Source organism: Lepus europaeus, chromosome 5 (genome assembly GCF_033115175.1).
Source record: "Lepus europaeus isolate LE1 chromosome 5, mLepTim1.pri, whole genome shotgun sequence".
Classification (NCBI taxonomy): Eukaryota; Metazoa; Chordata; class Mammalia; order Lagomorpha; family Leporidae; genus Lepus; species Lepus europaeus.
Genome location: NC_084831.1, coordinates 53,394,705 through 53,455,652, shown reverse-complemented (window position 1 = coordinate 53,455,652; position 60,948 = coordinate 53,394,705). Strand labels below are relative to the sequence as shown.

Below are 60,948 nucleotides of genomic sequence, written 5' to 3'. Positions count from 1 at the left end.
TGGGGGGGGGGGGGCTTCCTCTCCTGGAGGCACTGAGAGGCCCGAGTTCGAAGTCGTAATAAAAACGACCCTGCTAATTGGCTTCAACTTCGGTCTCTGGTGGTGTGATTTTCGGGGGACCACGGACTGCGGACATAACAATTTGAAAACGTTAATGCTTGTATAACTGTCATAATTGATTTCCAAAGGACTATGTACTAAGTCTGTAAATATATTAATGAGGCCAATTCTTCTGACAGTTATGACTTCTTCCCACTTGTTAGGAAGCTTTTGTTATGTATTTTTCTTGTTCATGGGGCTTAAAACTGAAACTTTGAAACAAGAAATACATTTTTAAAAATTTAAGAAATAGTTTATCTCCACACAGGGCGCCCCTGGACCAAAAACCCACAGCACCAGGAGCCAGCCCGGGCTGGGAACTGCGGGTTCCTAAAAGGTTGCGTCTCCTTGTACTGCTCCAAGAGCAACCTGAACTCCTTCCAAGGGCTCGCTGGGAAACTCCCACCGCGGGGAGAAAACACGTCATTCGGCGACCCCCAAACAGGGGAACCAGCTAGGGAACGGAACCTGCTCCAGCCACTGCTACTGTCCCTTTAAGAGCTCCTCCTTCCGCACTTAGCGGCCCCGCGGAGGCGGAACCGGAAGCTGTGCGGGGCGCGCCGGTCCCCAGCATGGCGGCGTCTTGGTCTCCTAGGCTCTGTACCTCGGAGGCCTTGGCCGCTCAGCTCTTTGGAGTCCTGTGGCTCGTGACAGTCAACCCAGGCCCCTGGGGGGCTGTCGCCACCGTCGCTGCCGGGGGCGAGGAGACGCTAAAGTGCGAGGACCTCAAAGTGGGACAATATCCTCTGTGGGGAGCTCCCTGTCCTGGAGGCGAGGTAGAAGTGGGTTCGCGAGTGGGTCGCAGCCCTCAGCACGGGTTAGGGCTGTACTGAAGAGAACGGTGAGCTGTGCCCTTAGGGACCAAGGGACCCTGGGAAGTGAAGAGTGGTGTGTGGACGGGAGGGGCGGAGGCCACCCTGTGTGGCTGAAGCCTTGGGGTTTTACAGTCTTGGGCGCGTCCTCTTCTCATCCACTGAGTTTTCAGTGGTGAGTTTACTTTTCAGCAATCCTAGGGGCGTTTTTAGTGTACCTGAGATGCGGGACTGCCAGGAGGCGAAGTCCTTGCTCCACTTCGTGATCTTGGGCGAGTTATTTGAACTCTGCTTTGTTATGAATAAAAATATGGATAACAGCGGCCTGACTTCAAACTGGTTAAATTAATGCAGGTAACCCACTTAGAACAGTGCCTGGCATAGTAGGAACTATATGTCTTAGCTATCTAGGGATGAGGAAACAGGCTGAAAAGTTAACTGATAAACACAGCTTTGTGAGACATGTAGGAACACGATGAAATGGGAGTTACAGTCAAATTAAAATAGCTACTTTTGTGCAAAGTTAGTGTTCATGCAAATTGTAGATCAGAAAAGCTATTAAAGTCACAGATATAAGAAAGATTCTGTGAAGGAAAATTTTTAAATTAAAATTCTGTAGTATTTTTATAGAAGAATCAGCCATTATTAGACTTTTAACAGAATAACTTGCTGAATTACCATTATGCTTGGAGTTTGAGAATCACTTAACTAACGTGCCCTAAGTTGAGTCCTTTTCTTGGCAAAAGTGTCAGGGTCATTCCAAGGAAATAATTGGGTAATGTGAAGAGTTGGACCTTGGAGAGAAGTGACTGACATAGGACAGTGAGGTGCTGACATACGGAAAATGTCTGTTATTCATGGCATAACAATGATAGTGATTTTAAACCTTAAGCATGGTCCAGGCTGTCTCCAGATACCTGATGAAAACTATGCTCGCCTCCTCTTTAGCGTCAACAATAAAATATTTAGTAGATAGACTGTATACACCCCCACCCATTTTGAAAAAGGTCAGATCCTGTTGGGGTGACCTCACAGTCTGAAGGAAAGTGACCTAGGCATTGAGTCAGGAAACCTGTGTTGCTGTATACCATTGAGAGGACTCTGAGTAAACCATTCCAACATTGAACCCCAGTCTGTGCTTCCACAACGTGGGCATGATGATATATACCCACAGGGTTGTGTTCAATGAAATTATCTGTATAGTAATTCTGGGGACTCTGTAACAAGTCAGACTAAATCTCTGGAAACTGATTTGTTTTTAAATTTAAGCTTTCAAAATAATTTTATAAAGAATTTTATGTTAATTTTTGCTGTGTGCGTATACCCTGATGTTCTTTAAATTAGAACTTTTAATCTTTTCATATATTAGGCTAATACTTTTCCTGTAATAAATTAATTTTCAGGTATTATTTAGCAATACTAAAACTGTACTTGTGCTATTGACTGGGACATTATCAGCTGCTCTTTACAAGTATATAATAAGAGATATTAAAGATATTATAATGTTTTGTGTTGGAATGTCATTTTTATTTCCTTAACTTTTTTTTACATATATTTGTAAAGATCCAAAAATAAATGATGCCACGCAAGAACCAGTTAACTGTACAAACTATACAGCTCATGGTAAGACTTCCAGAAAAATGTCTTTAAAAATAATTTTTAAAATACTAGCTATTTTATAGATCAGTATATGATAACTGAAGATAAATTAATAAATGTTTTTTCTTAAGTTATAACATTATTATTCAGTTTCCAGATCTACTTAAAATTGGAGAGCTGTCTAGGAGTTGTCTTTTTTTTTTTTTTTGACAGGCAGAGTTAGTGAGAGAGAGACAGAGAGAAAGGTCTTCCTTCTGTTGGTTCACCCCCCAAATGGCCGATAAGGCTGGTGTGCTGCACCGCTCTGAAGCCAGGAGCCCGGTGCTTCCTCCTGGTCTCCCATGCGGGTGCAGGGCCCAAGCACTTGGGCCATCCTCCACTGCCTTCCCGGGCCACAGCAGAGAGCTGTACTGGAAGAGGAGCAACCGGGACAGAATCTGGTGCCCCAACCGGGACTAGAACCCAGGGTGCTGGTGCCACAGGCAGAGGATTAGCGAAGTGAGCCGCGGCATTGGCCTAGGAGTTGTCTTAAAAAGAATCTTACTGGACCAGCGCTGTGGTGTAGCAGGTAAAGCCTCCGCCTTCATTGCTGGCATCCCATATGGTACCTGTTTGAGTCCTGGCTGCTCCGCTTCTGATCCAGCTCTCTGCTATGGCCTGGGAAAGCAGTAGAAGATGGCTCAAGTCCTTGGGCCCCCTGCACCCACGTGGGAGACCCAGAGGAGGCTCCTGGCTCCTAGCCCCTGGCTCCTGGCTCTTGGCTTCAGATTGGCACAGCTCCAGCCGCTGTGGCCAGTTGGGGAGCGGGCCATCTGATGGAAGACCTCTCTCTCTCTCTCTCTCTCTCTCTCTCTCTCTGCCGCTCCTTCCCTATCTGTGTAACTCTGCCTTTCAAATCAATACATAAATCTGTTTTTAAAAAATGAATCTTACCCAATTATGTAAACTGGGAAATTTTATTTATTTATTTTTCAAATATTTGGCATCAGTATATATAGTTTCTTAAACATTTATTTAATTTTTTTAAAGATTTATTTATTGATTTGAAAGGCAGAGTTACACAGAGAGAAAGAGAGTAATAGAGAGGGAGGTCTTCCATCCTCTGGTTCACTTCCCAATTGACCACAACGGCCGGAGCTGTGCCGATCTGAAGCCAGGAGCCAAGGTGCTTCTTCCAGGTCTCCCACATGGGTGCAGGGGCCCAAGGACTTGGGCCATCTTCTACTGCTTTCCAGGCCATAGCAGAGAGCTGGATCAGAAGTGGAGTAGCTGGGACTTGAACCGATGCCCATATGGGATGCTGGCGCATACCCACTACTCCACAGAGTTGACCCCTAAACATTTATTTTTTAATAGAGGGGTACATTTTCTCTTTTTTAAAAAAGATTTATTTTTATTTATTTGAATGGCACAGTTAGAGAGAGAGAGAGAGAGAGAGAGAGAGACTTTTCATCTTTTGGCAAACTCCACAAATGGCTACAACAGCCAGGACTGGACTAGACTGAAGCCAGGAGCTTCAGTTCGGGTCTCCCACATGGGTTCAGGGGCCCAAAGCACTTGGACCATCCTCCAATAATAAGGAGCTGGATCAGAGGTGGAGCAGCCAGGTGACCAGTGTCCATATGGGATGCCAGAATTGCAGGTGGCAGCTTACTTTCTATGCCACTGTGCTGGCCCCTATAGCTTTCTTTTGATTCTTTTATTTCTGATGTTATGCAAAGATACTTCTTTAGTTAGATTTTGTAATTGTTGAAAAAGAACTTGAAATGAGATTGTTAATCCAATAAGGTACAGTGAGGAACTATACTGCCCATTTTACATACTTGGAAAACATACATAGGTACATCCTAAGTATGAAAACAGTATGGTCAAGATTTTAAGTAGGCATCAGTATTTTATTAGAGGAGTTTTTTTTTTTTTTAATAAAGATTTATTTATTTATTTGAAAGAGTTACACAGCAAGAAGGAGAGGCAAGGAGAGAGAGCGGTCTTCCATCTGCTGGTTCACTCCCCAGGTGGCCACAATGGCTGGAGCTGCACTGATCCGAAGCCAGGAGCCAAGAACTTCTTCCAGGTCTCCCTCATGGGTGCAGGGGCCTAAGTACGTGGGCCATCTTCCACTGCTTTCCCAGGCCATAGCAGAGAGCTGGATTGGAAGTGGAGCAGCCAGGGCTTGAACTGGTGCCCATATGGGATGCCTGCACTGCAGGTAGTGGCTTTACCTGCTATGCCACAGCGCCAGCCCCAAAGGAGTGTTTTGATAATGGATGACACCCTTAGCCTAATGATTTCAGAGAACTTCTATTCTAAATATGTATAAAGCCAGAAAAAAGTAATTGTTTTCTGTTTAGTCTCTAAAGAGATACATGTTGCAGGGGGCAGGCAGATAAGATGTATGGTGGAACTATTCTTTGCCATATATATATTGTGTATAATGATGGAAATTAAGCAGTAGTATTTTGAGAAAAATACCTGTTGAATGTATACTGATTTTTAAAAAATTTTTAAAAAATATTTATTTCTTTATTTAGCGGCTAGTGCTGTGGCGTAGCAGGTAAAGCCACTGCCTGCAGCACTGGCATCCCATATGGGCAATGACTGGTTCAAATCCAGCTCCTCCATTTTCAATCCAGAGTTACAGAGAGGCAGAGAGAAAGATTTTCCACTCTGCATATGGCTGCAGTGAGGAGCCAGGAGCTTCTTCCAGGTCTCCCACATGGGTACAGGGACTCAAGGACCTGGACCAGCTTCTTTTGCTTTCCCAGGCACGTTAGCAGTAAGCTGGATCAGAAGTGAAGCAGCCGGGACTGCAACTGGTGCTGCAGGCGGCAGCTTAACCTATTATGCCATAGTGCTGGCCCCACATACTGATTTTTTTTTAATGTATTGCTGGAAATAAACTGATACTGGTATTTTCAGTATAAATAAAAGTTATACTTAAATTCACAGTGTTCATGAGATGAAAGAAATTGTGTTTGGGGGGCTGGCTCTGTGGTATAGCTGGTAAAGCCGCTGCCTATAGTGCCAGTATCCCATAGAGGTGCTGGTTTGAGTCCTGGCTGCTCCACTTCCAATCCAGGTCCCTGCTATAGTCTGGGAAAGCAGTAGTAGATGGCCCAGGTCCTTGGGCTCCTGCAGCCATTTGCAGAGTGAACCAGCGAATGGAAGACCTCTCTCTGCCTCTGCCTTTCCCTAACTCTGCCTTTCAAACAAATAAATCTTTAAAAAAACAAGGAAAAAAAAAGAAATTGTATTTGTTACAGAAAATTTTTTTTTCAATTTTTCAAATGTAATTTATATTCAAGTAATTTATCTCGGGATTATGATCAAAAGCAGAATTTGAATTTGTCACTTGATTCTCACTTCACTGAATCCTCATGTGTGAAGTGATTGTGTAGGTACAACCAGTTGTAGTCTTCTGCATTTCACAAAATCCTCCATCTCTCCCCACACTTGTTGTTTAACCATTGTTCACCTACAAGTTACATCTACAATGGTTATATCTTTTATTCTATTTTATTTTAAAGATTTATTTGTTTATTTGAGAATCAGGGTTGCAAAGAGACACAGAGAGGGAGAGGAGAGAGATCTTCTGTCTGCTGGTTCACTCCCCAAATGATCACAAAGGCCAGAGCTGGGCTGCACTGAAGCCAGGAGCCAGGAGCTTCTACTGGCACATGGGTTTCAGGGGCCTGGCCATCTTCCACTTTTAGGCCCCATTAGCAGGGGCCTAAATTGGAAGTGGAGCAGCTGGGACATGAACTGGAGCTCATTGTTCTCTAAATATATGCATTCTATATAATATATATTCTCTAAATATATATGAACTTTTTCTTATTGTCATTCTCTAAATAACACAGTGTAGCAACTATTTACATAGCATTTACATTGCATTGGGTGTTATAAATAATCTGGAGATGATTTAAAGTATAGGGAAGGATGTGAGTAGATTATATGCAAGTACTATGCTGTTTTATGTAAGGGATGTGAGCATCTGAGAAGGTCCTAGAACCAATTCCCTTAGAATCTTGAGGGATAACTATATTCAGAAATGCCTAAAATTTATCAAATAAACAGTACTAAGATATATATGTATATATATATGTATATATAAACACATCTGTATGCATTATTTATACCAATATTATTTATAGTTAGGATTATATATGATTTATTGGAGAATTTTTTAATGCCTATTTAATATTAAAGGAATTTTTGTATTAAAGTAACTTTGTAAGTAATATCTCCCTTTTTAGTTAATTTATAAGTATGTCCTGATTTGTAAACGTTCAGAGTCCACAAAGAATAGAGTTGTCACATATAACGTCAAATATCATAATTTCAGTCACTTGTATGAAAGATACTGGAAGTGTGTGAACACTGTTGAGACTCATGTATGTAACTTCAAACTAGGAAGCAAGCAGCCACATGTCTCAAAGCATTTTCTAGTTTGCAGGGTTCTGTGCAACCTGGGGGATTTCAAAGGAATTTAAACAACTTCAAAGAAAAGTTTCTGGGGCAAGTGTGTGGCACAGCAGGTTAAGCTACTGTCTGTGACACCAGTATCCCCTGTAAGCACTAGTTCTGGCTGCTCCACTTCCAGTCCAGCTCCCTGTTAATGCGCCTGAGAAAGCAGCCGAAGATGTCCTGAATGTGTGGGCCCCTGATACCCACATGAGAGAATGGATGGAGTTCCTGGATTAAGGTCCTGGCTTCTGTCTGAAGCAGCCATAGTGGACACTTGGGGAGTGAACCAAGGGGCAGAAGATCTCTCTTTCTCTATCTCTCCCTCTCTTTCTGTAATTCTACCTAACTCTGCCTTTCAAATAATAAATAAATTTTTAAAAAAAATATTTTCTGGCCGGCACCGTGGCTTAACAGGCTAATCCTCCGCCTTGAGGCGCTGGCACACCGGGTTCTAGTCCCGGTTGGGGCGCCAGATTCTATCCCGGTTGCCCCTCTTCCAGGCCAGCTCTCTGCTATGGCCTGGGAAGGCAGTGGAGGATGGCCCACGTGCTTGGGCCCTGCACCTGCATGGGAGACCAGGAGAAGCACCTGGCTCCTGGCTTCGGATCAGCAAGATGTGCCGGCCGCAGCAGCCATTGGAGGGTGAACCAGCGGCAAAAAGGAAGACCTTTCTCTCTGTCTCTCTCTCTCACTATCCACTCTGCCTGTCAAACAAACAAACAAAAAAAAATCCTTAAAAAAAAATATATATTTTCTACCCAAAAAAGAACACTATCCTCCAGTTAGGTATTTCTTTTTGATATCATTAGTTTGAATTGATTTAAGGATTATTGCTGAGTAAGTTTGTAAATATATACAAAAATCCAATAATGGTTGCTAGAAAGTGAAAAAAGACTTGAAAGTTATAAGGCATTAGCCGTGGTCTAGCAGAGAGCTACAGGAAAATAAAAAGAAGGCTAGAAATCATGGAAACGCTGTCTGTGAGAGAATTGTGAGTCAGAAGCCTTCTGCATGAAGATACGCAATTTCTGCACCATCACCAAAGAGCTAGGATCATTTATTCCACGCTAGCCCAACACTTGTCAAGCTGTGTCTGTCCATGAGAACTTTATTTTCTGTTTGCTCTTTTTTAAAAAAATATTTTTTAAGCTTTTTAAATTTTTTTTTCTTTAAATATTTACTTATTTAACTTGAAAGTCAGAGTTACACAGAGAGAGAAGGAGAGGCAGAGAGAGAGAGAGGTGTCTTCCATCCACTGGTTCACTCCCCAATTGGCCACAACACCTGGAGCAGTGCTGATCTGAAGCAGGAGCCAGGACCTTCTTCCAGGTCTCCCGTGGGTGCAGTGGTCCAAGGGCTTGAGCCATGTTCTACTGCTTTCCCAGGCCATAGCAGAGAGCTATATAGGAAGTGGAGCAGCCGGTACTCGAACCGGCGCCCATAAGGGATGCCAACATTGCAGGTGGTGCCTTTTCCTGCTATGCCACAGCACTGGCCCCCTAATTTTTAATTTTTTATGGTGAAGAAATTTCATGTATTTCATATATACAGATTTAGGTGTATTTTGAACATAAAAGCTACTAGGATAGCCATGGAGAATCACTTTTTTTTTTTTCTTAAAATTTATTTGAGAGAATGAGATCTATCTGCTGGTTCACTCCACAAATAGACCCAGTTAGGCCAAAGTGTGGAACTGGGAGCTTAAATAAATGGCAGGCACCCAAGCATTTAAGCCATCATTGCTGTCTCCCAGGACTGCATAAGCTGGGTATCAAACTCACACCTCTGATGTGGCATGTTGGCATTTTTTTTAAGGTTTATTTATTTATTTGAAAGAGTTAGAGAGAGAGAGAGAGGATAGATAGAGTGAGATCTTTCATCTGCTGGTTCACTCTCCAAAGGACTGGGGTTGGGGCTGGCCTACACCAGAGCCAGGAGCCAGGAGCTTCTTCCGGTCTCGTGTGGCTGACAGGATCCCAATACTTGGACCATCTTCTGTTGCTTTCCCCAGGCCATTTACAGGGAGCTGGATTGGAAGTGGAGCAGCTGGGACATGAACTGGTACCCATATGGGAGGCCAGTGTTGCAGATCGTGGCTTTACCCACTAAGCCACAACACTAGCCCCTTGGATGTGGCATCTTATCTGCTATATCAAAACTGCTCTAGTGAATTACTTCTGAGTTGTGATCAGAGAAATGCATCAGAATGAACCTTGAAACATAGTTTTTTTTTTTTTTTTTAAAAAAACCTAATTAACTGGAGAAAACTGAGAAGTATAAATGATGACTCCATTCTTCCAGTAAAAATTATTCTTCCTTAGATTTTTCACTGAGTATATGAAAGACTACTGTTGAATGCTCACTCTGTGTTTAACTTTCTTAAACTGTGTCTTCTGGGAAGGGTTGAATATAAGCATTGTTTTACAGAGGGAAATTGGGGTTACTGGGTCGGAATTGGAAAAAAAGATTAAGGACATTCATCTTTGATTATAAATTGATGTGATCTTAAAATGGATACAGGTTGGGGCCGGTGCTGTGGCACAATAGGTTAAACCTCCGCCTGCAGCGCCAGCATCCCATATGGGATCCAGTTCTAGTCCCAGCGTCTCCTTTTCCAATCCAGCTTTCTGTTATGGCCTGGGAAAGCAGTAGAAGATGGCCCAAGTCCTTGGGCCCCTGCACCCACATGAGAGATCCAGAAGAAGCTCCTGGCTCCTGGCTTTGGATCAACGCAGCTCTGGTGATTGTTGGCCAATTGGGGAGTGAACCAATGGACAGAAGACCTTTCTCTCTGTCTCTCCCTCTCACTGTTGTAACTCTACTTCTCGAATAAATAAGTAAAATCTTTAAAAAAAAAAATGATTTCAGGTCAACTCAGTGTTTTGTTTTGTTTTTTTTTGTTTGTTTGTTTCATGACCATCTGGCCCTTTATTCCTGTCTCCAGTCAAGAGCTTTTCTTTTCTTTTTTTTTTTTTTAAGGTTTATTTATTTATTTGAAAGAATTACACAGAGAGAGGAGAGGCAGAGAGGGAGAGAGGTCTTCCGTCCATTGTTCACTCCCCAATTGTCTGCAGTGGGCTGGAGCTACCCCCCACCCAAAGCCAGGAGCTTCTTAGGACTTGGGCCATCTTCTATTGCTTTCTCAGCCATAGCAGAGAGCTGGATCGGAAGTGGAGCAGCCAGGACTCTAACCTGCCCCCATATGGGATGCCAGCACTGCAGACAGTGGCTTTACCTGCTGTGCCACAACGCCAGCCCCAACTCAGTGTTATTTAATAAGCACATTTGTTTATAATGAATGCTTTTAATTTACTTGTAATAAATGCTTCAATAACTAAATTCATTTTAATTAAATAAGTTAATTAAGACAATTTAACATTTATAATATATTGATAATTTATTTTCACTAAGCAGTTATAACATGACAGGTGTCTGGTAGGTGGTATAGATGAAGTACAAAAGAGGATGTAATTCTCTGCCTTCAAGGAGGGTTTAATAAAGATTATATATACGTACATCAGCAACTCAAATGCAAAAGTAAGCTGTGATCCTTTGGCAGATATATTTTTTCATTAACTTAAATATATACTGAAGTATATTTATAGAAAAGTAGTCCTAAGTGTAATTAAAATGAGTTTCACAAACTCAGTGCTCCCAACAACGTTATCAACATGCCAGAAAACTTTCTCAGTACTCTGTTATGGTCACTATCATACCTCACTGCCCAACCACTATTCATCCTAACTTCTAATAGCATAAGTAAGTTTTGAAAAGTATATTGTTTTTTTTTTTTGTTTTTGTTTTTTATTTATTTTTTATTTCATAAATGTGAATTTACAAAGTACAACTTTTGTATTGTTGTGGCTTCCCCCCCCCCCAACCTCCCTCCCTCCGGTGGCCCTCCCCTCTCCCTCTCCCATCCCGCCCTTTATCGAGTTTCATTTTCAATTACCTTCATATACTGAAGATCAACTTAGTCTATACTAAGCAAGGATTTCAACAGGCTGCATTCACACAACTGCACAAGGTATAGGGTATTGTTCGACTAGTAGTGTTTTTAAGTTTCATAGTAAAACACATTAAGGACAGAGATCCTACGTGGGGAGCATGTACCCAGTGACTCCCGTTGTTGATTTAACAATTGGCACTCTTATTTATGATGTCAGCAATCACCCGAGACTTGCTATGAGCTGTCTAGGCTATAGAAGTCCCTTGAGTTCACCGACTCTGAACTTGTTTAGTCAAGGCCGTGTCACAGTGGAGGTTCCTTCCTCCCTTCAGAGAAAGGCGCCTCTCTCCTTGATGGCCTGTTCCTTCTGCTGGGGTCTTGTTCACCAGGATCTTTCATTTAGATTTTTTTTTTTTACTTTATTTTTTTATTTTTGACAGGCAGAGTGGACAGTGAGAGAGAGAGACAGAGAGAAAGGTCTTCCTTTGCCGTTGGTTCACCCTCCAATGGCTGCCGCGGCCGGCGTGCTGCGGCCGGCGCACTGCAGCTGGCGCACCGCGCTGATCCGATGGCAGGAGCCAGGTGCTTCTCCTGGTCTCCCATGGGGTGCAGAGCCCAAGCACTTGGGCCATCCTCCACTGCCTTCCCGGGCCACAGCAGAGAGCTGGCCTGGAAGAGGGGCAACCGGGACAGAATCCGGAGCCCCGACCAGGACTAGAACCCGGTGTGCCGGTGCCGCAAGGCGGATGATTAGCCTGTTGAGCCACGGCGCCGGCCTCATTTAGATTGTTTTTTTGCCATCGTGTCATGGCTTCCCATGCCTGTGAGACTCTCATGGACCTTTTAGCCAGATCCGAATGTCCCAAGGGTTGATTCTGAGGCTGGAGTGCTGTTTTGGGCATTTGCCATTCTATGAGTATGCTGTGTTCTGCTTCCCCAGCAGGATCATTCTCTCTCGAAAAGTATATTGTTTTTTAACTTTTTATTTGGGGATAATTTTAAACTCTCAGAAAAGTTCCAAGAATAAAAGTAATACTAAGAACACCCAGTATCTTTTACCCAGATCCACCAATTATTAACATACTATCTTTTTTTTTTTTTTAAAGATTATTTATTTAATTTTTTGACAGGTACAGTTACAGACAGTGAGAGGGAGAAACAGAGAGAAAGGTCTTCCTTCCCTTGGTTCACCCCCAAATGGCCGCTACGGCTGGAGCTACACTGATCCGAAGCCAGGAGCCAGGTGCTTCTTCCTGGTCTCCCATGCGGGTGCAGGCGCCCAAGCACTTGGGCCATCCTCCACTACCTTCCCAGGCCACAGCAGAGAGCTAGACTGGAAGAGGAACAACCAGGACTAGAACCCAGCACCCATATGGGATTCCGGCGCCACAGGTGGAGAATTAGCCAAGTGAGCCATGGCGCCGGCCCCCATACTATCCCTCTTAGTATCATCTTTGCTTAATCACTCTCTCACACTCATTCTATCTCTGAATTTGTTTATAAATATTACTTATATGTATATATATATAGCCTCTAAATAAGTTTATTTTTTAATTTTTTTATTTTTTTGGACAGGCAGAGTTAGAGAGAGAGACGGGGAAAGAATGGTTTTCCTTTCATTGGTTCACCCCCCACATGGCTGCTATGGCCTGTACACTGCAGCCGGCGGGCTGCGCCAATCTGAAGCCAGGAGCCAGGAGCTTCCTCCTGGTCTCCCATGCGGGTGCAGGGCCCAAGCACTTGGGCCATCCTCCATTGCCTTCCCGGGCCACAGCAGAGAGCTAGATTAGAAGAGGAGCAACCGGGATAGAATCCAGCGCCCCAGCTGGGACTAGAACCTGGGGTACCGGCGCCACAGGCAGAGGATTAGCCAAGTGAGCCGTGGTGCCGGCCTATGTATTTTTCTTAAGAAAAAATTTTTAAAATTATAAATTCAGTCCAGTTATAAACTTCAGTAAACTTAATATTGACACACATACCGGAATCTGTATTCTAATTTTATCATGTGACCCAGATAATGCCGTTATAGCATTTTGCTATAAAGTGGGGAATCCTAAAGCCAGGTTTTGCATTTAGTTTTCTTTCTTTTCTTCTTCTTCTTCTTCTTCTTCTTCTTTTTTTTTTTTTTAGATTTATTTATTTATTTGAAAGAATTACAGAGAGAAATCTTCATCCACTGATTCACTCCCCTGATGGCTGCAATGGCCAGGGCTGGGCCAGGCCAAAGCCAGGGCCCTACTCACATGGGTGGGTAGCAGAGGCCCATGCACTTGGGCCATCTTCCACTGCTTTTCCCAGGCCATTAGCTGGAAGTGGCATAGCCATGACCTGAACTGACACCCATATGGCATGCTGGTGTTGAAGGTGGCAGTTATAGCAGCTATGCATCAATGCTGGCTCCTTAGTTTTATATACATTATTTTATTATTATTATTTTTTTGACAGGCAGAGTGGACAGTGAGAGAAAGACAGAGAGAAAGGTCTTCCTTTGCCGTTGGTTCACCCTCCAATGGCCGCCGTGGCCAGCGCACTGCGACCGGTGCACCGTGCTGATCCGAAGCCAGGAGCCAGGTGCTTCTCTTGGTCTCCCATGGGGTGCAGGGCCCAAGGACTTGGGCCATCCTCCACTGCCTTCCCGGGCCACAGCAGAGAGCTGGCCTGAAAGAGGGGCAACCGGGACAGAATCCGGCGCCCTGACCGGGACTAGAACCCAGTGTGCCGGCGCCACAAGGCGGAGGATTAGCCTATTGAGCCACGGTGCTGGCCCAGTTTTATATACATTATAATACTTCCATAGCTTGTTTACTTTTTTTTATGACACTGACATTTTAATGAGTACAGCTGTCACTGCCCCCGAATTTATTTTAATAGATTGTTTGGTTTTGGCTGGTGTCGTGGCTCAACAGGCTAATCCTCTGCCTAGCGGCGCCTGCACTCCAGGTTCTAGGCCTGGTTGGGGCACCGGATTCTTTCCTGGTTGTCCCTCTTCCAGGCCAGCTCTCTGCTATGGCCCTGGAGTACAGTGGAGGATGGCCCAAGTGCTTGGGCCCTGCACCCCATGGGAGACCAGGAGAAGCACCTGGCTCCTGGCTTCAGATCAGCGCGATGCGCTGGCCGCAGCGGCCATTGGAGGGTGAACCAACGGCAAAAAGGAAGACCTTTCTCTCTGTCTCTCTCTCTCTCTCACTATCCACTCTGCCTTTCAAAAAAAAAAAGAATTTATGAGGACACTAAGATTGTGCAAATATCCTCTCACTTGTCAGAATTTCCACCTAGGTTGTCCATCCACTGATAATTCTCACTGAAGCCATTCTTTTCTGTGATAGTGGCAAAATGATGATTTTTCCAACTCTAGCATTTACAGAGGAGGACTCTCTCTCTTTTTTTTTTTTTTTTTTTTGACAGGCAGAGTTAGAGAGAGAGAGACAGAGAGAAAGGTCTTCCTTTGCCATTGGTTCACCCCCCCAAATGGCCAGAAGCCAGGTGCTTCCTCCTGGTCTCCCATGCGGGTGCAGGGCCCAAGCACTTGGGCCATCCTCCATTGCCTTCCCGGGCCACAGCAGAGAGCTGGAGTGGAAGAGGAGCAACCGGGACAGAACTGGGCGCCCCAACTGGGACTAGAACCTGGAGTGCTGGCGCCGCAGGTGGAGGATTAGCCTAGTGAGTCATGGCACAGGCAAGGAGGGCTGTCTTTTATTGTGAAAATATGAAGATGAGCACTTAGCACTTTTATCTCTAGCTTTTGTTTTCACCTAAGTCCTAGATTAGCACATTTAATTTGCTGGCCTTTGTACAATATAACCTATTATATAAATTGTATTCACTCTGACCCTTCTGGTTTAGAGATAAAGATGAGGGTCCAAAGCCATAACAGGAATAGGATTTTATTTTATTTTTAAAATAGATTTTATTTATTTATTTGAAAGAGAGAGAGAGGTAGAGACAGAGAGAGAGGTCTTCCATCCCCTGGTTCACTCCCCAATTGGCTGCAATGGCCTGAGCTATGTTGATCTGAAGCCAGGAGTTAGGAGCTTCTTCTGGGTCTCCCATGTGGGTGCAGGGGCCCAAGGATTTGGGCTATCTTGTACTGCTTTTCCAGGGACTCAAACCGGCACTCATATGGAATGCTGTCACTGCAGGCGGTGGCTTTACCTGCTACGCCACAGTGCCGGCCCCGAGAAAGATCTATCCACTGATTCACTCCCCAGATGGCTGCATTTGTTGGAGCTGATCTGATCTGATGCCAGGAGCCAGGCCAGGAGCCAGGAGCTTCATCTAGGTCTCCCACTTAGTTGCAAGGTCCCAAGCACTTGGGCCACCTTCGACTGCTTTCCCATACTGTAGCAGAGAGCTGGATCGGAAGTGGAGCAGCTAGGACTTTAACCGGCACCCATATGGGATGCTGACACTGTGGACGGCAGCTTTACCCACTATGCTACAGTGCCAGCAATTAAATTTCTTTTTAAGAAAATTTTTATTTGAAGGAATGATGGAGAGAAAGACACAGAGATCTTCCATCTGCTGGGATCACTCCCTCAAAATGCCTCAGCAAAACCAGAATCCTAGAACTCCATACAGAGTGTCCCACAAGGAAGGCAGGGACCCAAGTACCTGGGCCACATTCTGCTGCTTTTCCAGACACATTATTAGCAGGGAACTGCATTGGAAAAGAAGCAACTGGGACTCAACCAGTGCTCCCATAGGGGATGACTGTCACTGGTGGCGGCTTAATCACAAAACCACAACACTGGCTTCTTAGTGGTGCTTTTTTAAAAATTTAATAATTAAACATTATGCAGTCATTGGCTTGAGTGATAGTTGAACCATTGGTCCGAAGCCTTTCTGAAATAAAACTACAAATTCAATAGCTTTCATGTTTGTGGTATGTTGCTTAATTTTCCCTAATAGTTACCAATTATTGGTAACAGCTTTTTTGATCTTGTCATATTGATTTGTTTATTTTTGCTTCTTACTAAAAGTCAGTGTTAGCATGGAATTATCATGGCATAATAGAAAGAATATTGATTAAGAGTAATGAATGTTAGTGTAGGACTTACAGAATATTACCTGCTTGTGAAACTTTGATCAACTCACTTAATTTCATTGAACTTCAATATTCCTGTTTGCAAAGGAAAAAAAGGGGGCAGGTATTTGGCAAGACCATATCTCATACTGGAGTGTCTTTTTTTTTTTTTTTTAAGATTTATTTATTGATTTTAAAGGCAGAGTTGGAGAGAGAGAGAGAGAGAGGTCTTCCATCTGCTGGTTCACTCCCCAGATGGCAGCAACAGCCAGAGCTGGGCTGATCCGGAGCCAGGAGTTTCTTCCAGGTTTCCTACAGGGGTGCAGGGACCCTAGGTCTTAGGCCATCTTGCACTGCTTTTCCAGGCTGTAGCAGAGAGCTGGATTGGAAAAGGAGCAGCCGGACTCGAACTGGCAGCCACATGGGATGCAGGCGCTGCATGTGGCGGCTTTACCCGCAGTGCCACAGCTCTGGCTCCAAGTGTCTGGTTTTGATTCTCTGGCTCTGTTGGTGATTCTAGCTTCCCGTTAATGTGCTTACTTGGAGGCAGCAGATGATGGCTCAAGTAACTTGGGTCTCTGTCACTCTCATGGGAGATTATATTGAGTTTCCAGCTCCTGGTTCTGCTCTGGTCCAGCCCTGCTGTTTCTGGCATTTGGGGAGTGAACTAACAGATGGGAGATATCTATCTTTCAAATAATTAAATTTAAACAATGTATAATTGAAAACTAAACCATCAAAATATGGAGTTAGTATAGTACCTAATTGAAAAATAAAAAGATGTATCTTAATTCTTAATATTTTTTACAAGGCATTTTTACAATTCAACAATAAATATGTAGTCTTCAAAAATTTTCTACAGGAATCTGTCATCCCAAAAAACAGTGCATTTTTTATTATTATTTTTATTTTTTTATTTTATTTATTTTATTTTATTATTATTTTTTTTGACAGGCAGAGTGGATAGTGAGAGAGAGAGACAGAGAGAAAGGTCTTCCTTTTTGCCATTGGTTCACCCTCCAGTGGCCGCTGCGGCCGGCGCATCTCGCTGATCTGAAGCCAGGAGCCAGGTGCTTCTCCTGGTCTCCCATGCGGGTGCAGGGCCCGAGGACTTGGGCCATCCTCTACTGCCTTCCCAGGCCATAGCAGAGAGCTGGCCTGGAAGAGGGGCAACCAGGATAGAATCCGGCGCCCCAACCAGGACTAGAACTTGGTGTGCCGGCGCCGCAAGGCGGAGGATTAGCCTGTTAAGCCACGGCACCGGCCAAAACAGTGCATTTTTGAGCCAGCATTGTGGCACAGTGGGTTAAGCTGCTACCTGCAATGCCAGCATGCCATATGTTCATGTCCTGGGTGCTCCACTTCCAATACAGCTCCTTGCTAATGCTCCTGGGAAAGTAGCTGAAGATGGCCTGAGTGCTTGGGCCCCTGCACCCATGTGGGAGATCTGGAAGAAGCCTCTGGCTCCTGGCCATTGTAGCCATTTGGGGAGTGAACCAGTGGATGGAAGATTTCTCTCTGTCTCTCTCTCTTTGTAACTCTTGCCTTTCAAATAATAATAATAAAAAAAGTTCATTTCTGTTAGGCAAGGTGTATTGGAAAATAACTCCAACGGAGTCATAAAGTGTTTCACATTGTACTGTCTCTTTAAGACCTGATTTTACTTTCTTAATATTATTTCAGAAGTTTTATTCATTTTCTTGACTTGAAAGGCAGAGAAGCAGAGACATAGAGAGACGTCCCATTCACTGGTTTACTTCTCAAATGCCCACAATAGCTATGATGTGCCATGCCAAAGCTGGGAGCTGGGGCTCAATCCCGGTTTCCCACATGGGTGGCAGAGAATGGTGTACTTGAGCCAACAGCACTGTTTCCCAAGTGTGCATTAACAGGAATCTGGGATTGGTAGCAGATCAAGGACTTGAACTCAGATTCTCAGATGTGGGTTGCCAGTGTCCCAGTTAGGCTCTTAACTGTTAGGCCAGATGCCTACTCCTAAGGCCTGATTTTAGAGTGTCTGTATAGAGATTTTAGAGTGTCTAACAAAGCTATATGACAAAAAGTGACAGCTACAAACTGAGCAAGTACAAAATAGTACTTTTGGAGAAATATCTAAAATTTAATGATACAACTTTCTACTTAATGTTTTGAAGATTTGAAAAGATTTAAAGCTGCTTTTTGAGGGAAAATCTATTTTTAACGATATTCTTGGAGGTCACATATTTGTGGAAGTGTTACTCTTTAAGGTAAAATGTTAATGTTTTTAACCAGACATTTGTACATGTCTGTACAGATGTACATGCCTAATGATAGGATTTTAACATTTATGTTTGGAGAGACATAACTCAGCCCATAAAAGGTGTCTTTAAAGCAATTGATTTCTACACCCACAACTTTTATATGTGTACTGTTTCCTAAAATTGATATAAAATTTCTGAAATATAAAAAAGAGACCTAACATATACATCCTACTCTATATCATGATAGTTATATCAAATTTCTATAGTTTTTATATCCTATTTTAAGAGGGCTGTAATATTTTAATTTTAATGGCAATGTTAAATTACATTTTTTGCAATCATTAAAATTGATGAGAAGAAATATTATGTGGAAATTTAAATGTCTGAGGGAGTAGACAGCTTTTAAGTTCATTTAGAGGCTAGGCTTTTATCAGAGTGCCCAGGTTTGAGTCCCATCTGCACTTCTGATTCTTGGTTTCTACTAGTACACACTCTGGAAGGTAGCAAGTGATAGTTCAAGTGCGTGGGTCCCACCACCCATGTGGAAGACCTAGTTTGATCCCAGCTGCTAGTTTTAGCCTGGCCAGTTGCTGACTATTTTGGGCATTTGGGAAGTGAACCTATGGATTGAGTTCTCTCTTTGCCTACCCATCTCTCTGTTTTTTAAATAAATTAAGTTAAAATTGTTTAAATTAGAAAATATGTAAGCAAAATTTAAAAACATACACATTTGAGAAACAAAGCTTCCCTCTACTGCTTCACATTCCAAACACCACAACAGATGGGACTGGGCCAGTGAAAGCCAGGAACCTGAAATATAATCCAGATTTCCTACTTGGGTTGTGGGTACCCAACCAGTTGAGCCTTCTATGGTACTGCCTTCCATGGTGTACATTAGTAGGAAGCTGGAATTGGGAGTTGAGCTGGAGCTTAAAACCAGTACTCATCTATGGGAAGTGCTATCTATGTCTCTCTGTCTCCGTCTCTCTTGTTTAAAGATTTGTTTATTATTTATTTGAACAGAATTACAAAGATATCTTTTATCTACTGTTTCACTCTGCAAATGGCCACAATCGTTGAAACTCCATCTGGGTCTTCCACATGGGTGGCAGGGACCCAAGTACTTGGACATTCTTCCATCACTTTCCAGGCATGTTAGCAGGGAGCTGGACCAGAAGTGGAACAGCTGGGACTCTTAATTGGTACTTACATGGGATGCCAGTATTCCCCTCTGTACCACAACTCCCATTCCTGTCCCCATCTCTTTGTAGACCTTATTGTTATGCCCTTCTTTACATCTATAGTCAGTGAAAGAAGTGGCTACGCAGAAAACCCCTAATATTTTAGTAAAGTGCTTACTGTGGGCTGTATCTATTGTATTCTGTATTTTTTGTATCATAAGCCAAACCAAATTCTTGAAGTTGTTAGGCTTTCTTTCAGTTATATCACAATGACTGTAAAGGTTTTTGCCTTAACTACCAGGAGACAGCCAAATTTGTGGCTCAGTTATAATGTTTTCCTTTAGCCTAATTTCCTATTAAGATTATGTCTTCACTCTCCTTCTTCCCCTCATTTTATTTAAGTAGTTCTCAGTTTTATTGAATCTATGCCTTTTATTGTAAGCAACACCTTGTTTTAGAAATTTAAATGCATTAAATAAATAAAAATTTGTCAGATGAGGTATTAGTTTGAGGTATTAGTATTCCAACAAACATGCAGAAGTTACTGTAGGGTTTTTTTCCCCTGATATCATTTTATCATGATGCTAACGTGGCCTAAAAAAGCAATGATTTGATAGAATTTTTTTTAAAGATTAATTTGTTTGAAAAGCAGAATGACAGAGAAAGGGAGAGACAGAGAAAGAAAAAGAGATACTCCATTTGCTGGTTCACTTCTGAAGGCCACAATGGCCAGGTCTGGGCCAGGCCAGAGCCAGGAACCTGAAACTCCATTCCACTCTCCCACACATGTTACAGAGGTCCAAGTACTTGGGCCATCTGCTGCTGCTTTCCTAGGCACATTAGCAGGAAGCTAGTTTGGAAGTGGAGCAGCCAGGACTCGAACCAGCATTTTAGGCTTGGCTTAACCCACTGTGCCACAATGCTTGCCCTAGAAATCTTAAGAAAATTGCAAACTAGACATAAAATGCCATTTTCCTATTATACTACAACTGTGGAGTATGTGTTTTTACTTAGATTACTAAACAAAGTTCAATTTGTGTCTTCTCATAAAATCTCTGTTGATGCTAAGCATAGAGAAAAGTATTTGCCAAAACTAGTCTAAAACAGTAGTACTTTTCAGTCTGAAATGTTAAAGAAGAAAATTCACTCACATTTTTGAATACCTACTATATGCTGTGCCTTCTACTAGACACTTTTATTTAAGTAATTAATCTCTGTGGTGAGCTAGGTGATCTTAGTGCTGTTGTTACATACAAAGGATCCAAGGTTCTGAAAAGGGCAATGTCAAGATAGGTTATTTTTTTTTTTGACAGGCAGAGTGGATAGTGAGAGAGAGAGAGACAGAGAGAAAGGTCTTCCTTTTTGCTGTTGGTTCACCCTCCAATGGCCGCTGCAGCCGGCGCATCTCGCTGATCTGAAGCCAGGAGCCAGGTGCTTCTCCTGGTCTCCCACGCGGGTGCAGGGCCCAAGCACTTGAGCCATCCTCCACTGCCTTCCCGGGCCATAGCAGAGAGCTGGCCTGGAAGAGGGGCAACCGGGATAGAATCCAGCACCCCAACTGGGACTAGAACCCGGTGTGCTGGCGCCGCAAGGTGGAGGATTAGCCTGTTAAGCCACGGTGCCAGCTTATATAAAGCTTTAACTTTACTATTGCCTTTGTTAGAGGCAAGAGATTGAACTAAATGTATGCATCCACCCCAGTGTTAACAATTCTTACATTTTTTCTTTTCTTTTTTTTTTTTTTTTTATTTTTTGGACAGGCAGAGTGGACAGTGAGAGAGAGAGACAGAGAGAAAGGTCTTCCTTTTGCCGTTGGTTCACCCTCCATTGGCCGCTGCGGCCAGCGCACCGCGCTGATCCAATGGCAGGAGCCAGGTGCTTATCCTGGTCTCCCATGGGGTGGTGCAGGGCCCAAGGACTTGGGCCATCCTCCACTGCACTCCCTGGCCACAGCAGAGAGCTGGCCTGGAAGAGGGGCAACCGGGACAGGATCGGTGCCCCGACCGGGACTAGAACCCGGTGTGCCGGCGCCACAAGGTGGAGGATTAGCCTATTGAGCCGTGGCGCCGGCCAATTCTTACATTTTTGTTTTGAGACCAGTGTATCATTATCTTGTATAGTCACACATCACTTAACAATAGTGATACATTTTAAGAAGTATACTATTAGACAAATTTTTCACCAAGTACATTATAGAGTGGACTTAGACAAATCTCATTGGCATAGGTCAGTCACTTCATGTGGCCTCTTAATGCAATCAGTAGACTTATAAACATGATGCATGTGAGACTGCTGCTGGTATAACATGGCAAACTTTTTCTAGAAGTAGAAGGAATATACTCTAAAATGGATAAAAAGAATAGCACAGTAGAGTGAATACATAAACCAGTAAGTTGTTTATTATCAGGTCTTATGTACTGTATATAATGGTACATACTGTACTTTTATGTGACTTACAGCACAGTATGTTTGTCTACATAAGCATCACCCCAGGCAAGTGAGTCATGTTTGTATTATAGTATTATGATGAGTATGACGTCACTAGGTAGTAGCAAATTCTCAGATCCCTTATAGTCTTAGGGAGCAACACACACATGTATATGGTCTGTGATTGACTGAAACATTGTTAGGTGGCATATAACTTTATATAAATATATATGAATTTACAATAGCTTTTTTTTTAAAGATTTATTTATTTATTCAAAAGTCAGAGCTACACAGAGAAGGAGAGGCAGAGGCAGAGAGAGAGAGAGAGATCTTTGATCTGCTGACTCACTCCCCAGTTGGCTGCAATGGCCGGAGCTACACCAGCCCAAAGCTAGGAGCTTCCTCCAGGTCTCCCTTATGGGTGCAGGGGCCAAACCACTTGGGCCATCTTCCACTGCTCTCCAAGGCAATAGCAGAGAGATGGATAGGAAGTGGAGCATCCAGGGCTCGAACCGGTGCCCACATGGGATGCCAGCACTGCAGGCGGTGGCCTCACTCACCATGTCTCAGTGCTAGCCCCTACAATAGCTTTTTCTATCTAAATTAAACCCTTGTATGAGATGTTATATTGGAAGGTATTTTGTTGTAATATTGTATTTTATTGTGTACTTTGCTTTTCTTAGAAAAAAATATATACTTTTTCTGTAGGAAAAAAAGAAATGGTTTGTTGACTTTTTCCTTTCCAGTCCCATGTTTTCCAGCACCCAACATAACTTGTAAGGATTTCAGTGGCAATGAGACACATTTTACAGGAAATGAAGTTGGTTTTCTCAAACCTATATCTTGCCGAAATGTGTAAGTATGTTACTGAAGCCTAAGTTTTCATATTACTTGCTTATGTTGTATTTTGATTCCATTGTTTGAATAAATTATTTATGAGGGAAATCCTATAAATATAATCCTATAAATATAATATATCTTTTTGCTTGTGTCAGGAAACTTCTGTTTTAAGTGTACTTTTATTTTTTTTTTTTAAACAAACACAGTTCGTCAACTAAGAAGTTCTGAGTGTTCACTATGTGGGAAAAACAAAGTCTTTAAAAGGTCTCATGCCGTGTCAGTTCAGCTGTCAGGTTATGCCACCAAATAGTTTCTAAACATTTTCTGTTTTCAATACTCGAGGAATTTCTTTTTTTAAAAGGATTTATTTATTTATTTGAGAAGCAGAGTTACAGACAGAGAGAGGGAGAGGCAGAGAGAAAGGTCTTCCATCTGCTGGTTCATTCCCCAAATGGCTGCAATGGCCAAAGCTGAGCTGATCCGAAGCCAGGAGCTAGGAGCTTCTTCTCAATCTCCCATGTGAGTGCAGGGTCCCATGTACTTGGATCATCTTCCATTGCTTTCTCAGGCCATTAGCAGGGAGCTAGTTTGGAAGTGGAGCAGTGGTGACTTGAACTGGCGCCGATATGGAATGCTGGCGCTGCAGGTAGAGGCTTAATCTACTACAGTACAACACCCAAAAATTTGGGCAATTTCTAGAGTACAAATAAGGATTTCATATCTATTGTATCAGAAGATGCTAAGTATTGTCAACTGTTTGCACATTTAGAGCATTTTGAAACTTGGTTTTGTTCCTATAATAGGGATAATGAATGGTAACATTAAACATAATTTAAAAGTTACCAGTTATTTTGTTGTTGTGGTTGTTTTTTTAAAGATTTATTTATTTATTTGAAAGACAGAGTTACAGAGAGGCAGAGGGAGAGAGAGAGAGAGAGAGAGAGAGGTCTTCCAACTGATGGTTCACTCCCTACATGGTCGCAATGGCTGAAGCTGCGCCAATCTTAAGCCAGGAGCCAGGAGTTTCTTCCCGATCTCCCATATGAGTGCAGGGGCCCAAAGACTTGGGCCATCTTCTGCTGCTTTCCCAGACCATAGCAGAGAGCTAGATCAGAAATGGAGCAGCTGGGACTCTAACTGGTGCCTATATGGGATGCCAGTACTGCAGGCGGCGGCTTTACCCACTATGACACAGTGCCAGCCCCAAATGGTTTCATTTTGTTAGGAATGTTCTCTATGTTTGATTTTCATCTTTTCTGTTGAAAAGCTTATATTTTATTCTTATATTTTTGCTTTATAATGAAAACATGATGCTTTACACATTTTTTAAAATATTTTATTTATTTATTTGAAAGTTAGAGTTACACAGAGAGAAGAGAGGCAGAGAGAGGTCTTCCATCCAGTGGTTCACTCCCCAATTGGCCACAATGGCCGGAGCTGCGCCAATCCAAAGCCAAGAGAGCCAGGAGCCTCTTCCAGGTCTCCCACGCGGGTGCAGGGGCCCAAGGACCTGGCCATCTTCTACTGCTTTTCCAGGCCATGGCAGAGAGCTGGATTGGCAGTGGGGCAGCTGGGTCTTGAACTGGTGCCCATATGGGATGTTGGTGCAACAGGCCAGGGTGTTAACCAGCTGCGCCAAAGTGCCGTCCCCGCTTTACACATTTTTATTATTGTCACTTATTATTTTTACCTTCCTGCAGTATTTTGTTGCATTTTACTTGATGACACTTTATTTGCAGTTGTATGAAGAAATAACTATCATTTGGCTATTTCTATAAGTTGTTAGAATCCTTAGAAAGAATTTAGAGTCCTTTTTTTCTTTAACCCTGCCTCATTGAGTTATTGAGGAGCTGTTGATCCTATGTTGCTGTGCAATCCCAGACCAATTACTGAATTTTTTTTTCAAGATTTATTTTATTTATTTTTGAAAGGCAGAATTTGGGGCTGGCACTGTGGCGTAATGGATAGTGCTCCTGGCTCCAGACTCCTGGCTTCAGATCGGCACAGCTCTGGCTTTTGCAGCCAACTGGGGAGTGACCTAGCAGATGAAAGACCTCTCTTTCTTTCTCTCTGCCTGCCTCTGCTTCTGTCTCTATGTAACTCTGACTTTCAAATAAATAAATAAATCTTTAAGAAAAAAAAAAGGCAGAATTAGAGAGAGGGAGAGACAGAGAGAGAGAGATCTTGCATCCACTGGTTCACTCCCCAAATGGCCACAACAGCTGGAGCTGGGCCCATCCAAAGTCAGGAGCCAGGAGCCAGGAGCTTCTTCTGGGTCTCCCACATGAATGCAGGAGCCCAAGCATGTAGGCCATCTTCTGCTGCTTTTCCAGGTGCATTAGCAGGGAGCTGGATTGGAAAGTGGAGCAGCCAACTTGAAACAGCACCTGTATGGGATGCCAGTGCTGCAGGTGGCCGCTTAACCCGCTATGCCACTGGCCGTAAATCACTTAATCTCGAGTTCTACAATTAGTAATGTTAAAAGGAATTATTTCCAAAGCATTTAGATATGATTTAGTAAATTGTTAAATTTATCAATTGATATCTCTACCTTAGACATTCCAAACAACAAAAACTGTATTAAGTGCTGATCTAGTATATCATCAGTTAGAACAATAAGAGAACACCTAACTACTCAGGTTGGACTTTACAGATTCATATTACCTGGAATGGTAGCACCACAATGCTTTTTATTTAATTTCTAAATTAATGATGGTTTTTCTTTCAGTGCCTCAGGGTAGATTAGTCTCAATATGACTGAGCTACACTGATTAGGTTTGCAAGACATTGATGTTAGTTTTTTGTTTTTGTTTTTGTTTTTTTTTTTTTTTTTTGACTGGCAGAGTTAGACAGTGAGAGAGAGACAGAGAGAAAAGTCTTCCTTTTTCCGTTGGTTCACCCCCTAAGTGGCCGCTACAGCTGACACGTTGTGGCCCATGCACTGTGTAGATCCAAAGCCAGGAGCCAGGCACCTCCTCCTGGCCTCCCACTCGGGTGCAGGGCCCAAGCACTTAGGCCATCCTCCACTGCCTTCCCGGGCCACAGCAGAGAGCTGGACTGGAAGAGGAGCAACCAGGAGAGAATCCGGAGCCCCAACCGGGACTAGAACCTGGTGTGCCAGCTCTGCAGGTGGAGGATTAGCCTAGTTCTGTTGGTTCACCCCCCAGATGGCCACTATGGCTGGTGCACCGCGCCGATCTGAAGCCAGGAGCCAGATGCTTCCTCCTGGTCTCCCACGCGGGTGCAGGGCCCAAGCACTTAGGCCATCCTCCACTGTACTCCCGGGCCACAGCAGAGAGCTGGACTGGAAGAGGAGCAACCGGGACAGAATCCGGCTACCTGACTGGGACTAGAACCTGGGGTGCCGGCGCTGCAGGTGGAGGATTAGCCTAGTGAGCCGTGGCACCAGCTGATGTTAGTTTTGATAAGAAATGGCAACGGTCAATGGAACCATGTACTCCAGATCTGCTGGCGAACTTATTCTCCTTTTATGTAAAATCTACAAATCCAAAATTGAATTTGTATGATAAGCATTGAATCAGAACAGTAGGAGTTAGAGTGATGGATAGTTTTTCATAGTAAGAGTCACAAAGCTGGCCGGTGCCGTGGCTCACTAGGCTAATCCTCTGCCTTGCGGCGCCGGCACATCAGGTTCTAGTCCCGGTAGGGACGCTGGATTCTGTCCTAGTTGCCCCTCTTCCAGGCCAACTCTCTGCTATGGCCCGGGAGGGCAGTGGAGGATGGCCCAAGTGCTTGGGCCCTGCACCCGCATGGGAGACCAGGAGGAAGCACCTGGCTCCTGCCTTTCGATCAGCACGGTGCGCCGGCCGCGGTGGCAATTGGAGGGTGAACCAACAGCAAAAGGAAGACTTTTCTCTCTGTCTGTCTCTCTCACTGTCCACTCTGCCTGTCAAAAAAAAATGGTGTGGGGCGAGCTTTTCTGGCTGGGGTTTCTTGGCCTCAGTATTGCGTTTGTGAGACTCACGCTCTGGTCGGGTGTGGCTGTGTTCGGTCAGTGTCACTGTTCCACCATGCATTAAAAAAAAAAAAAAAAGGTCACAAAGCTAAGATGACCTGACGTATTCCTTAATCAGGATATTCGGTATGTGTTTAGCAAAAAGCTAGATGCTGGTTAGCTACTGAATGATGACTAACTGGCCAAATCTTACTCACTGGGTGTCCCTTTTCCAGTTTACATATTTTCCTACTACTCCTGTTTACATATTCTTTTTGAAACCATACTTAATAATACTTGATTAAAACTGCATCTTAGTATTGCAAATATAGCCATTCTTTTTTTTTTTTTTTCAAGATTATTTGTTTATTTATATATTTGACAGGTAGAGTTATAGTGAGATGGAGAGACAGAGAGAAAGGTCTTCCATCTTCTGGTTCACTCCCCAAATGGCTACAATGGCAGGGGCTGGGCCAGGCCAAAGCCAGAAGCCAGGAACTTCTTCTGGGTTTTCCATGGACTTGGGCCATCTTCCATTGCTTTCCCAGGCCATAGCAGAGAGTTGGATCGGAAAAGGAGCAGCCAGGACTAGAACTGGTGCCCATATGTGATGCCAGAACTGTAGGATTAACCTATAGAGCCGGCTCCAGTATATAGACATTCTAATATTTTATTCTCTGGCCTCTGGAAAGTGAGGTCTGGTAGCCATGTTTGATTGATTACCAAGCCATCCACATTTTTATACTGGGCATCTATGTTAGTTGGAGCATGCCAACTGCTGTAACAAATGTCCTCAGAATTTCAGTGATTTAACACAATAAAAGTTATTTCTCACTCACGTGTATTCCAATTTGTGTTGACTTAAAAGACTGTGTGGGATGAGCAGGGTGATAGTTGTTCCATACAGGGCCCTACTTTTTCTTGTGGCTTTTCTTTCTCTAGTCCTTAAGAATCCTTTTCATTCAGCCAACAGATGGGAAAGAAGAGAGGGAACCCTTTGTAGCAGTGTTTTATGGGCAGACCTGGTAATGGCATATACCATTTTTGTCTGCATTCTGTGGGACAACACCACTCAATTATGGCTGCATGTAGCTGCATGATGGGCTGATAGTTTAGCTGCATGTCCATAAGAAAAAGAGAAATGGTTCAGTGAATAACTGGAAAATCTCTGATATGCCATCAGTTTTCAGATTATTCTTTAGTGTGATTTACTTTCATGGATAATTGCTTTTCTAGTTTCATTCCTCTTCACCACCAAGCTATTTTGAAAGAGTTGTTTCTGTAATACTTATCTATTATGAAATTTTCTTTGTAACACAGTATGGCTTTTGACCATGCTAAAATTTACCAGTGATCTTTATTGCTATATCAAATGGGTTTTTTACAGCCCTTATCTTAATCTTCCTATAGCATTCAGCTATTCTTACCTTCTCTTCAAATATTTTCTTTCCTTGACTTTTACTATGAAAAAATTGTTCTGTTTTGTTTGATTCCTATTCCTCTACTCTGTCTGTAAACCTTCGTATCCCCAAGATTATATCCTGATCATTCTTTTCATTCATTAACTTCTTTGGCATCTCTCACCACCATGTACATACACATATACACATACATACATACATATGTACTATTACCATTTATATATTTTATATTTATGTATATATATTATACGTATATAGGATCCAAAACTGATTCTATTATCTTTCTTCAAGTCATCTCCTTTGTCCCAGTGAATGACATTTGTTTCTTAAGCAGAAACTTTGGAGTCATTCTTTTCCTTTTCCCTGTTCTCCTTAATATTTCCCAATTTTTTTTACTTCTTTCTCTCACTGCTGCTACTCATTAGATTTCTGTCAGAGTTTCTGCAGTCTCCTAATTCATATTTCTAATTCTAATCTCGTATCCCCCTTCTAGTGTACATAGGACACCACTACCCTTAGCATAGAGTTTAACTCCTTATAATATCAGACTATTCACATAATCAGCATCTTTTGGCCACTTACTACCTCCCCTAACCCACTACAAATGTTCTAATTGTGAGTATAATGCAAAAAACATAGGAATTGGGGCTGGCGTATTAGGTTAAGCCTCTGCCTGCTACGCCAGCATCCCATATGAATGCTGGTTTGAGACTTGGCTACTCCATTTCTGATCCAGCTCCCTGTTAATGTGCCTGGGAAAGCAGCAGAAGATGGTCCAAGTGTTTGGGCCCCTGCAGCCATTTCGGAAACCTAGAAGAGGCTCTTGGCTTCTGGCTTTGGCCTGGCCCAGCCCCTGCCATTGTAGCCATTTGGGGAGTGAACTAGTGCCATCTTTTCTGTAACTCTGTCTTTCAAATAAATAAAAAATCTTTAAAGCAATAGCTCTGGCTGCTTCTCTGTTCCTTTACTCCTCTTTGTAACAAAACTCCTAAAATGAGTTATCTAGTGCTTCTTCTTTTCAGTTATTTTCCTTGCATTCTTTCTTTTTTAATGATTTATTTATTTATGTGAAAGCCAGAGTGATAAAGACAGAGAGAGATCTTTTATCTGCCATTTCAGTCACTAAATGCCCCCAAGCCAGGATCAGGCCAGGCTGAAGCCAGGAGCCAGGAATTCTAACTGCTTCTCCTGTTTCTCCCATGTGGGAGGTAGGGACACAAGAATTTGGATTATCATCTGCTGCCTTCCCAGGCACAAACAGGAAGCTGGATCAGAAGCAGAGGAGCCAGGATTAGAACTGGCACTCCGATATGGGGTATAGGTGTCCCAATTGGTGACTTAACCCATTGTGGCACAATATCTGCTCCATTCTGTTTTTTGCCCTTATTGTGTCCATTAGAATTCTTATTGAGGCCATCAGTGATCTCACCTTAGTTAAATTTAGTGGTGAATTCTCAGCCATTATCTTATGTGATCCATTAGCTGCATTTGGCACAGTTGACCACTCTGCTTTGCTTATACACAGATTTCCATTGATTTCCAGAATACCATGTTCTTCTAGTTTTATCTTTCCAGTATCATTTCTGGTTTCTTCTTTTCTCCATCTCCCCCACTCCCCCCCTTTTTTTTTTTAAGATTTATTTATTTTACTTGAAAGTGAAAGTTAGAGAGGCAGAGGCAGAGAGAGAGAAAGAGAGAAAGAAAGAGAGAAAGAAAATAAAGAAAGAAAGAAAGAGAGAGAGTCTTCTATCCGCTGGTTCACTCCACAAATGGCCACAATGGCTGGAGCTGGGATGATCCGAAGCCAGGAACCAGGAGCCTCCTCTGAGTCTCCCACACGGGTGCAGGGGCCCAAGGACTTGGGCCATCTTCTACTGCTTTCCCCGGCCGTAGCAGAGAGCTGGATTGGAAGTGGAGCAGCTGGGACTTGAACTGGCTGCCATACGGGATGCCGGCACTGTAGGCAGTGGCTTTACTCACTATGCCACTGCACCAGCTCCTCTCCATCTCTTAATATTGAAATACTTCAGGGCTCAGGCCTCAGGTTTCTTCTTTGGTCTGTGGCAGTCTTGTGACTAAAATATTTCCTATTTGCTTATAACCCTCTACTTAGACCTCTGTCCTTAACTCCAGTTTTGCAAATCCAGATGTCTTTTTGTACATTCTACTTGGGAGATCTGATAAACATCTAAGACTCAGATGTCTAAAACTGAGACTCTGATTTTCCTTCCAAGATCTACCCATCCTTAGCCTTACCCAGCTCAGTTAATGGTAGCCTCATCTTTCTTGTTAGTAAGGATAAAAAGGATAAAACCTTAGAACTATCCTTACTCCTTTCTCTTTTTTGTATACTGAATCTGACACAACAGGAAGTGCATTTGACAGAACTTCAGAATGTACCCAGAATCTGATCTCTTCTCACTCCCTCCTTTGCTATTACTCTGAAGTCCCTGTTGGTTCTGACCTGGATTATTTTAATAGCCTTTAAATTATTCTGTCCCTGTGATGGTTTGAATTTTCTTGAATGTTTATCCTTCTTAGTCCCTGTCAGCTGGGTAGTGGTATCCCACTCCATTGATTTGGGCTTCACCATGTTGCCTAATTTAGCTTATATAGTGCTAGCAGGTGTAAAACAAGCAGAGGCTTATGTGTGCTTTGTGGGTTTTAGCTATCCTTTTGTACTTTGGTAATATGTCCCAAAAATAACTTGCCCCAAGTAACTGCTGTACCTTCAGCTTGGGCCCTAGAAAAACTTAAGTGGAACTGACTTGAACTAAATCTAAAGCTTAGATCCAAGTTCTATATAACTTCAGTCTGAAGCAGAATCTCATACTTAACCAGCCTAAGTCTGTTGACCCACAGCAAATCTGCAATCTATAAGTATGAGAATGGTAATCAAATTTGAGACAGTTTGTTATAAACCATGGAATCATAGGGTGGTTTGTGACACATCATCTTTATGGCAGTGGCTGACAAATATTTCCTGTAGTTTTTTTTTTTTTTTTTTTTTTTTTCAGCACAACAGAGTGATTATTTTAAAATCTGAGTCAGATGTCATACAGATCCGGTGATAGGGGCTGGTGCTGTGGCCCAGTAGGCTAAGCCTCCGCCTGGGTAGATAGCATCCCATATGGGCGCCGGTTCCTGTCCCAGCTGCTGCTTCCCTTCCCATCCAGCTCTCTGCTTATATCCTAGGAAAGCAGTACAAGATGGCTGAAGTGCTTGGGTCCCTGAATCTGCATAGGAGACCCAGAAGAAACTCCTGGCTCTTGGCCCTGGATTGGCTCAGCTCCCACTGTTGCAATTTTTTGGGGAGTGAACCAGAGGTTGGAAGACCTTTCTCTCTCTCTCTCTCTCTCTCTCTCTCTATTTGTAACTCTACCTCTCAAATAAATAAATAAAATCTTAAAAAAAAAATCTTGTGATAGCTTCTCATTTCTCTTAGCAGAAATAAGTATTTGCAACAGTGTACAAGGCCAGAAATGAATTGCTTCCTTCACCCCTGCTGCTCCACCTGACTTCTCAGATCTTGTCTCCTAATAGTCTTCCCTTCTCTCACTGCATTCTTATTACACTGGCTGCCTTAATAGACCTCAAACATGCCAGGTGTGTTGCTTTGGCACCAGTTGTTTCTGTTGCTGGGACACTTATCTTGGAGGCATGGCATGCTAACTCACTTCCCTTGAGTCTTTGCTCAGATATCACCTTCTCAGTGAGGACTACTGTCATCACTTGGTTTCAGTGGCATTCTGGATTCTCTACACACCTGAGCATTCTGCTTATCTATATATCCTGCTCCACATTTTTTTTTTTATTTGAAAGAACTACAGGAAGGAGAGGCAGAGATAGAGGGAGAGGGAGAGGGAGAAGAGAGAGAGAGAGAGCTTTCCATCTGCTTTTTCACTCCAGAGGGAAGCCAGGAGCTAGGAGCTTCATACAGATCTCCCACGTGGGTGCAAGGGCCCAAGGACTTGGACCATCTTCTCCTGCTTTGCTAGGTGCATTAGCAGGAAGTTGGATCAGAAGTGGAGTAGCCAGGACTGGAGCCTGCACTGTGCCCACATGAGATTCTGCCCCCCCTCCCTTTTTAATATAATTTATGACTTTCTAACCTAGTATTTGCCTTACCTTTTTAGTATGCTTGTGTTTTTTGTTTGCTGCTACTAGATTACAAGCTCCTCAGGGACAGGGATCTTTATTGCTCTTATTTATTGATATTTCCCAATATTAGAATAGTACCTGGCACACAGTATGCACATGAAAAGCATTAATTCAATGAATAGATCAATTAGCAAATAAGTGATAATTAACAATTTTGTTTTCTGAAATGTTCACATGTTGGAAATATGTAATTATGACACCCAGTTTTAATTTGTGCAGAAATGGCTATTCATACAAAGTGGCGGTTGCATTGTCTCTTTTTCTTGGATGGTTGGGAGCAGATCGGTTTTACCTTGGATACCCTGCCTTAGGTGAGTATGTTTCATTAAAAAAACAAACAAACAAAAAAACCTCCTTGTGAAATTTACGTTCTAGTTAAGTTCCAAGTAAATGTACAGATTTTTAGAGATTCATTCTCTGCATATTATCGGTATTAAAAAGTTCTATATATTTGGAATTGAATTGTTAACATTTTTCTGCGTATAGAACTATTAGTTAGCTCCACCATTCAGCTTAGAGAAGAGATATTGACTCTACCGTGTTTCACTTTTATGAAAGCACACACTGAAGATGGTGTCGGCATTTACTTTAGACAGTAGACTGGAACTCTGACTACTGATGCTTTTTGATGAATGAATGCATGTTGTCTATCCCACCAAAAAATCCTGAACCTGTGTCACTGTTGCCCTAGGAATAGAAACTGCTTCTTTTGGGACAAGTTGAGCTGGAATTGTGGCAACCAACCTGAGGTGGGGTGTTAGCCATACTGATTACTCTTAGTGTCCTTCTTCATACCTTCCTCCTAGCTGCGGTTTTCACATTTGCCATAGTCACTAATGCTTATTGGAAGCTATTTACATTTTGCTATAGCTTTTGTTTAAAAAGCACTTTCACAATCTACCCTTTACAACTTTCTGAGTTTATCATCTTCTTTAAATCCTCTTTAACAAAAAGGGAAACTGTCACAAAAGAGGTTAAGAGATTTACTGAGACTAGAGGCCTTGCTTTATTCTGTGACAAATTTGTTGTTATCATCTTTGTTTTATGGATAATGAAATTGTCATGAGATTAAGAGATTTACCCAAGAACACTCAGCTAGTGACCTCAACTTGAACCAAAATTTTCCAGCTCCAGAGATCAATCTTTTATTTACTGTAGTACTCTGCCTCCATATTAGCCCTTCACTGAGTAAATTTAAAGTTTTGAATGCTCTGCTTCAATGCTTGTTTCAGCTTAACTATTCATTCCATGTGGGTTTGATGGGAGTTGGGTGTCTGATAGCTGTACCTAAAATCAGTGTTGACCATTGACAAATAAAAGTCAATTTTTAAAATAGTTTATACATTAATTTATTCAGTTAAACATTTCTTCAATGTTTAAAACTATATTAAGGAGGCTGGTGCTGTGGCATAGTGGATCAAGCTGCTGCCTGTAGTGCTGGCATCCTATATGGGTGCCAGTTCAAATCCTGACTGCTCTTCTTCCAATCCAGCTTTCTGCTATGGTCTGGGAAAGCAGTAGAAAATGGCTCAAATCCTTGGGCCCCTGCACCTGCGTGGGAGACCCAAAAGAAGCTCCTGGCTTCAGATCCACCCAGCTCTGGCTGTTGCGGCCATTTGGGGAATAAACCAGCAGACGGAAGGCTTCTTTCACCCTCTCTCTCTGCCTCTGCTTCTGTAACTCCACCATTCAAATAAGTAAATAAATCTTTAAAAAAATTAAAAAACTAGATTAAGTGCCCTAGAAATAATGATGAAAAGCATAGTATATAGTTGTCATAAAGAAAATAAATATGAAATAATATAAATGTGTTGATAGGCCAGTTTATGATACAGCACTGTAAGACAATCATAGCAAAATGCTGTTAGAACACAGAAAAAGGACTAATTTGAGTAGGCCTTGAAGTGTGAAAGACTTCTTAGATGAGGTGACATTTGAGCTGTGTATTGAAGGATGAAGAGATTAAAGAGGTTTAAGGCATTACAGGGAACAGCATGCGCAAAGCCACAGGATATGAAAGAGCAAGGCTATATGTTGAGAGAATAAGAATAATTTAGCCTTATGATGTAGGAAGAATGATGACAGGAGATAAAATTGACTGGAGGGAGGTAGCCTGCCGTCAGATTATAAAAGGCTTTAGTATCTTGCAATGGGAGTTTGGACTTTATCCTTTAGGCATCAGAAGGAATAAAAGTTTTAAAGCAAAGTATCATGGTCAGATTTATATTGGAAGAACGGTGGGAAATGACTTACATTGGAGCAAGACTCCTAGCAGAGTAAGCTGAAAAAGAGGTTGATGCAGTAGCCCGAGTATAACAATGTAACTACTCTTTTCTGTCATTTGTTATAGCAATCCTACCTTTTTCATAACCCAGCTGAACACCATACAGTATGCATGAAGGTGTCTGAGTTGCCAAAATAAATATGCTAGTCTGACCCCTTTATAGATGATGGGTAGGTGGATGGATGAAGAAACTACATTATAATGAGGAAGTAACATGACACAGTGATTTACAATATATCCCAAGCCTTCTGATTTAGTCCCTACATTCTCTTTTATTCTCTCCAAGTGGACAGGACCACATGTATTTTTAAAAAAGGCTTCTGGCCGGCGCCGTGGCTCAACAGGCTAATCCTCTGCCTAGCGGTGCCGGCACACCGGGTTCTAGTCCCGGTCGGGGCGCCGGATTCTGTCCCGGTTGCCCCTCTTCCAGGCCAGCTCTCTGCTATGGCCCCGGAGTGCAGTGGAGGATGGCCCAAGTGCTTGGGTCCTGCACCCCATGGGAGACCAGGATAAGCAACTGGCTCCTGCCTTCGGAACAGCGCGGTGCGCTGGCCGCAGCACGGCAGCTGCGGCGGCCATTGGAGGGTGAACCAACGGCAAAAGGAAGACCTTTCTCTTTCTCTGTCTCTCTCTCACTGTCCACTCTGCCTGTCAAAAAGTTAAAAAAAAAAAAAAAAGAAACAAAAAGGCTTCTAACATTAAATTTTCTAAAGATTAGGAAGGAAAGAGAAATGCTATTTTTTTTCTTTAATACTTTTTTTTTTTTTAAGATGTATTTATTTATTTGAAAGGCAGAGTTACAGAGAGAGAGAGAGAGAGGGAGAGAGATCGAGATCGAGATCTTCCATCTGCTGGTTTACTCTCCAAATGGTCATAACAGCTAGGGCTGAGATAGGCCAAAGCCTGAGCCAGAAGCTTCTTCCAGGTCTCTCATATGGGTGCAGGGACCCAAGGATTTGGGTCATCTTCCACTGCTTTCCCAGGCACATTAGCAGAGAGCTGGATCAGAAATAGAGCAACCAGGACTTGAATCAGCACCCATATGGCATGCCAGTACTGCACATGGCGGCTTCATCCTGAGAGACACTATTCTTTAGAGCAGCTTTTTCTGCAATGATATTAAATAATATATATTTTGTAACCTTTTTTTTTTTGGACAGGCAGAGTTAGATAGTGAGAGAGAGAGAGAAAGAGAGACAGAGAGGAAGGTCTTCCTTCTGTTGGTTCACCCCCTAAATGGCCACTACGGCCGGCATGCTGTACTGATCCGAAGCCAGGAGCCAGGTGCTTCCTCCTGGTCTCCCATGTGGGTGCAGGACCCAAGCACTTGGGCCATCCTCCACTGCCTTCCCGGGCCACAGCAGAGAGCTGGACTGGAAGAGGGGCAACCGGGACAGAACTGGCGCCCCAGCTGGGACTAGAACCTAGAGTACCGGTGTGCAGGTGGAAGATTAGCCTAGTGAGCCGTGGCGCTGGCCTATATTTTGTATCTTTAATGATTTAGCCTAATTAGTGACTTTTTAGCTTCTTCTGTGTCAGGTGGACTACCTTGTCATATCATTTAATGTTTCTGACTTTCTATGGCACATAGATACATATTGTAAATTTTTTTCTTAGCCAATGAAACTCTGGCTAATAAAGCTCTTTTATGTATAGTGAGTGACTGGTTATTTTAGGACTAGTAGTTGACTGCTCCATTGCTCTCCAATCTGTTATCAGCATAAATCAAAGACAACCTTTCAGTTTGAGGCTAGGAGTTGATACATTTGCAAATCTAATATTTAACATTTACTTAATGCTCAAATATGAATATTTATTTTTAAACTTTAAAAATTTATTATGACAATCATTGTATGTTGATTAATTCAATAAATACTTCAAATACTGTTTTAAGACAGCAGATAGCCTCATTCATCTGCATTAAGCTTATTGTAGTGTCTTATCTTCTACTTATTCTGTTGAGTTTATGGCTCTTTAAAAATTTCTTTCTATTTTTTAGTGGAGTCTTGGAGTAAGAGAAACTAAGTGGGCATGTCAAATTTGTTACCTTTAACTAAATGTTGTTTTATCATTTTAAGCATTCAAGTATTTTTATTGGTACCTTACTTATATTTAAACTATCTTAATGTTAAGAATTTTAGTGTATTTTATCAGCTAACTTGACCTAAATGTGAAGATTAGAGTGTTGACTTAAAATTTTAAAATATTTTAAATTGAGTTTAGTAGTAATTATGGTTATTTTAATTACATTTATTTTAAAAATTATTTTTAACTGAAAGTTGATTATCAAATATATTTTTAAGATGAAAGTGGTAGGATTTATTAATTTTACTTAGTTAATTTATTTGAGAGGCAGAGGGACAGACAGCCCCCATCTGCCTGTTCTCTCCCCAAATACCTACAATAGCTGGGGCTGGACCAGGCCAGTGTCAGAGGCTGGAAACTCATTCTGTGTCTCCCGTGTGGGTAGCAGGGACTCAACTGTTTGAACCATCACTTACTGCCTCCTAGGGTGTACATCAAGAGGAAGCTGGATTCAGGAATAGAACTAGAACTCAAGCCCAAGCACTCTGATATAGGATGCAGGCATCCCAGCTGGCAGCTTAACCACCAGATCCAATTCCCACCCCAACAAACTGGTGTTCTGATGTAACTTGTATAATGATTCCTTCAGTGGAGCTAATTAACATGTCTGTCAACTGACAGTTCCTTTCCTGTGTGTGTGTGTGTGTGTATGTATGTATGTGTGTAGTATGAATACTTAATATCTACTTCCTTAATAATTTTATGTGTATAATGTCAGGCAATATTTACTTTGTGTTTCTGGCTTATTTAACTTAATACAATGTCTTCCAAGTTCATTCATGTTGTCAAAAATGATAAGATATCCTTTTTTTTGAGGCTGAATCTTATTCTCTGTGTATATACATTCATGTCTGCTAGAATTTAAATATTTCCAAACCATATCTCTGATAAGGAGTTACTATCCAAGATATAAAAGGGATTCAAAGGAGTTGATAGCAGAAGCAACGCAAATAAAAAATGGGTCAAGGACCTGAATAGACATTTTTCCAAGAAAGATATATAAAGATATACAACAGGAACATAAAATGGTGCTTCACGTCATTAATCAACAGGGATCTGCAAGTCAAAACCACAATGAAATACCACCTTGTATCTGTTAGGTTAGTTATTATAAAAAAGACAAGTGATAACAAGTGTTGGCAAGGATGTAGAGAAAAGAAAACCTTTAACCCTTGTACACTGTCGGTGGGAGTGTAAGTTGATACTTCCATTATGCAGGACAGTATGGAGGTTTCTCAAACATAGGACTGCCATATGATCCAGCCATCCCACTTCTGGGCAGTTATCCAAAGGAAAGGAAATCATTATCTTGAAGAGACACCTCTCCCATGTTGACTACAGCATTATTCACAACAGCCACAGTATGGAACCATAGCTTGTCTACATTAATGGGAAAATGTCATTTCATTTGAGTAAATAATGTAAATCATGCAGATATGAAACGTTCTTTTTAAGTGATTTAAAGGTGGGTATGGTATTTCAGAATTAAGAAAAATTTGGAGGTGGCTTGAATGAATAAACTTTTATGAGATGTAAAAATTTAAGAAAATTTTCTAGATATTTTAGGTTCCTTTTCGGTGAATTGCTATGACTTTCTATCTGCTTTTCAAAATTGATTTATTCTTTACTATACCAGTGAAGTCTTTTTCACCATGAAATGCCTTATTTTTCTAATATTCTTTATGTTTTTTGTTTTTTTCATTTTTTTAAACTTACAAACCTTTTATTTAAGGCATACAGGCTTCATGCATTATATATATATATATATATACACACACACACACACACACACATACATACACAAATTTAGGGGCATAGTGATTCTTCCTACCCTACCCTCCCTCTCACCTGTACTCCCACCCTTTTTCCTTCTCTCTCTCTCTCCTATTCAGTAAAATTACAATAAAATATTTTTTTCTTTAAAAATTTTTATTAATATAAAGAGAACAGATTTCGTGTGTTTTACAGGTACATTTCTAAGAAGATAACCAGATTTCCATCTCCCCTTCCTTCCTCAATCCTCCTCCTTCCTTTTTTTTTTTTTTAAAGATTTATTTACTTGAAAGAGTTACACAGAGAGAGAAGGAGAGGTAAAGAGAGAGAGAGAGAGAGAGAGATCTTCCATCCAATGGTTCACTCCCCAGTTGGCTGCAACTGCTGGAGCTGCACCAATCTGAAGCCAGGAGCCAGGATCCTCCTCCAGGTCTCCCACATGGGTACAAGGGCTCAAGGACTTGGGCCATCTTCTACTGCTTTCTCAGGCCATAGCAGAGAGCTGGATCAGAAATGGAGCAGCCGGGACTCGAACTGGCGTCCATATGGGATGGCAGCACTGCAGGCTATGGCTTTATCCATTATGCCACAGCGCTGGCCCTCCTCCTCCCCTTTTTTCGTTAGTCTTTGCAAAACATAATTTCAGTTCACTCTATAATCACAGGGTTAATGTACCACTAACCATAATATTCAGCAAGTGAAAAGTGTAAAGACCACAGTTCCATAGGAGTATAAATAAGGGCTAAAAACAACAATCAAATCACAAGATGTCTATTTCATTCCTGTACATTTTTTGTATTCTATATTAACTACTACATATAAGAAAAAATATATGATGTTTGTCTTTTTGGGACTGGCTTATTTCACTAAGCATAATGGTCTCCAGGTATATCCATTTTATTGCAAAAGATAGGATTTCATTCTTTTTTAGGGCTGAGTAGTATTACATATGTATATATACCAGATTTTCTTTTCCAGTCATTAGTTCATGGACATCTGAGTTGATTCCATATCTTAGCTATTGTCAATTGAGCTGCTATAAACTTGGGGTACAAGTAACTCTTTCATATGCTGATTTCATTTCCCTTGGGTAAATTCCCAGAAATGGGATGGCTGGGTCATTTGGTAGATCTATTTTCAGATTTCTGAGGAATATCCATACTGTCTTCCATAATGCTTGTACTATTAGTTTACATCATTGCCAGCACTTATTTTTTTATTTTTGGATGATAGCCATTCTCATGGGTAAGGTAAAACCTTCATGTGTCTGTTGGTCATTTATATTTCATCCTTTGAAAAATGTGTGTTTATGTCCTTTGCTCATTTCTTGACTGGATTATTATTGTTGTTGTTGAGTTTCTTGAGCTTGTATGGATGCTGGATATTAATCCTTTATCAATTGCATAGCTTGCATATATTGTCTCCTATTCTGTTGGTTGCCTCTTTACTTTGTTGAGGTCTTGTTTGCAGTACAGAAGCTTCTTAGATTGATGTGATCCCATTTGTTTATTTTGCTTTGATTTCAAAAAAAGACTTCTGGGTCTTTTCCAAGAAGTCTTTGCCCATGCCAGTGTCTTGCAGAGTTTCCCTGATGTTTTCCTCTAGTAATTTGATGGTTATCAGGTCATAGAGTTAGATCTTTGCTTATTACGATTTGATTTTTGTATGAGGTGTAAGTTAGTGGTCTTGTTTCATACTTCTGCACACAGAGATCCAGTTTTCCCAGCACCATTTGTTGAAGAGATTGTCTTTTTTTTTTTTTTTTTTTGACAGGCAGAGTGGACAGTGAGAGAGAGAGACAGAGAGAAAGGTCTTCCTTTACCGTTGGTTCACCCGCCAATGGCTGCAGCGGCCGGCACACCGCGCTGATCCCAAGGCAGGAGCCAGGTGCTTCCTCCTGGTCTCCCATGGGGTGCAGGGCCCAAGCACTTGGGCCATCCTCCATTGCACTCCTGGGCCACAGCAGAGAGCTGGCCTGGAAGAGGGGCAACCGGGACAGAATCTGGCACCCGTACCGGGACTAGAACCTGGTGTGCCGGCGCCACAAGGTGGAGGATTAGCCTAGTGAGCCGTGGCGCCGGCCGAGATTGTCCTTTCTCCAGGGATTTATTTTACATCATTTGCCAAAGGTTAGTTGGTTGTAGCTGTGTGGATTAATTTCTAGGGTTTCTATTGTGTTCCATTAGTCTGCAAGTCTATTTTTGTGCAGGACCAGGCTGTTCTGATTATAACTGCCCTGAAGTATGTCTTGAAGTCTGGTGCTGCTTCTAGGTTTGTTTTTGTTGTTTAAAATTGTTTTAGCTATTTGAAGTCTCTGTGTTTACATATGAATTTTAGCATTGCTTTTATCTAGATCTGAGGATGTTGTCTTGGATATTTTGATTCGGATCGCATTGAATCTGTAAATTGCTTTGGGTAGTATGAACTTTTTTTTTTTTAACAATTTATTTAATTATTTCAAAAGCGGAGTTACAGAGAGATAGAAAGAGAGAGGAAGGGAGGGAGGGAGAGTCTTCCATCCACTGGTCCACTCCCCAGATGGCCACAATGGCCAGAGCTGGGCCAGACCAAAGCCAGGAGCCAGAAACTAGGAGCTTCATCTAGGTCTCCCACATGGGTACAGGGGCCCAAGCACTTGGGTCCTTTGCTGCTGCTTTTCCAGGCACATTAACAGGGAGCTGGATCAGAAGTAGAACAGCTGGGACTCCAACTAGTACCCATATGGGATGCTGGCGCTGTAGGCAGAGGCTTAACTTGCTATACCACAGTGCTGGCCCCATTATGGACATTTTGATGATATTAGTTCCTCTAATCCATGAACATGAAGGATTCTACCATTTTTTTGTAAGTGTCTTCTGTTTCTTTCTTCAATGTTTTATAATTTGCACTGTAGAGCTCTTTCACATCCTGGGTTAAATTTATTCCAAGGTATTTAAATTGTGAAAGGTCTTACAAGTTTTTTTTCAGCCATGGCATTATTTGTGTATACAAATACTGTTGATTTTTGTGTTCCCCTATATACACTTGTGTTCCCCTATATATAGAATATATATGTATAATTGCAAACAGGGATAATTTGCCTTCCTTCTTTCCAATTTTTATCCTCTTGATTTCTTTTTCTTGCTAAATGGCTCTAGCTAAAATTTCCAGGACTCTATTGAAAAGCAGTGGTGAAAGTGGGCATCCTTATCTGGTTCTGGATCTTAATGGGAATGCTTCCAACTTTTCCTCTTTCAATATGATGCTAGCTGTGGGTTTGTGTTGAGAAGTGTTCCTTTATACCCTATTTGGTTAAGGTTTTTATCATGAAAGGATGTTGTATTTTGTTCTCTGCTTCTGTTGAGGTGATCATATGGTTTTTTTCTTTTTAAACTTGAAAGTCACAGTTACAGAGAGACAGGAGAGAGAGAGAAAGAGGGAGAGGGAGAGGGAGAGACAGAGGGCGAGGGTAAGGGCGAGGGCAAGGGCGGTCTTCCATCTGCTGGTTCACTCTCCAATTGGCCACAACGGCCAGAGCTGTGCCAATCTGAAGCCAGGAGCTTCTTCCAGGTCTCCCACTTGGGTGCAGGGACCCAAGGACTTGGGCCATCTTCTACTGCTTTCCCAGGCCATAGCAGAGAGCTGGATCAGAAGTGGAGCAGCCGGGTCTCGAACTGGTGCCTATATGGGATCCCTGCATTGCAGGCAGCGGCTTTACCCACTACACCACAGCACCAGCCCCGATATTCATTTTTAAATGTAAATATTTCCTTATGAAAATAACAGAATATCTTTTTTTTATTCTAAATCTTGAAAATCTTTGGTTACATTATTGCCTGTTTTTTGTTTGTTTGTTTGTTTGTTTTGAATTGCAAAGTTACTAGTTTGGACAGGCATATAACATCATCATAGGACAAAGGAATTTGCAGGTTAAATTTTTCTGAGACTTGAAAGTATTCCTTTATAGGTGCAAACAAAAAAAGAATAATTGAGACCTAATTACCACATCATTGTAGGACACTTGGGGTTTGGCAGACAACATCCTCAATATTAAATAATCTGTAGTTATAAAAAGCAGTTATGCAAACAGCAAAGCATTTGTAAGACACAACCTTTAATGAAACAAAAATAACAAAAAAGTTTCAAATACAAAAGCCTAATATTTGTTCTCTTTATTTTATACCTAAAGAAACCCAATTGCCAAATTTATGTTTTTAAGATGTAAAGTTTAAAGTTACTAACATAAAAGAGAGCACACTCAGAAAAGGAAGCATAATCTGAAAGCATCTGGAAGCAAAATCTTTTTGAAAGAATTTATAATAGTAATGGTGGAGCATAAAAATGGATCCTTCTTGATTGAGAAACACTTTTTTCTCATTTTTCAGGTGAATATTTGATTTTTAAAGTTTTGCTTTTATATTCTTTTTGTAAATGTAATGGTTTATTGAAAATGGAAAACGTTGCTAATGTCTTTTAGAATTTCCACGTTGTAAATTACTTTATCTTCTTTTCTAGGTTTGTTAAAGTTTTGCACTGTAGGATTTTGTGGAATTGGGAGCCTAATTGATTTCATTCTTATTTCAATGCAGGTAAGTTCATTTCAATCTAAAGTTTAAACTGCTTTTACTTTCAAAATTGAATTGTGATCTCTTGGTGCATTTAAAAAAATACGTATCTCTACTTGAAAGGCAGAGCAACAGACAGAGGGAGAGAGATTGGGGTATCTTCCATCCTCTGGTTCTCTGCCCAAATGCCCGCTGGGCCAGGCCAAAACCAGGGTACCAGAACTCCATCCAGGTCTCCCACAGGAATGGCAGGGAAAGAAGCCCTTAAACCATCATCTGCTGCTTCCCAGGATGCATTACAGGAAGCTGGTTTGGAACCAGAGTATCCAGGACTTGGACTTGAACTCTGATTATGGGATGCATAGTAGATGGCTTTAACCTGCTATGCTAAAATTAGGAAGGAGATAGGAGTGCTTGTTTCAATTTTTCTTCAGATGCTGAATCTAAGGGATGATGGCCATGTTTCCAGCTATCATTTCTCAGACTTCACCAAGTATCTAAAGAACACAAGAAGTTCATAAAAAGGATCCCATGCTCAAATGTGATTTGCCTGTGTGAGTGCAACTGGGTCGAAGAGGTGTTTTTTACTGATTAGCTTCTCATAATATGTAGTGAGTGGTTAAGAAGGATTCTGAATATTTCTCAAATTTACTTTTTCTTTTCCTGACATTCACAGTCACCTTGTCAGTGATCCCAGTGGGACATTGGTGGGACACTTGAAAGGCAGGTACAGAGAGAGATAAAGAGAGAGAGAAAGAGAGGTCTTCTGTCTGCTGATTCTTTCCCCAAAAGGTTGCAAAGGCCAGAGCTGGGCCAGTCCAAAACCAGGGTCCAGGAATTTCTTTCAGGTCTCCCACATGAGTGCAGGGGCTTCTGCTGCTTTCCCAAGCACATTAGCAGGGAGCTGGATCAGAAGTGGAGCTTCTGGGACTTGAACTTTACCCATTACACAACAATGCTGGCCCCTCTTATACACATTTGAACATTGTAGAATCAGAAATAAGATTTTCTTTTGCACTGGACAGGCACTCAATACTAGTATTCTGTTGGTTGCAAATTACAGAAATTGAAATCCAGCAAGTGTAAGCAAAAATGAATGAGGGAATGTATACATATTCTGTGGAAAATCTAGGGGCGGGGATAGCCTGAGGCCTGTTTTTATGAACACATAAAAACAAATGATGTGTTCAGGACTCTACTATGCTGGACTCAGCTTCTCTGTATTAGCCTCATTTTCTTATGCTACATGGCTGTAGGGATGGGCATAATTTGTGAAATGCTGTCCCTTAGCTTTTAAAAGTGACACCAGATGTTTTCTTTTAAAATATCCTGAACTGATTGTAGTTAATTCATGAAGATTTGCTTGTTAGGGAAAGAGAGGAATTTAACATAACAAATACTGCCAAACATCATTTTAGTAGGCACTTATGGAGCACCTCATGTTTTCAGCAACTGCATCCATGTGCATTTAGCTCACCGTCTGTTTGCTCTGCTTTCTCAGACAATATTTTTACTCCTTAATTCCGTCTACTTGCTGATATTGTTATAGTCTAGAGGAAAGCAAAAATCTAGTAGATTCTGGTACCATACTGTGAGGAGGAGGCAGCATATGGACCAATAAGATAACAGAATTACACAAGGAAAATATTTGGTCTTAAAGTTGGAATTTTCCTATCTTTACTCATAAACATATGCCTAACCAAATATCTTGCCTTCTCTAACTCTGGGACAGGCGGGCAGGCGTAAAGAGGCTAAAGTACTTGTGGAAATATGCTTAGAATGAGTTTTCTAAATTATACAAGGATCCAAGGAATTTAATGCTTATTTGGAATTCTTCTAATTAAGATATCTTTGAATCCTAACCATTTAGTTAATATTTTCATGCTAGGTTCTTTGTTTGATGATATAGTCTTTGCTTTGCTGCTTTAGTTAATAAATTATGGAACTGATTTGATTCAGCCACTGCTTCTTGGTACATGTATACCTGAACTTTTCACAATAAATAGTTCCTTTCTTAACGATCTCCCAGGACTGGGATTCTGTCAATGAAGTAACCACTACTCAGAAAGATGAGGATATGTAGAGGACAATTGGAAATATATGATGAAATAGAGAGATTAGTAAGGAGGAGGTATGTTGGAGTTCTTTTTTTTAAGATTTATTTATTTATTTGAAAGTCAGAGTTTTATGCCATTATTGGAAATGAGTTTAGGGAGTAACAATTTATGTATAACAGGTTGGGGTCCTCGCCTTAAAGCAACTTGCAATATAACTATCCCAAGACTGGTCTGATAATATATTCCACTTATTACCAGAGAAAAAAATATGTTTTTGGTAAATGTGGGCTTTTAAAATTTCTTTTGAGAGCGAGCTCCTATCCTCTCATTCACTCCCCAGATATCCACAATGGCTTGGACTGCCATGGCTGAAGCCATGAACCAGGAATTTAGTCAAGGTCTCCCACATGGATGACAGGAACCCAATTACTGGAACCCACTACTGCCTTGGCAGGGTCTGCTTTAGTGGGAAGCTGGAGTCAGGAGCTAGAGCTGGGTTTCAAATTCAGGTACTCTTCAGGCTAAATGTCCACCACATCGAAATTCAGACTTTGTATTTATTTTATGTTGTATAAATTATTTGAATTTTCAAAAACTTTTAAAAACCTAAGCTTTTCAGTTTAGAGCGATACTGTGACCAGACCTATAGTTTCACTTCTGAGTAACCCAGTCTATTTTGTCAAAGATGTGTGCTGTTTGCCATTAGAACAGGTGAAACAGACTCTCCCCTTTAGTCCCTATAGAAAGCACAATTGTGCTGATTTCAGTCTTCTGGCTTCTAGAACTGGAAATTTTTATCGTTCTATTCCACAAAACTTGTTACAGCCTTCTTAGGAAACTTGTACAGGGGAATATGAGTTACTTTCTTAGGGGTTTTAGAATTATTTACACAAGGACCATTGATACCCTTTAAGATGCTAAATCACTTATAGACCTGTAGCAATCTGTTGGCTCATCCATTGGAATGAAGTGTGTAGGTGATCATTTTTCCTATAGATCCCAGAAATCTGACCCTGCTTACTTTGTTTTAAGAATGTTAAATTTAATTTTTTTAATTTTTAAATTTATTTGAGAGAAAGGTCTTTCATCTGCTGGTTTACTTCCCAAAATGCCTGCAACAGCCAGGGCTGAGGCAGAATGAAGTCAGAAGCATAGAACTCAATCCATGTCTCCCATATGGCAAAGACCGAAGCACTTGAGCTGTCACTGTGCCTCCTGGGGTGTGTATTAGCGGGAAGCTAGAATTGGAAGCAGAGCTGGGACTTAAACACAGGCACTCCAATATGAGATGCAAGCATCACAAGTGGTATCTTTTTTTTTTTTTATCTAAAGATTTATTTATTTTATTTGAAAGGGAGAGTGACACAGAGAGAGGGGGAGAGGTAGAAGGAAATCTTCCATCCACTGGTTCACTCCTCAAATGGCCACAATGGGTGGAGCCATGCCAGACCTAAGCCAGGGCTTAGGATCTTCTACCAAGTCTTCCCCATGGGTGCAGGGACCAAAGGACTTGGACCATCTTCTGCTGGCTTTCTGGGTGCATTAACAGAGAGCCGGATCAGAAGTGGAGCAGCTGGGACTCAAACTGGTGCCCATAAGGGATGCCGACGCTGCAGATACCAGCTTAACTTGCTATTCCACAGCACTGGCTCTCAGGGGATATCTTAACTGCTATAACAAATATACACCCCTGCCCCAGTTTGTTGAATATAAATACTTTATACTGCGGAATTTGGCTTCAGGTTGTGACTTAACAGAGAAATAAACTAATAATTTTAATTTTCATTCTCTCTTCTATGAACAAATGGATATGCACATATTTACAGAGTGAAAAATTTCCCAGCTTTATGATATTTTAATTAATATAATAATACGAAATTTCTAATTTATATGTATATGAAAGGCTTAAAATAGATTATTTTTATGTTGGTGAGGGAATGTGAATTTGAATGGTTAAAACTTTTACAGCTGATAATTTCCTTAAAAATTAAATGGAGAGAACAATTTCTTCTTAGGATAATTCATAGAAAATTATATTGGGGAGGCCTGTGCCGCAGCTCACTAGGCTAATCCTCCGCCTGCAGCGCCGGCACCCGGGGTTCTAGTCCCGGTTGGGGCACCGGATTCTGTCCCAGTAGCTCCTCTTCCAGTCCAGCTCTCTGCTGTGGCCCAGGAAGGCAGTGGAGGATGGCCCAGGTCCTTGGGCCCTGCATACGCATGGGAGACCAGGTAGAAGCACCTGGCTCCTGGCTTTGGATCAGCGCGGTGTACCAGCCATGGCAGCCATTTGGGGAATGAGCCAACGGAAGGAAGACCTTTCTCTCTGTCTGTCTCTCTCTCTCTCTCACTAACTCTGCCTGTCCAAAAGAAAAAAAAAAATTATATTGCGGGGCCAACATTTTGGCATAGAAAATTAAGTTACCACCTGTAGTGCCAGCATCCCATATGGGCAATGGCTCGAGTTTTGGCTGCTCTTCTTCTGATCCAGCTGTCTGCTAATGTGCCTTGGAAAGCAGCAGAAGATGGCCCAAGTGCTTGGGTCTCTGCACCCATGTGGGAGACCTGGAAGAAGCTCCTGGCTCCTGGCTTCAGCCTGGTGCAGCTCTGGCTGTTGCAGCCTTTTGGGGAGTGAACCAGTGGATGGAAGATCTCTCTCTCTCTCTCTGGAACTCTGCCTTTCAAATAAATAAAATAAATCTTTTTTTAGAAAGAAACAAAAGTATGTTCACAGGTTGTAGAGGCCTAAGCTGAGTTGTTTATGTTTAAATGTTGTAATAGCAGACATTATAACTTAAAAAGTATCATATAGATTAGCTTGTTCTATTCCTTATTATTTAGATAAGAAAAGCTGAGATCCAGAGAGGATTAAGGTATATGAACCTATAGCTAGTTAACAGCAATTTTCTCTTCCAAGTTTTCCTTTCATTCTATTTTTTTTTAAAGATTTATTTATTTGTTTGAAAATCAGAGTTAGAGACACAGGGAGATCTTCCATATGCTGTCACTACTCCAAATAACCACAATGGCCAAGGCTGAGCCAGGCCAAAGAGCCTGGAGCTTCTTCCGGGTCTCCTACATGGGTGCAGAGGCCCAAGTACTTGGACCATCTTCTGCTGCTTTTCTAGGCACATTAGCAGGGAGCTAGATTGGAAGTAGAGCAGCGGGGACATGAACCAGTGCTCATAAAGGGATGCTGGCACCACAGGCAGCAACTTAACCTGCTATTGCCACAACACTGACCCTTTAATCTAATGTTTTACCAAACTTGATTTAATTTGATTGCCTTTGGGGCAGCTTTTCAAGTTGTTTTGGCAGAGAAGAGCAACTGGTGTTGTGCTTTAGTAGTCTTGCAGTTGTCCATAGAAGGTATTAGAAACAAGTGCATGGGGCCTGCGCTGTGGCGTAGCGGGTAAAGCCACTGCCTATAGTGCCTGCATCCCATATGGGTGCCAATTTGAGTCCCAGCTGTTCCACTTCTGATCCAGCTCTCTGCTGTTGCCTGAAAAAGCAGTAGAAGATAGCCCAAGTGCTTGGGCCCCTGCACCAATGTGGGAGACCTGGAAGAAGCTCCTGGCTCCTGGCTTCGGATTGGTACAGCTCCAGCTGTTGCGGCCAACTGGGGAGTAAACCAAAGGATGGAAGACCTCTCTCTGTCTCTGTCTCTGTCTCTGTCTTTCTCCGTGTGTGTGTGTGTGTGTAACTCTTTCAAGTAAATAAAGAAATCTTAAAAAAAAAAAAAAAGAAGTGCATTGTTTGGGATTTGGGTTACAAGTAGCAGTTATGTGGTTTATTAAATAAAAAAGTAGGCATGTGCTATTACCTCAGTGTGTGTTCCTTTTTTTTTTTTTTTTTAAGGTTTATTTATTTATTTGAAAGGCAGAGTTGCAGATAGAGGAGGAGAGACAGAGAGAAAGAGAGGTCTTCCATCCACTGGTTCACTCTCCAAATGGCTATACCAACCAGCCAGGGCTGGGCCAGATCAAAGCTAAGAGCTTCATCAGGGGCACAAGCACTGGGTCATCTGCTGCTGCTTTCCCAGGCACATTAACAGGGAGCTGGATCAGAAGTGGAGCAGTGGGGGCTGAAATCGGCTCCCATATGGGATATTGGCATCGCAGGCCATGGCTTCACCTGCTACCCACAATGCTGGCCCTTACCTCAGTGTTTTAATTGTTGTAGCTTTATAATATACTACAATACCCACTCCTAATTTTTATTTTTAACTGATGCATAAGGATTGTACATATTTATAGGATACATGTATGCATTATATGATGTTCAAATCAGGGTAAACATATCTATCTCATAATTATCATTTCTTTATGATTAACAGCCTTGATAATCCTTTCTTCTATTTTTCCCCCAAAGGTCATTAATTCATTTGAAAGGCAGAATTACAGAGAGAGGAAAGACAGAGAGTCTGCTAGCTTACTTCCCAAATGGCTGCAAATGGGATCCAAATGGGGCTGGACCAGGCCAAAACCAGGAGCCATCAGCTTCATTGCATCTCCCACGTGGGTGGCAGGGGCCAAAAGACTTGTACCATCTTCTTTTGTTTTTCCAAGCACATTAGCAGGGAGCTGGACTGGAAGTGGAACAGCTGGGACTCGAACAGCACTCATATAAGGTGTTGATATCACAGGCTTTTTTTTTTTTTTAGGAAAATATACACTATATTATCATTATTTATAGTCATCCTACTGTGCAACAGAATGCTATTTATAACTTAGTTTCTTTAAACTTTATTTTCATTTCATTTGACAAGCAGAGATAGAGATCTTCCATCCACTGGTTCATTTCCCAATTTCTACAGTAGCTGAGACTAGGCCAGAAGCCCAGAACTCAATCCATGGTCTCCACTTGAGCGACAGGGACTCAAGTACTTGAGCCATCATCTGCTTCTACCCAGAGCACATCTTAAGCAAGGAAGCCAAGATTTGAACCCAGGCTTTCAGATAGGGGATGCAGGCATCCCAAACAGCATCTTAACTGTCATGCCAATTGCCTGCCTTAATTTAATACCTTTTGATGAAAAATTCCTTTTTTACCCTTCCCCTACTCTCTCCAGCTTCTTGCAACCACCATTCTATTCTCAACATCTGAGAGAACTTTTTGAGACTACTTGTCTTTCTGTGCTTGGCTTATTTCATTCAACATAATAATCTCCAGTTCCCTCCAAGTGGTAGCAAATGACAAGAGTTCATCCTTTTTATGGCTGCATAATATTCCATTATATTTATGTGCTTCATTTTCTTTATCCATTCATCAGTTGATGGGCACTAAGGTTATTTCTGTTTCATGACTGTTGTATTCAGTGCTGCAGTAAATGTGCAAGTACAGATGTCTCTTCAACCTGCTGTTCACTTTCATTGGATTAATACCCAGTAGTAGGATTGGTGGATTATATTGTAGTTCTATTTTTAAATACCCATTTTTAAATTGAATTATTTGCTTTTTTGCTATTCAGTTGTTTGAGTTCCTTAAATATTTGGGTTACTAATCCATTGTCAGATGAATAACTTGTGCAGATTTTCTCCCTTTCTCTTTATTGATTGTTTCCTTTGTTGTATAGAGGGTCTTTAGTTTCATGATGTCCCTTTTGTCTATTTTTGCTTTTGTTCCCTGTGCTTTTTGCATCTGAACCCCAAAATTCCTTGCCCATTCCAATGCTGTGAAGCATTTCCCTTGTTTTCTTCTAGTGGTTTCATAGTTCCACATCTTACATTTAGATCTTTAATTTATTTAGAATTGATTTTTTTTTTTTTTTGACAGGCAGAGTTAGACAATGAGAGAGAGAGAAACAGACAGAGAGAAAGGTCGTCCTTTTCTGTTGGTTCACCCCCCTAAATGGCCGCTATGGCTGGCGTGCTGCGGTAGCACGCTGTGCCAATCCGAAGCCAGGAGCTAGATGCTTCCTCTTGGTCTCCCATGCGGGTGCAGGGCCCAAGCACTTGGGCCATCCTCCACTGCCTTCCCGGGCCACAGCAGAGAGCTGGACTGCAAGAGGAGCAACCAGGATAGAATCCGGCTCCCCAACGGGGACTAGAACCCGGGGTGATGGCACTGCAGGCAGAAGATTAGCCAAGTGAGCCGCGGCACCGGCCTAGAATTGATTTTCACAATGGTGAGAGAGAGGGGTTTAGTTTCAATCCAGAAAAACTCAATGTTTAATTTTTCCAGTACCATTTATTGAAAAGATTGTCCTTTCTCCAATGCATGTTCAAAAACTTGTTTTAAAAGTCCATACCCTGTGCATATTTTTAAATTGACATTTGGGTTTTTCATCATAAATTTAAATAGTTGTAAATGATGTAATTCTAGTTTGCAAAATATTGACATATTTATATAAAACTGTTGCAACAATTTTCAAATATATCCAACAGAATATAAATGCTGAAGGATTTTAAATATCATCAACTTTGAAAATATATGAATATACCCTTCACAAACCATTTTATTTTTTATACTGTATCTTTTCCTCAAATTTTTATCTGTTTCCTACCTTCCACTGAGTTTTATCCTAATGTAATATATTTTTATGCTTGAAAACTTCCTACTGATGATCTTATTTACTAAAATTAAAACATTTATAATTTCTGTGATTTCTGGATTGAGTTATTTATTTTTTTTGATAGGCAGAGTGGACAGTGAGAGAGAGACAGAGAGAAAGGTCTTCCTTTGCCGTTGGTTCACCCTCCAATGGCTGCCGTGGCCGGCTTGCTGCGCTGATCCAAAGGCAGGAGCCAGGTGCTTATCCTGGTCTCCCATGGGGTGCAGGGCCCAAGCATTTGGGCCATCCTCCACTGCACTCTGGGGCCATAGCAGAGAGCTGGCCTGGAAGAGGGGCTACCAGGACAGAATTCGGCACCCCGACCGGGACTAGAACCTGGTGTGCCGGTGCCTCAAGGCGGGGATTAGACTATTGAGCCGCGGCACCGGCCTGGATTGAGTTATTAATGATGTACAGTTGGTCAAAACATTAGCAGATTATAAATTCACCAAATTATTTTTAAGCAAAAGGAAAATACTGGGAATGTACCTGTTGAGCAAGATATGGCAAAACATGTTTTTTTCTTTGGACCTTTGATTAAAGGAGAGTTCCTGGGACTGGCTGGTGTTGTGATGAAGTGGGTTAAACTGCTGCATGCATTGCCAGCATTCCAAATCCGAGTATCAGTTCTAGTGCCAGCTGCTGTGTGTCCAGTCCAGCTTCCTACTAGTACACATGTGAAGGTAGTAGAAGATGACCCAAGTGCTTTGGTCCCTGCCACCCATGTGGTAGACGTGCATGGTGTTTCTGGCTCCTGCCTGGCTTTGGTCTGGCCCAGACCTGGCTATTTGGTAGCCAAATATTTGTTTAATGAACCAGTAAAGAGAATCAATCAATCAATCTCTCTCTCTCTCTCTCTCTCTCTCTCTCTCCCTCCCCCTCCCTCCCTCCCTCCCTCCCTCCCTCTGTGTGTGTGTGTGTGTGCGCGTTCCTCTCTGTCACTCTTCCAAATAAGTAAATGAATCTTTAAGAATAAAGGAGAGCCGGCGCCGTGGCTCACTTGGATAATCCTCCGTCTGCAGCGCCAGCACCGCAGGTTCTAGTCCCGGTCGGGGCGCCGGATTCTGTCCTGGTTACTCCTCTTCCAGTCCAGCTCTCTGCTGTGACCCGTGAAGGCAGTGGAGTATGGCCCAGGCCCTTGGGCCCTGCACCCGCATGGGAGACCAGGAAGAAGCACCTGGCTCCTGGCTTCGGATCAGTGCAGCGCACTGGCCGTGGCGGCCATTTGGGGGGTGAACCAACAGAAGGAAGACCTTTCTCTCTCTCACTGTCTAACTCTGCTTGTCAAAAAATTAAAAAAAAAAGAATAAAGGAGAATTCTTGTGTCCAATATTTTGAGTTATCCATCTGTTATGTACTTAGGAGGATTATATACCTCCGTGCCATCATGAGACTCAGCTTATGCTCTCATGGTAGGTATGCTTTATGCTTTACTGTGATAAGTTGTAGGAAGGATTGCAGTGAGAGGGCAAGTGGGAAGGGAAACTGACCTGATGTTTTCACTATAGCATGTTAATAAACTGATCAGTTTTACAAAGAGAATTTCTGGACATTAGGGTCCAAAATTGATTCTCATAAAACTCTCTGGGCACACATACATCTTGGTAGATCTTTGTCAATCCTTAGGGCTACAGTTTGAGGATTTCTACAGATTATATTAACTGGATTGTTACAAATGTGATTTAGTGGACATGATGATTGTAGTGAGTGTGTGTTGTGTGTGCTGTCTCTTTCTTTTCCATTCCAGATGGTTCTGTCAGTACTGTCAATCATACTGCCTCGGCCGGCGCCGTGGCTTAACAGGCTAATCCTCTGCCTTGCGGTGCCGGCAACCTGGGTTCTAGTCCCGGTTGCCCCTCTTCCAGGCCAGCTCTCTGCTATGGCCCAGGAAGGCAGTGGAGGATGGCCCAAGTGCTTGGGCCCTGCACCCGCATGGGAGACCAGGAGAAGCACCTGGCTCCTGCCTTCGGATCAGCGAGATGCGCCGGCTGCAGCGGCCATTGGAGGGTGAACCAACGGCAAAAAGGAAGACCTTTCTCTCTGTCTCTCTCTCTCACTATCCACTCTGCCTGTCAAAAAAAAAAAAAAAAATTCATACTGCCTCATCAACCACAGGCAGACTGGCCTAGCCAATCATACTAATCCTATTCGCTTGGATCAGTAATTTGTCCAACAGTAGGCATAAAGTCCAAGCAGATCAATGAAAGTCTTTCCCTGGAGTTGGCATAGAAACACTGGGGAAGAAAATTTTACTTCTTGTCAGGAGCTGCTGAACTAGTGATGTGTGAATTTAGAGCTGCATGGCAATCACTTGAGAGTGCGTGTTTGAAGAATAAAGACAGGCAGAGCTAAGCAAAGCAAAGGGGCAGGAAGGCCAAACCAGGGGCACCGTGGGCAGAATTCAGTCCTTGAGGGTTTGATTCATGTAGTGTTTTGATCCTGTATTCTTTTGATGCCTGTATTTTCAGCTACATGAGCCACTAAATTACCTTTTCTGCTTAATTTTGAGTTGGATTTTTGTTGCTACTGAAGTAATTTTATTAACAACCTAGAAAAGTAGGCTCAAAGTATTGTGAGATATCTTTTTTTTAAATGAATAATTTTGAACATTTGTATCTTCTAGATTGTTGGACCTTCAGATGGAAGTAGTTATATTATAGATTATTATGGAACAAGACTTACAAGACTGAGTATCACTAATGAAACATTTAGAAAGACACAGTTGTATCCATAAATAATTTAAAAAAAGAAATGGTAAGTGATGTGTATATCTAATCTTAATTATAGTATATTGTTCACATAAAGTTATAAGGATTTTGAAACCACAGGAAATTTTAAGAGATCGATTAGTTGTAAACTTAGCATTTTGCTGATCAGAAAGTTCAGGTATACATATGCCTGAATGCCTATAATCCTTTGAAAAGGATTTATGTATGTTCATTGCCCCTGCAGTTCTCAATTCAGATTCTTTCTTTGCAGTGACTATGCTTAAGGGACCAAGTTCACAAGAGAAAAATAACGTAAAAGAAAAAAGATACTCATTAGATGAAAGTTATGATGAGAATATGCACTGTAGATAGTTCAAAATAGTGGCTGTTTTCTGCTGTCAATCTCCAGGGATCAATATGGGGTCTTTAACCTTTTTTTAAAATTTTCAATTAATTTTTATTTTTGTCTTTAAAATATTATTTATTTGAAAGGTAGAGTTACAAAGAGAGGAAAGACAGAGTGATTGATCCACTGGTTCACTCCCCAAGTGGCCACTTGGGTAAAGCTGGTCCAGACTAACGCCAAGAGCCAGAACTTTTTCTGAGTCTCCTATATTGGTATCAGGGGCCCAAGTACTTGGGCCATTCTGTTGCTTTCCCAGACACATTACCAGGATTGGAAGTAGAGCAGCTGGGACCTGAACCAGTGTACCCACAATAGATGCCAGCATTGCAAGCACAAGCAGTAGCCTCACTGTGCCACAATGCTGAACCCTCTAGCCTCTTTCTTTGCTTATCTTTCCCTAAACCTGAAAATTGATAGAATCAAAGTGCTGAATTACCATTAAGCACATTTATGCTAACCTAAAATTTGACCCTGCCCATGAGAATTAATTAACCACAGCTATTAAATTGGTAATGCACCTGCGCACATCAGAGATATAGCATCAGAGATATAGCATCCTCCTGGTTCAACTTTCTGGTTCTCTAGGACTTTGCTACTACAAAGTTTTTATTTCAATTACTGTTCATTACCCTATTCTAATTAATAATCTTTCAATAATGCATGGTTTCTCTCAGAATGGATTTTTTGTTAGAATGTCAGGAAAACCATCATGGTACATTGTCTCTAACAGAGAAGTCCTATAGGATCAGCAGCTTTCAAAATAGGCAGGGAGATAGGTTAGAGTTCTTGCTACCATCATAATAACCAGGGATTTCAGCCAACAGTCTCAGAAATTGCTTCTAGAGGCCAGAAAGGGAACTGACATCTGTTTTCTATGTTGTAGTATATAAATAACATCTGAAATATAATTTTGCCCTTAACCTGTATTTTTCCTGCAGTAAAATTAATATATTTTTTTTCCTGAGAGTAAAAATATTATGCTTTATTGCTATGAGATCAAATAGTGACATACCCTGCAAAATTTGAGGAATTTATTCAACTGAGTATCTAAAAGTTTCTCAGATTTTTTTCTTATAAACTCTGAGAGTCATTGAGTTTTAAGGATAAAATGAAGCTTTAGAGATCACTCTGCCTCATCTTACAACAGGACAGATTGATACCTAAGGAAGTTGAGACTAAAACACACAACTAGCGCAGAACTGACTGTGATCTCGGTAGTCTACACATTTGATGACATGGTTGTTCTCTACCTGCCACCCTTCCCTACCCTCTGCCAACTATTTCATTTTGTAGTAGGTATCTTCATTTTAGAAATTGCTTTTCATACTTCTTTTTTAAAAAAAAGATTTATTTATTTATTTGTAAGGTAAAATACAGAGAGGCGGTAGGGAAAGGAGAGAGGGGGGCGAGGGAGAGGGGAGGGGAGGGGAGGGGGGGAGTCTTCCATCTACTGGTTCACTCCCCAAATGGTGGCAATGGCTAGAGTTGGGCTGATCAGATGCTAAGAGCCAGGAGCTTCTTCTAGGTCTCCCATGTGGGTGCAGGGGCCCAAGTATATGAGCCATCCTCTGCTGCTTTCCCAGGTACATTAGCAGGGAGCTAAATCAGAAGTGGAGTAGCCAGGACTTAAGCCCATATAGGATACTGGCACTGCAGACTGTGGCTTTACCTGCTATGCCACAGTGCCAGCCCCATGTTTCTCCTACTTTATGAGAAGAGTTATGTAGCTTGACATAACCTTATTATTCATACTGTGAATTAAGCATTTTTAAAAATATATAGATTATTTTTAAACTATAGTGAGGAAAAAATCAAGCAAATTCAGTTTAAAAAGTGATTCTATACTCTTTCATCTATTAGAATTCCAGTCCCAGATTTGAAATTTAAAACTTGAAGAGTTCATTGAGAAGGCAGATATCTCCCTATACTATGTAGAATTGCCAAGAGTAAGAAAAGATGTCTTAAGTGAAGCGTTAAAAAGTATCTCTGTGATAACCTCTTTAGATTTTAAAAATATGCTGTGTTTTAATGCATTTCTTTTTTTCTGTTTTAGGATTTGGGTCTCCTTGATTTTAGTAGAGAACTCCCAGTATATGGATTTCCAGATTTTCCTTCTTCATCTATCCACTCTGTGGATTCCATTTGATTTTTTTGTTGCTGTGTTGATTATTTTTGTTTTGTTGATTTAGTCAAAAGTATATGATTCTGAGATTTATTTGATAGGACTTTGAAAGCTGTATAATAGTCTTTCTGAGGCTACTATCTCTGTGAGATAGATAGCTTATTACTCTGATATTCTTTAATGTCTTTTACAAAGGCAAATTGCCACTTACAATTTTTTTTTGCTTCTGAAAAATAAAAGTATAACTTATTCACATGTTTTAGTGCATTATTATTAAGAAAACCTTCTTAATTGTTGAGTGTAGCTGCCTTGTGCATTTTGATCCTTCAGAGCGCTTCGTCTGTATTTTGAGGAAATGCTATTTATGTTGCCCAGCCCTACATTCTTGTGTGGTGACAACTCACCTGTTTTCTTTTGCAGCTCTCAGATCTGTTTTTAGCTTAATATTTAGGAAGCTAACGATCATCGTGGACATTTCTGGCATTCATCAGGCCTCTGAAGTGTGAACTTTTCCCTATGTTGCTTTGGGAGTCATATAGTAGCTTTTGGAAGAGCACTGCTGACTCATCTAGCTCACTGCAGTTATATTTGAAGCTGGATGGACAAAGTGGGAACACCAAATAGATGATCAGTGTCTTCCATCTTTGAGCAGCCCAGACAGATGCCAGCACAGATACCTTAATTGACACACAGTGTCTGAGGAAACCAACATCTGTACATTAGCACCAGCCTTTTCTTTTGGTTCAGAAGTGTTTTAAGAAGATGAAAAGTTTATGTCCCATAATGCTATCCATTTTTAATTTTTTTTTCTATACAAGGTAGAAGAGTTTTAAGATGGACTAAATGGTGATGGCTCTTTATAATAGTCTTTATTCTCCCCTGTTGAGGGGGAAAAGGAGATGGGTAAATTTGGAAAATAAGAAAAGTTACAAATCAGGAGCGAGTAGAATTCCAGTCAGCACTGGAATAAAGCATTTGTGTTGAGCTAATCTTCACAGTAGTAGCCACTTAATCCTGTATGTTTTAAAATCCTAGTATCTTAGTTCTTTGTAAATATAGCAATGCTCTTAAAGCTAAACCAGTTGAATATTATTTATTTTCCTAGAAAATACTTGTGAATTTTTAAGAAAAAAATTTTAAGGAAAAAAAATAGTCTTACAAGCCTTAAAATTTTAGGATTTTAACTTGTAGAAAGTTGTACTCCATGTTCAAAACATTATGCTAATGAAGCACATTATAAACTTTAAATTATTTGATTCTCATATAATTTGCAAAGGGTCTCTCTGAAGAGTCATTATACCTATTTAGGTCTTGAACTAAATGGTGAAGCTAGAATTTAAGCCCAGATCTATTAATTGGAAATTTTGTATTTTTGAGAGATTATCCTCTGTTATCCTGCCTGCAGTAATAGGTTACAACAGATTTCCTGAGAATATATTGCTAATGATTGTATAAGAGAGTTCTTCATATGTAGTTCAACATTTTCAGTAAAAATGGAAATATCTGCCTCTACTGAGTCGTTCTGCTTAACAGTTTGTTAGTTCAAATAAAGAACTTATTTATTCAAATTTCACAACTTTGCATCATGTAAGTGCCAAAATGTTTTATGCATATCAACTTGAGACTAAGAGCATTGATTGTCACCAAAAACCCGGAGATTTTTTGCTGCCTCTTCATCTGATATTTGCAGCACTTTCTGGAACAGAGGTCTGGCCAGGTGAACCTTGGGGAGTATGTATGACAATGGGAGAGATGTCAGGCAGGATCATACCATCCAGCTTTGCTTGGTCTTACCAAGGTGAAATGAAACTAGAGAAATCTGTAGGTGGTGAGATTACAGCTCACTTTCTTTGGGCTTGTCTGAGTTTTCTAACACTTTTACAATAAAGACACATTATTTCCATGTGTCTATTTGACATAGTAAATAATAATGTGGGTAAAGTAGAACTGGAAGCCCCCAAAATCTTATACTATTCTTTCTCTCCTGAAGATACACTTACCCTGATTTCTACCAATATCCTGACTTTGTAAAAGACTCATTTATATGAAAGTAAGTGAGAGAGAGAGAGAGAGAGAGAGAGAGAGAGAGAGAGAGAAAGCGAGAGAGAACGCTTCTATCCCCTGGTTGACTCCCCAAATGGTTGCAGCACCCAGGACTGGGCCTGGCAGAAGCCAGAACTCCACCCAGGTCTCCCACGTGAGTGGCAGAACTCAAGTACTTGAGCTGCTTTATAGGGAGCTGGATGAAATGCAGAGCAGGTGGGACCATACTGATACTCTGATAGGAATACAAGCATCCCAGGCGGTGGTTTAACCCTAGGTATCATGACCCCAGCCACCATGACCCTGACTTTAAACAGTAGAAATATTCAAATGGAAAAGGCAGAGTTAACACAGGATGGTATGAACAGTACAGACCTAGGTTTGCATCCTGACTTTTGTCACTTACTTTTTTGGTAATTGAAGAACTAACCATTCTGACCTCGAGGTCTTAGAGGTTTAATGGGGTGGGGTTTGTGGCATAGTGGGTTCAGCCACCGCATAGGATGCTAACATCCCCTGTTAGAGTGCCTGGGATTAAGTCCAGCCCCACTTCCAGTCCAGCATCCTGTTCCTGTGCACTTGTAGGCAGTAGATGATGGCTCAAGTACCTGAGTTTCTGCCACCCACATAGGAGACTGGGATGGAGAGCTTGGCTCCTGGCTTCAGCCTGTCCTAACCCCTGCTGTTGCTGTTGCAACCATTTGGGGAGTGAACCAGGTTATAGAGGATTTTTTCTCTCTCTCTCTCTGCTGCTCTGCCTTTCAAATAAATACAAATAAATACCCTTACCAAAAAAAAAAAAAAAAAAATAGGAGGCTGGCATTGTAGCACAGTTCAAGCTGCCGCTTACAACTCAGGCATCCCATATCAGAGAGCCTGTTCAAGATTCGGCTGTTCCCGTTCTGGTCCAGCTTCTTGCTAATGTGCCTGGGAAAGCAGCAGAGGATAACCGACGTATTTGGACCCCTACTCTCCATGTGGGAGACCAGGAAGGAGTTTGTAGTTCTCGGCTTCAGCCTGGCCTAGACCCTTATGAGACCATTTGGGGGGTGAACCAGGGGATAGAAGATTGCTCTCTGTCCCTCCCTGTCTGTCTCTCTGCCTTTCAAATAAATAAATACACATTTGTGTGTGTGTGTATATATATATATATATTTTTAGAAACATCTTTATTCCATCAAATAATTTTTTTACTCCACAAAGGGAGTAAAATGACCATTTACCTTCTTTTTACAATGCGGTAGAAAATACGTGTTTATCTTTTTCTCCAGTTCTCATATTTATACAACTTGATATGGCTGGATTCTTTGCATTCCTGTAAACACTCAACTCCCCTTAGTTTACCCTCTCTGTTCTGAAATGGGACTAATGACATCAGTCCAGTAATATTGGGAAATTAAATGATATAGGTAATAGTTGCTTTGAACAAATTACTGCCTTATTGAGCACATTTTACAGAGATGGAATTATGACGGCCCTGGTAAGATCCCTTTGAAATTTGCAAGAAGTTCCTGACATTTGGGTTATGACATGGTTATGCCTTAAGTAAAACAGCATTGGGCTCAGAAGTCCCTTTTACAGGAGGAAGCTATGCTTGTTTTGGGAATTATTATTAATTTTTTTTTTTTTGACAGGCAGAGTGGATAGTGAGCGAGAGAGACAGAAAGGTCTTCCTTTTTGCTGTTGGTTCACCCTCCAATGGCCGCTGTGGCCGGTGCATCTCGCTGATCCGAAGCCAGGAGCCAGGTGCTTCTCCTGGTCTCCCATGCGGGTGCAGGGCCCAAGGACTTGGGCCGTCCTCCACTGCCTTCCCGGGCCATAGCAGAGAGCTGGCCTGGAAGAGGGGCAACCGGGACTAGAACCCTGTGTGCCAGTGCCGCAAGGCGGAGGAATTAGCCTGTTAAGCCACAGCGCCGGCTTGGGAATTATTGACCCAAGTTTTTCTTTTCTCCGTTATCATTATCCTTATCTGCAGCTACTTGGTATAATAAAGGGTCAAAAATGACTTTTCTCAGGAATTTGTCTATTGGCACCTTCACTTCTTCAAGACTCCTTATATAAAGGAAAGCTTAAACGCTGCAGATTCTATCTTTGTTGTTTTTTTTTCTTTTTTAAAGATTTATTTATTTATTTTAAAGTCAGAGTTACACAGAGAGAGAAGGAGAGGCAGAGAGAGAGAAGTCTTCCATCCGCTGGTTCACT

The 60,948-nt window shown here is 41.6% G+C and overlaps 1 protein-coding gene across 1 annotated transcript; it reads left to right on the top strand.

The window, feature by feature from the left end:
• The first annotated feature begins 645 nt into the window (after positions 1–645).
• Positions 646–56,958, top strand: TM2D1 (TM2 domain containing 1). The gene is made up of 7 exons (XM_062191438.1): positions 646–842; positions 2,465–2,534; positions 22,544–22,652; positions 32,394–32,485; positions 42,811–42,884; positions 54,091–54,221; positions 56,635–56,958. The coding sequence occupies exons 1-6, from the start codon at positions 672–674 to the stop codon at positions 54,199–54,201; spliced, it is 627 nt and encodes a 208-aa protein (XP_062047422.1). The 5' UTR covers positions 646–671; the 3' UTR covers positions 54,202–54,221; positions 56,635–56,958.
• The last annotated feature ends 3,990 nt before the right edge of the window (positions 56,959–60,948 follow it).

Coding starts and splice junctions, on each gene's coding strand:
- TM2D1 (XM_062191438.1), top strand. CDS start 672: ATGGCGGCGTCTTGGTCTCCTAGGCTCTGTACCTCGGAGGCCTTGGCC. Junction 843..2,464: donor ACCTCAAAGTGGGACAATAT/CCTCTGTGGGGA, acceptor TTTTTTACATAT/ATTTGTAAAGATCCAAAAAT. Junction 22,653..32,393: donor CCTATATCTTGCCGAAATGT/GTAAGTATGTTA, acceptor TAATTTGTGCAG/AAATGGCTATTCATACAAAG.